Source organism: Pholis gunnellus, assembly GCF_910591455.1.
Source record: "Pholis gunnellus genome assembly, chromosome: 19".
NCBI classification, from domain to species: Eukaryota; Metazoa; Chordata; class Actinopteri; order Perciformes; family Pholidae; genus Pholis; species Pholis gunnellus.
In genome coordinates, this window is record NC_136546.1 from 34842 (window position 1) to 106930 (window position 72089).

Consider the following 72089-nt stretch of genomic DNA (forward strand, 5'->3'; position numbering starts at 1 on the left):
CTCCTGGAGCGACCCGGGTGAGCCAGTAGTGTCTGGATGCGCGGGTCAGCTGGAAGCAGGGCCAGGGCCTGGAGGAAATGGTCCCTAGCTAGCTCGCTCTGGATGGGAGGGGGCATATGGGTGTAGATGCGGTGAACAAGCCCCTCGATGTCATTAGCGAGCTCCCACAGTGGCTCCTCTGGCCGTCGCTGTCTGCTGCGCAGTTCAGAGTGGAGCAGACTAGTGGCAGAGCATTGTCCAAATCATCGCTTTAGAGCCCCAATTAGTGCATCATAATCACTCCTATCATCAGGACTTAGCAGCAGCAGGCTTGATAAAGCATCACCCGTGAGGCACATCGCTAGCTGGAGAGCTTTTACTGTAGTGGACCATTTACTGGCCTGAGCTAACAGTTCAAATTGGGCATGAAAAACTTCCCAGTTAGATTCACCGTCATATCTGGGGGTCTTTATTGTGGCTGGAACAGCTTCTCTGTGTGGCTCAGGGTGTTTGGCCATGTCCATTTCTACGGCTGCAGTCATTCCTTTACGGCCGCTACATCACCACCGGCGCGGCCCAAGCCAGCCCCGGCAGCCATCCTCGCGGTCATTTCCTTGACCCGCTCTCTGTGCTCCGTCGTCTGCCAGGCCTCATAGTATTAGACCGACTTGAAAACTGGGTGGGACTATCTGGCACAGCACTAAACTGGTTTAAATCATTGGACAGGGACTACTTTGTGTCTATATGTAACTAAAGTTTCCCAAGCCTCCATTCTAGGGCCTCTTCTGCTTAACATCTACATGCTTCCACTGGCTCAGATTATGGAAAACAACAAAAAAAGTTACCATAATTATGACTCACAGATTTATGTAACAATATCACCACGGGACTATGGTGTCATACCATCACTGAGTAAATGCATTGAACAAATAAATAATTGGATGTGACAGAATTTTATGAAATTAAACAAAAATAAAACTGAGGTATTTGTTTTTGGAGCCAAGGATGAACATTTAAAAATCGGCTAGCTGGCCTACAACTACATCAGCATTATGTGCAGCTCAGTTTGCTTGAGCAGCGCTGCAGTGGGGTGCAGTGTGTGCTGTGATTGGTCAGTGGGCGAGCATGTGACTATTGTGAAACGAAACTTAACTTGCCAGCAGAGCTTAGTTGGAGGAGTAAGAGTTCAAATTGAAAGATATGGAAGAAATTATAACATTTGTAAGGTTTTGCTTGGTGTAGTTTATTTATTTTTTTACCTAGCTTTGTTTTTTCAACACTCAATGGCTGAATAAGGAGGAGAAACGGATTTAGTGGTGGAGTTACTGACAACGCCTTTCTCAAGAAAGACATTTCAGGAAAAGCTGGACATCGTAAGAAATGGTCAGTCAACGCCACAGCTGGCAGCCCTCAGCAGTAAAAGGATTTGTATGAACGTATTTCTTGCTGACCGCGTCGGAGAAGCGTTGCACATTTTATGGCTGGGTTTGGAGCTATGCTACGCTAACCTGAGGACACCATAGCATTTGAAAACTTTTGGAGAGACTCGAGTGGATCTACAACTCAACGAACACTTTCGCAGGGAAACCGCTCCACAACCTCGGCACAACCGGCCCCAGCGGAGGTGGGATCCCGGCCCCGCTGCGAACCTGCCGCAGCAGACCGGCGAAATACAACTGGGGAGGCTCGACTGTCATCACTGGCGTCCATGAATCGAGAAGGACTTCTTACTGGAACTGAAATGATGTACTGGGATTAAACTCTTTAAGTTTCGGTAAGTCACAAACTGCGGGTTATATTTTTTACATAGTAACATTACTACTGTTCATGTGTCGTTTTTATGAATAGTATTTGAATGTCTCGTGCTCTTATGTGGTGGAATGCGTGGATCCGCTGCAGGTTTGCTGGATTGAAGTGTCATAATGAGGTTATTAGGAGGTAATTCAACTGTAGTAGGACAGCACAGAAGGCCCAGGTATAAAATGCACGGCCCGCCACTGATTGCCAATACATTTTGTACACACATTCATGGTCGTCAGACATTAACGTTAATGACTTTAGTGATCCCCTGACTTGTCTAGCAACACCAGCAGGTCAGAGTTTTTAATTATTTAACAAAAATCTCAACATCTACAAAATTCGTACTGACTTTCATGATTCCTAAATGACGAATACTCATGACTTTTGCTTAGAGTCTGCATAGTTTGCAGTTATTAGATGGATTATCATAAGATTTGTTACATACTTTCATTTCAAATTATTAAAACTTGTGATCATCTGACATTTCATCTTGCTTAATCATGAAATCAAATTGTTCCTTTAGTCCAATACTTTGGATTAGGACCGAATACCTGTAAACCTAATGACATTCCTCTCAGCCTTATATGTACTTTGTGTTTACTGTTAACTAGCAAATGTTATGTTAAACGGAGACAGTAAAAATTGTTAACTTTAACAGCTAGACACCAGCGTGTTAGTCACTGACAAAAGAAAAAAAATCTTAACACAAGGTTCAACATACTTGTTGTTTTCCAAAGCTTTCAAACACATATTGTTGCTGCTAAGAATGCGCATTAGAATACCATTGGAAACAGGTATGTTGGATCTTGTGTTGAAAATCTAAAATCTGCATGATCATTGTAAACATTTTAGTATGCTGACATTAGCATTTTGTTCAAATTGGCAAAGTATTAAAGTACAGTCTCACAGATCTGTGAGCATTGATGTTTGTATCTTGAGAATGCTATTGACCCTCTAATTTGAATCTGGGTAATCATATTTCTGTCTGAAACTTCCTTTAACAATATGTTAAAAGCTGTGTCAAACAACATATTCCATATTCTTTATATCCAAAGGAATATGTAGCAACACTCATGCAAACATTTTTAGCACTAGTGGGGATTAGAAAAAGAAAGAAAAATCTCTGCTCCACTACTTCTACTTACAGAACTGCATGCACCTCACAATTCAATTGTCTATATTGTCTCTGTGCTTTATTTTCTAAATGTGAACCTTGTGCTTGCTTTATTACCCCCGAGTCCAATCTAATGAGCATCATCTCTGTCTAGGGATGCTGGCTGTGGCTCTCAAGTCTCCTTTGTGTGGCTGGACAGGTGTCTAACTGAATGATGAATGACCCTGTTTCTCCCCACGTAATTGGCTCCTTGCTGTTTGGCCTGAGACTGGTTACAAGTCTGGTGGGAAGCCACCTCCATCTGTCAATCACCAACCTGCTGCTGTCTGGCTGGACCTCTGATAGCTATGCTAATGCTCACGCCTCACACCCCATTGGCTCAGACTGTGCTGGTCCAAGCTAATCCATTAAAGCTGTGACAGTCATAATCTCCCCCCAAACACAGGGTTTCCAGTGTGCTAAACGTTATTTGACCGTTCCTGTCACGTTGGTGCTGCCAGGCACACTGTTGAGGTGATGGATGAGCCTGGCCCCGACCCACTCATTCATGCTGACTTGTGTTTGTGTGCTGTATCAATAATTTAATGATTTTTGATTAGTTTTATTTAAGACTTGTCCACCCACCTTTATATTACTGTTTGACCTGTGAAGTTGTTTTGGGGGGGGGGGGTGAAAGTCACTTCTCTCCTTATTTATACAAACATAAGACTTATACATTGTATGAATGTTATTTTTTATTGTAGTAGAGGTTTCCATCATGAAATATCAGTGGCCTGGATCAAATATTCTGACAGGCAATAATGCCAAGTGTTTATGATTAGAAGTTATTGCGCTGGCTCACTGTGATAGCTGTAATCAGTGTCAAATGGCCTCACCTGAACAAAACAAATGTACAGCCTGTGCACTCTGGAGCACAACCATTAACTCCACTGGCTTATTTTGCTTTCTCGTTCAGCTGATGTGGAGGGACGGTAAGGCTGCTACCTTCCTTTATTCACAGGCAGTCTTCCCACCTGTGAAGGAATCTTTTAATTAACCTATTTGAGATAGACACCTTATGAACTCTACAGGGAGTTTGGTGTACTTGTTACCAGACACTGTTTTCACCTAGTGAGTCTGTGTGTGTGTGTGTGTGTGTGTGTGTGTGTGTGTGTGTGTGTGAGCCAGTCAGGTATATGTTTGTCTGTGGACCAATTTTATCACCGTAATAGCATTGCAACCGTGCACAATGCAGTCACAAAACTTAAAAGGTGTATAGTTTTGATCAAAATTTGGGTCAAGTTCTTAGATGGTTGTGGTCCGAGCCAGGCCACCGGAAATAGAGCGGTAGGAAGTGGGGAACTTCCCCACTGGTATATATTCTGTATACTAAATGCTAGAGGATATTTATTTATTTATTTTATTTTATTTCCCAGTCTCGGATATGTCAATGCTTAGCAACAAAACTGATTTTGAAATGTCAGATTAAAAACAAAAACTCCCACTTAGTACATTAACTGCTATAAAAATACTATATATAGATATTATTTTCCATTTTCGCAGACTTAATTTTTTTGACCAACTTCAGTCCTGACATAACTACCAAATATTGAATAATCTTTCTGGGAAACACATCAATACATCCACTGAATGCAATTCCAAATGGCTTAAGCTTGTTGTAACCATCAATGAGCCAGACATAGTTTACACCGCAGCTGTGGTAAACACGCCTTCGCAGTCTGTTTCTTTCAGTTCAACACCTTCACCATCCAATAACTGTACCAATATTCAAATTGTTTCTCCGTCAGTCACAATCCTACATGATACTGACCAGTTGTTTCCATTTTCTGTTCAATGAAGGTTGCCGCCTCAGCCACATCAGTTTTATTCTTTCTACGCCAGAGTGGCTTCTTGCTTAAAAGCAAGCAATTTAAGTATTTCATCTGTTGTAAAGCCACGTTCAAGATAGTACAATGTACTCACAATCCAATCCAGTCAAATATAGGAGAACTCGTGCCAAAGGGCATCTACTTTGACTGCTGTGTGTAAGTATCTCAGGGTAATTTCTCTTCTTTATTTCCCAGACTTTAGCCTTGTTTCTCCATAACTCTCCAAATGTTTATTGTTGTTCTTTCTGTATGTAAATATCCTGCTGATTTTCCAGCCTCCAATGGAGCAAACCTGGATTAATATAAACCAACTAAAGAAAGAATAAAGGCCTCTGAATGGAACTTAATGGACCTTTTTGCAGACTGACCCTGTAAACAATACAACTAGTAGTGAATATCTTTATGTAAGGAGGAGAGGGAAGGTTGTGTTGGTGGGTGAGTTGCAGAGATGTGCTAACAATAGTGTGAAGGATTTTACACACAGGCTGGACAACAGTGGCAACAGAAATGTCAGGTGAAGAACCTAGGATGACATGTGTCGCTTTGATTCCAGAGCAGAGGCCAGTGCTGCAAGTTCAGTGTCCAGCATGCCTGTCCGAATCCTCCTCTGTCTCTTCCTAATCTGAAGGAAAACACTTATCCAGAGCGAGATGGACAGAGCTGCAGGGGAAGAAGGGCCTGGCTGACAGAAAATATTGATTTCTTTGTGAAGCTAAAAGAATGGGACATTATGTGGTTTTCCATCCACCATTTGTTATGTGCATTTTCAATTTGAGGATAAAAACGCTGAATATTTTAAAACATCTGTTAATATCGCAATGAATTCCAGCTTTGCTGCGGCAGAGAACTTGGTGTATTGATAAAAGTATTTGCTAGACTTAGGCCGACTTAGTTGTAGAAGTATTAGTAGCATTAGAAGAAGAAGTAGTAGAAGTAGTAGTATCAGTTGTCATAGTAATAGCTGTAGTAGTGGTCGTAGTAGTTAAAATAACAGTAGTAGTAGTAGAAAAAGTAATAGCAGTACTTGAAGTAGTAGTAATACCAGTAGTAGTAATAGTAGTTGTAGTCTTACTGCTACTTGATCTTGTTCTCTGTACTGGGAAAGCAGTGCTCACTGTAGCTGTAGTAGTAGTAGTAGTATTGGTAGTAGCAGTAATAGCAGTAGTAGTAATAGTAATAGTAGCAACAGCAGAAGTTGTAGTAGAAGTAGTAGTAGTAGAATCAGTAGTAGGGTTGTCACAATACCAAAATTATGACTTCGATACTATACCTGCCATAAATATCATGATACCCGATACTTACGATACGATACCAGAATTCGATACAATACCACAAATACGATATGATACCACAAATACGATACGATACTGGTATATTTATCTATAATAGTAATAAATAAAACATCTGTATGGTTCCATTTTTTACCAGCTTGTTCCTGCCCAGCTTTTTGAACACTTAACAAATGGCATTAATATTAGTATTAGCCTACAGCAAGATATTAATGAAAACTACCTGTCGTTCTTTGAACTCTGTGAACAGTCGGGGTGTCTGTCTGAAAGGTGCTTTGCCATGTTTGACGTGTTGCCTCTCTTGGTCTGTGTGGCTTTGAAACAAGTTTTGCAGACGGGTCTCTGTATGTGTTGTGAATTGTTTTGATTGCATAACATAATTAATATAGTTCATGTTGCTTGTGTAACACTGTTTATGTTGTTAAGCTGCAGATGTGTAGAGAAGCTTAATTGACCTGATTTACTTTTATTGTGAATAACATGAAACAGGAAGTGCTTTTACTTTGAAGAGCTAGGAAGTAGCATGATACGTGCTTACGATGAGAATGATAGTATGAAGAAATCCACATGTTGAGTGCGAGAGCGCGTTCTGTTCACTTTAACAGTTTGTTATATGCAGTTCAAAAGTAAAGTGATTCTGTTCAAAACCAGACGTGTCTTGGTCCTCATTAGAAGCTCCACTTCACAACAGTATGTCAGTGGGCTTTCCTTCACTGTCTGCAATGGAGCCAAAGTACTTCCAGATTTCACTTCTGGCATCTTTTTTTCCAACAAGCCGAGGATGGTCGGCAAAAGCTCCTGCACTTGATGCCATGTCTCCCCTGCGATCACTCGCTGTGAGTGAGCGCTGCCTGTTGCGTGTGTGAGCGCTGGGCAGCCCCGCCCCCTTGCTGTCACTGCGTGCCGGCAGCATGACAGGAAGTGGAACAGTGAGTGCGCTCTGATCGCGCGCTATTTTAATGAAGTATCGATACTAAAAATATGCAAAATCGTATCGTTTTTAACGTACGGGTACCACGGTACCTTTTTAGTATCAATACACATTAATCAGTAATAGCAGTAATACTAAAAGTATTAGCAGCAGTAGGGGTAGTTGTCACGGTATTAGAGCATTAAGTATTTCAACAAAGAAGCCTCATTCTGAGCTGCATGTTAAGATACAGTTAATCCATGGGGCTTTTATTTTGAAAGGGTGGGGCTGGGTGGGGGAGAGAGGAGAGGAGACAGAGGGCACATGCCAAGTCTCATAGGCCAAATCCCAATGTCCCCCCTAAACCCTCAAACCCTGAACCCTCAAGGACTTACTGACTTCACCTGGTAAGTGGTTGAGTGTGAGAGGCTGTGAGGGCTTGAGATGGTGTAAATAGGAATGGGACAGCACTTTGCTGCAACATCACATTACCATAAAAACGACAACAAATATGATGTATAATTGTGTGTATTTATTGTGTACTTTGTACTCCCTGATTTGAACATCTTTACTCACAAGATGAGAAGTAATTTCATATAATCTATTTACTCGTTTTTGTCAAAACAGCTTTAATGACAAAATCTAATATTTGATGAATCAATAAATAAATATTCTCTGATTTCATGTTTATTTTTTGTTCCATCTTTAACCCTTAATGTTTCTGTATGAATGTAATATTCCAGGCTGAACGCACGTGAGCCGACCTCTTTGTTTACCTTTTTTTTTCCACTGGTTACCCCGTGTTTAACGTACCATTGCAATGATTTGTGGGTAATTCCCTTAGGCTGAGTCAGCATACCATGCTGACTTGCGGAAAGGGTTCATTAAGGGCTCAAAATGTCTGCGAGAGAGCCCTCAAACACTCGATGATTTGACAACAGGACAGCCCTAAACCCTCAAGGACTTCGCGGGAGCGCGCCTCAAAGTCCGTGAGTCCGTAAGGGGGGACATTGGGATTTGGCCTTAATTGTCATTTCCTCGATCCTCGCTCGAACCGGAAGTTGTTCTGCGACGCCATATTGACGGCCGTCCCAAAGCTCTTATTTAGCTCTGAGGAGCGAGGATCGAGGATGGAGGAGGGATCTCCGAGGAGCCATGAGCGAGGAACCACGAGAACAGACTTCCAGGAAGTTTTTAACGGCCGACACGCCCCCTCATTGTTCATCAGTTATGTGATTGGACGCTGCAGCCGATCGGACTGACTGACTGAGTTTAACACCAGAGTGAAGACAGATCAGATTAAACTCTAGTTTATATTTGATTAGTTTTCTGATCTGGTTTAAATAAATGTTCATTGTAGTCCAAACAACAAAAGGACCACAAACAAACGTTCTTCATTTATTAGAAAGATTTGTCTTTTCATGATCTGATATTTCCCCTCAATAACTCTTATGATGGAAACAATTAAAGTCAGAGAGAGCTGGAGAGACGAAACACTTTTTACATCATTTATCATCATTTCCTTCAGTCACGTGAGGCGGATCATTCCTGAGTGTTTGATGAGTTAGCTATATAATTTAAGAGAAACAATAATCATATTCTGGGTTATTTAATAATGACGTCCCAGTCACAATTTCAAAACGTACAGACGCAAATAATGCATAAATAAGACGATCGCATTCCGCCGGTAGAAATGATCCTGCGCTTATAAACAGAACACAGAACACAGTTTGATAACACTACAGAGAGAAACACCTCTACAGTCATCATTACTGTGTGTCTTTATTAGTTTTTAGTATTATGAGTTACTATTATTAAGTACAGTGATCATGTGAACAGACACAAACTTCTCAAAAGTCTCTCCAGCTGTTAAAGCCGACTGACAGCTGATCCAGCTGTGATCAGCTGTGATCAGTGGCCGCTGTCATCAGAAACAGACGTCGCTTCACGTGACGCAACTGAGGAAAGGACGTCTCATGTCTCTTAAAATATATTTCCTAGTTTCGTCTCTCCTCGCATGGTTTCCTTGCATCTCTCCATACATCCCTGGTGGGAGGGACTAAGACGCAAGGAAAGGAGCCAAGTGAGGGAAACGGGGATGCAATTAAGAGACTTGGGATGTACCCAGAGGGTGAAAGGGAAAAGTCTTCTCAAAATCTCTAAGACCTGAATGACTGTATGAGAGAGACACACACACAGAGAGAGACACACAGACACAGAGAGAGAGAGAGAGAGAGAGAGAGAGAGACTGAGTGAATGAGTGTGAGACAGACAGGCAGACAGACAGTTAGATGGGCTGAGTGAGTGAGTGAGACAGGCAGACAGACATATGGACTGAGTGAGTAAGACAGGCAGACAGACATTTATATGGACTGAGTGAGACAGGCAGACACACAGTTATATGTACTGAGTGAGTGAGTGAGATGACAGACACACAGACAGTTATATGTGTCACGGTTGGGCCTTGCTGTGTGTGTGTGTGTGTGTGTGTGTGTGTGTGTGTGTGTGCGTGTGTTTGTGTCTCGCTCCTGATCAGGCTCATCATCTCCACCTGTGCCAAATCACCTGGCCCCTGGCTTTTCCCTCTGCCAAACCCACTCATCTCCACGCATCTGCCGGCAATCCGCTCATCACCCCTCACATACTTATACTCCCCTGCTTGCCCTGTTCCAATTGCCGGATTATCAATTGTTAATTTTCCCTCCCCGTGGACGCTTCGCTCTCCTGTGGTTATTCCCTCACGTTGACCCTCTGCGTCCCACGGTTTGTGTCTGTGCTTTTGGTGACCCAGCCCTTTTGTGACTGCCTTTTATTTTCAGTTTGGATTTTTCTCTCTCGGGATTGGAGTTGTTTTTTGTTTCTGGTTTTGTCTGCTTGATGCCCAGTAAAGAGCCTTAATCACACCTCACCTTGTGTCTAAGTCTGAGTCTCTGCTCCACTCCTAAACCCACACGGAACCCCGTGAACGTCACAGTATAATCCGGCCATGATAGACTCAGCAGACCACCCTTTTGAGCACTATACCGATTGGACCCACTGAGGGAGATATGCTGGGCCAGAGGAAGGCCTCCAGGGGCTGAGCTTCCAGCTGGCTAGCCTCAAGCTCGAGCTAAGCCGCCTGTTTGCCCCTGAGAAGGAGAGAGAGAGAGAGAGAGAGTTTTCCCCAGCTCCCCGTGTCCAGTGTTGGGCCAGGGGAGAGCCCCTGAGCATCCAGAGGGCTAACCTGGAACTAAGCCGCCCTGTCACCCCTAAGAATAGGCAGAGGAAGGGTCAGAGTTCCAGCCGTTGCCACCTCCGAGTTACAAAGGGTTCCAGTTCCGGCCGCTGCCTCCGCGGGGCCTCTGATGGCTCCCCGTATCCGGTCAGTGGTCCGACCTACTCCAGCTCCCCGTGTTCGGTCGGCAATCCAGCAGACTCCAGCCGTCGCCTCCGAGCCGCAGCCACTCCCGGACCCAGCCGCCGTCGCCTCCGAGCCGCAGCCGCTCCCGGACTCAGCCGCAGTCGCACCCGGTCCCAAGATGGCCTCACTCCTTTTTGGCCCTTGTCAAATGTGTAAACACTGGGATAAGAGTGTGGACTGCACCAGTTCTGTTGTGAGGACTGCTGTGTTGCACCTGAGGTGAGTTGGAAATTAAGGCCAATAGACCTTGTTTACATAAAAGTATACCCTGTTTTTGAGTGAAAAAACAATGAATTAATTTAACTTTATATTATTTTTGACTTATCACAGAGAGGTATATATCAAAGTTTAGTGAGGATGCTATTTTTTAATCATTTGAATTTTTCTAATGACAGCACATAATCACACCTGTTGAAAATGACCCCGTCTGGTTTGACTGTTTTTAAAGCATACAGTATAAATTATCACCCACCTCTGTGTTTACACTTTTTAGTCAACTTTATTCCAACTCATTACCTGACATATAAAACATGTCAACATTCATTTCTGCAACATTTAACCCTCCTGTTACCTTCAAATGTACACCTGTTATCCTGGGGGCAATTTTGACCCCAGCAATTTGAACCTCCAGAAAATTACTATAGTTAAAATTGCTACCGAAGTTTATGTGTCAGGTACTTTGTTTTTTGTTGACTACCTAAATAGCCCTTTAAATAAAATAACCCCCTCGACACCCAAACCCGTATACATCCAGAATCCCTGTTACGCGACTATGGAGTAATATGCAGATCACCATAAAATCTCACTGATTGACCTACAATTGGAAAGAGATATTCTTTGGGTGTTTTAATGGCTTTACATATAACTTTACATATCAACATGTTGAGTTTATGTTTACCCAGTTGTCCCCATTAAAGTTGGAAAAGTAATTCAATATTAAGCAAAAAACATGTCTCATTTATTTAGAGAAGTCAAACGTCTAATGGGGTCAAAAATGACCCCAGGACAACAAAAGGGTTTTAATACCGAGCCCTATTTTTAGGCCTCTGCTCTAAAATTGCTTACCCATGCCAAAAAAGACTAATTCTGTAACTACACGGTTTATTTTAATAATTTTGATGTTATAATAATGGTAACACTTGTGAGATTTGTTCAGATGTGTAAATATCAGTGTATATATACTGGTTAAGAGTAAATGAAGATGAAACACAGCTCAAATTGAAAAGTTGAAAACCCTTCACCTGAACAAAAAGCACTTTTATTGTTATTTTGTTCTTGAAATGAGGCCCTGGCTAGCCTACAAAGTCTCCAAAATCATAGCACATGTCAGTAGTCTCTAAAAAAAAAAGTGGCTTTGATAAAGTGAAGCAGGACAAAGTTAGAGAGGTTTTAGTACAGAGAGGTCAGGCGAGGTCGAACAAAATTGTTATTTTGGAACCAGTTGTTTCAACTGTTCCATTGTACTTTTATATACTATATAACTATATATTTCACTTGTTTTATCACTAATAGTGTTCAATCTATCCAAATACAGCAGTTTTGCCCCATTTTGAGAGCCAGAATCCTCTCTAAGGCTGTAAACCATGGATCCATTCTCATCTGACTGCAGTTTGACTGTGTCTATGTGAGGCCTTGTCAGCCTATGATTGGTCAAATCCAGACTATGACACCTCTTTCGACGTGTCAGAGTCTCAGGAATGCGGTAGGAGTAGCCTGGTGTTGATTGACAGTCTTTAGCCAGTAAAAATCGAATAAGCGCCGCGCACCCCCGAGCGTAAAATTCCACAAGCTAGGTTGACCCCCCCTTCTTCAGGAAACAGATGAGAAACACACAGGATATACGTAGCAACAGTGTTGAGCCGACAAACGGGGAATTATGCCGGTCTTTTCATGATTCAGCGTAAAGGTGAGGTGCTACTAAGATTTTTTTTCGGTGAAGCGGTTTCTTCTGATGTTTGTTTGCTCACAGCTTTGTACTGGTTTCACTGAGAGAAATTCTGAAGATATCTCTGGATTCTGTGTCAAATTTTCATGCTCTGCGATGTATTGTAACCGATGTAACCTCTCTAACTTTGTGTTAGCCGTAGTTTTTTTGGAATATCGAAGCGGAGTGCATAGCTCGCCGACTCGTGGCGACAAATACATGATATTGTGGTACATCTTCTACAAATGACTTACATGGTAGTGTTGCCCAGATGTTGCTGTTTAATCTGGTATATAACATGTGTGTAGCATTCATTATATTCGTTTCTGAAAAGTGCATTTTATGACACTCTTCACTAAACTGTCTCGCTAGAACCCCAAATGGTCTTCGCTTGGTAGCCAATAGTCTTAACTGGCTACATCAGAACCCTGCCAAATGGACTCAGAACAAGTTGATATGTTTTATATACACCCAAATGTCCAGACTACTGACTTTCATGTGCCAAAGTAAAAATTTGGTGACGGTAACTTGTAGGCACGACAATCTGGTGGACCACACCCCAGTCTGAGCCGTCAGCTATTGCTGGTGACTATTTACACATCTGAATGTCTTGATCCATAAAGTAACCTACAGTCTTGTTATTAATTTGGTTTCCCCATAGATCTGAAAAACACTTCCGTAAACTTTGGTAGCAAGTCACTTTTGGCTTACTGGAAGCAGCAGCTCATCAGGCTTGCTGGGCTCAGCTTTTTCAGGGTCACCACAGTACACTGCCGCCATCCCGGACTCCGGCTCAGTTTCTCTTAAAGACTGATAAATAGACTGTCACACAAATCAATGAATGCAGGATGTATCCCATTTCAATACCACTGAGTACAGTACTGTTACCACAGCCCATTATTTTGGAGAACGGCAGAACTCCGGCGAGGATAACCAATTGTGAACCTCAGGTATCACATAAAATGGGCACAAGTTGCTGACCTTTTGGAACGGCTGTAAATACAGGATAACTATTGCTCCACCTGGCTTGGTCTTAACTAAGGTGCTGGAAGTTTCAAAGAGTTCAAATTGATAGAAGAGATATCTGCACACTTAGATATATACTTTATTTGAGCTTTCAGTCCAAAGGTCCTTTATCAGAGCATACATGATTCAACTGGAACAGCAGGTGAAAAAACAAACAAATGGTTCCAATCACTCTATGTAAAACACCTGCACACCGTGGTGGTAGAGGCTCCACCTCCTGGGAACTACAGCCTTAAAGTGCTGAATTGAGAAGTGAGAGGCTTACAAGTGGATGCCAGACTTATCTAAAGATCATCTGTTAGTTTCTGATGGATTTGTGTCATTATCGATTTTAAATGCTAACAATTTTGCAATAACATGTCCAGTTTTGTGGCAGTAGAAACTTTCTCTCTTCTCCTTGTTGAGAGAAGGCACCTTAGGTGAGATACTCACCTAAGGTGTTCTTGTATTTCGCCGGTCTGCTGCGGCAGGTTCGCAGCGGGACCGGGAGCCCACCGGCCGGCACTGACCGAACGTTGGGCCGCGGTTGTGGAGATGTTTCCCAGTGAAAGTGTTCGTTGAGTTGTAGATCCACTCGAGTCTCTCCAAAAGTTTTCAAATGCTATGGTGTCCTCAGGTTAGCGTAGCATAGCTCCAAACCCAGCCATAAAATGTGCAATGCTTCTCCGACGCTGTCAGCAAGAAACACCGTTCATACAAATCCTTTTCCTGGCTGAGTCAGGGCTGCCAGCTGTGGCGTTGACTGACCATTTCTTACGATGTCCAGCTTTTCCTGAAATGTCTTTCTTGAGAAATGCATTGTCAGTAACTCCGACACTAAATCCGTTTCTCCTCCTTATTCAGCCATTGAGTGTTGAAAAAACAAAGCTAGGTAAAAAAATAAATAAACTCCTCCAACTAAGCTCTGCTGGCAAGTTAAGTTTTGTTTTCCAATAGTCACGTGCTCGCCCACTGACCAATCACAGCACACACTGCACCTCACTCCTGCAAAGTGAGCTGGAGAAATGCTGATGTAGTTGTAGGTCTGCAGGCCGCTCTGGCGCGTCTAAGAATCTCAAACTAAAGATCTGATTGGTTGAACACTATGAAAATCAACAATATCGTCCCCATTCACTTAAACTGCACATGGAGGCACTGGTGAGTTTGCAGGCCTGGGGCCTCTCTTTTTACCTAGAGACACAGAGGTGAAATCTGATTGGATAAAAGCTCTACTTAAAATAAGCTGCACTGGAAGCAGAGCAACTGAGGAACACAGTAGTTGTGCAATGAGAAAATAAGATAATGGGAAAATTATTTTTATAAATTATAATACATGTAGTGTATTTAAGAAAAATTATTAAATTATATAATAGCTATAACTTTGTGATTCTGTTTAGGCCAGCAGAGAAGGCTTTGCAGGCCCTGATGGCCCGTCACTGGATTTGTGTTATGTGAAAGATGCTAAATCTTCCGCTTTACAAGCAGCATACCATTTATCAAATAGTGTGGTCTCGTAATTTCTGCCTGTAGGCCTCTGGGACCAATTCATAAGCACACAGGATTGTAGTTTTGACAGTTCCATACTGAAGACTATCCTCTCTAGAGGGAGTGCGGAAACTGCCCTTTTGAGATTTGCATCGAATTTTAGCCTGCAAAAGCAATGCCCACGTATCAGAAGGCCAATGGAGAGCAGTAGTGATGCGCTCAAAAGCACCACTAGTCCAGTTCTGTGCCCGGAAATATTGGCACCAACGAAATGTGTTTACTTATGTTAAATGAATGGATATGTAAACCAGTGTAAATAGAAGGAGAGCTTGCCGACCTAGAAGATACATCTTCTGTGTGAGCTTCTCTCTTCTGTGTGAGCTTCTCTCTGGAACTCAAACTTAAGCTGACGCAGCCTGACAGCCCTGTCCGCCTTAGCTGTGCTTGTCGGACATGAGCTTTTTCTCACACGTCTACCTTCAGACGGGCTTCTTTGAGAGATCCTGATAAGCCTGGAGAAAAGGTTTTCTTTAACTCCTCCCTCTGCCCTGAAATCAAAGTCCTGAGTCCACCGGTACAGCTGAAGGAAAATTATTTTTCTCTTGTTTTCCCACAGCATTGTACGGGTTGCTAGCGTCCTACATGGCAGCTTCACGAGGTACTGACAAATCAATAATCCCCATTTCCATCAGTTTGCTAATAAGTTGACCCTGAAGCTCTTTTTTGTTTATAGACTTCTGGAAACTCGGAAGTGGTCTGCAATTATTACCAGCTCATCCTTGCAGCAGGTATCAACAAGGTTAAACGGAGCCATCGCAAATTTGGCCCTGCACAAAACAATAACTCTGTGTCACAATAACTATTATCCCGGACAAGCTCCCGTTTGTTAAAGGCCTTAGAAAATACACAATAAAATAGCAACATATATACAATCACGGATAAATCAGCAGAACTGATATTATATTAAGAGAACGGCTGTGACTGGTGCCATATCATTACAAACAAAAACAATTGCACTTACTTAAATGTGCAGATATTTAACTGGCAAAACCCTAAAACTAAATGAAGATATAGGCAAAACAAATACTTGCCTGAATAACTAAACCTTGCCCGATCCCAAGACCACATATGTAGTGCCTCATTGCTAACTTAGCAATGAGGAAAGAGGAAATACAGAGGTTCTAACCCAACCCAATAAATATCACAGTGACTAGATGTTCAACAATCACAGCCGCGCCAGTCATTTTCAGGTGTCATTTCAAAATTTGTGCTTTATCAGTCCAGTCACGGGATTGGTTGGGCTGACCTGAGAGAATGTCAAGGCGGCTAGAAGGGCAAGTCTTAATTGGAGCCTGCATAGAAACGCCCGTCCTATCTGGACAGAGAAATCCACAGTGCCGACCAATCCCAGGGGTTGAGGCTGCAGCTTCTGTAAAAATGAGAGAACAGTTCACCCCTGGCTAACTGCAGAGGCCGCAGCAGCCTTGTTTCTCCATAACTCTCCAAATGTTTATTGTTGTTCTGTCTGTATGTACATATCCTCTCATGTCTGTTCCAGCCTCCAGGAGCAAACCTGGATCAATACAAGTCAAATAAAGGAAGAATAAATGCCTCTGAATGGAACGTAATGGTCTTTTTCCTTTTCTGCAGATGGCACCTTGAATGGCAGCCTCTGTCATCCGTGTATTAATGTGTGTATGAATGGGTGACTGTTGACATATAGTTAAAAGCGCATTGAGTTCCTTATGTTCAACAAAAAATTAAGCAGTAAAGCAATGGCTTACACTTGAAAAATAAAATCAAATCACTGGGCTGAAATGAATTAACCTTGTATGTGCATAATGTGTCACTAGAAGCCTGTAAATCCAACGAGGTGTGAGTGGAGTGCCCACATTGGGGAACCAGTCCTGGGTAAGCGGAGTGCAGCAGCACTTTGGAGCACCTCACTATGGTCAATACATTAACAGTTAGTCAATGTGTGTATAGGGTAGAAGTAATAATTGAATAGGACTAAATCAGCTAACCTGCAAGCGAATGATTCCCAACAGAGGGCTGTCATGAAAGGACCTAAACTATCAGATCTTTATAAACCAGGACATCAAGCCTGGACAGAGAGCTTTTAGAGCAGTGTGGCCCAAACACCGATTTTTTGTAGTTCATACGTTTTTAAATTATGGTTCAACTTTAAAATTATGTTTCAATAAATTAACTGATGGGATGCAAATACCACAAAACTTACACCAAACTTGACCAAAACCTAATGTGCAAACCTAATGTACAGAGTACATGGTGTACATGTACAAGCTGAGATGGTGTAAAATCAGCAGTTGAAGCTTTATGCTAAATAGTTTGAAGTATTTCTTTAGGCCAAGACTTCAGGACGCTTGGTTAAGGTTGACCTCTAAATCCACATTCTTCACCAAGGAAACAGCAGTTCAACAACACAATCTCAATTTAAGATCAGCTCACCAGTTTTTTTTCAATCTTAAGACAGTATATCACATGTTCTTAATCAGAAGGTGGAGTTTTCACAGTTGTCCCAGAACTGTAGATGTTTAACCATTCCAAACTTTCAAACTCAATGTCTAAGCCAAAGTGCTATTTAAAAAAAAATATCTGAAAGGATTGCCAAAACCAATGGCCCGATTGCCATGAAACTGATGTAAGCGATTATCCGTGGACTCCAGAGGATGATCTGGTAAGCAAATGCTGCTGCCACTATGAATGGTGTGATCATGTGCAAGAATCTTGTTGCAGGTCATTGATTCATTTTGGTCCCAATGGTATTGGTTAACGCTGACTAATCGATATTTTTCTATAGATCAAGTGTAGAGCAGGTCATCCTTCAATAACAGGATTGGGAGTTCGATCCCCAGTTCGATCCCCAGCTAGTTCATGTTGATGTGTCCTTGGGCAAGACACGTAACCCCACATTATATATATATATATATATATATATGATCAATTTATAAAATATGATTGAGTGCTATAGATTAAATGAATTGCAAAGTAGATAGATTGAGCCAAGTGAGTACTTTTGTACTTTTACTTTTAGTGAAAGCATGAAGGTAGGATTTTGACTATAAGTAATAATCTTTAAAGTGGTATTGCTACTTTTACTTAAGTAAAATATATCAGTACTGCCACCACTTTGGCTTGTTAACAGGATGAAGATATGATTGGGAACATGACTCAGTATCACCAAGTCTATGATCCTTTCTCCTCCACTAAACGTATGCATCTGTGTCTGAAGATGTCTGTAAGACTCCCTTGAAACACATTCAGGTATGCTTGTCTGGTTTTGGGGTGCTGCCCCTGAAGAAGTAGGATTATCACTTTGGCAGGAGTCAGGATACTATAAGGGTCTTATTTAAATGCTTTTGGACATTGTTCCTAATGTTGCTTTAACGTTTGACTCAACTGCAGTAGCTGAGAACTGGAAACATGGTGACATCAGTAAAATGAAGTATGTATATTTGTGGTAATTTTAAGAGTGTGCAGAAGACAATTTAACTTGTCATAATAGGTGTTGCTAATAACATGGACAAAGGCTGCGTTCTAGTCAGGTGCCTCATAAATCATGACAGTGTGACAGTGAGGAACACCAAGAACAATGCCAGGAACCTGAAATGGGAGCAGATGGAATCCAGCCGTCATTTATTTTATTTTGAAGGAATTAAAATACAACCAAACCGTACAGAGCCAATGAAAATGTTTAGTCTGGATCGGAGGATCCCGGGACAGAGGGTGTCGCATGTGTACGGATCGTAAAGCCCTCTGAGGCAAATTTGTTATTTGTGATTTTGGGCTATACAAAATTAATTTAATTTAATTTAATTTAATTATTTATACTTGTGCTTTGTACAATTTATGTTTTGTGTGCTAGTGGAAAATAGAGAGGAGACTGCCAGACGGAATTCACAAACATTTCAATTACATAGTCAAATTCAGTCAAGTCAATTTTATTTATGTATTGGCAAATCATGAGTTTTCTCAAGACACTTTTCATGTAGAGCAATTCTAGCCCTGGTGTACTCTATGCTCTGGTTGGGCACCATCTGCCTCCAAAGGTTGGGCTGAGAGACGAAGTGAGTGAGAGGAAAGCAGTGATACACAGCAGCAACAATGATAACACAACAGCTGTAATAGTTATAGAAATGGGATTATTAATAATAATGACAACAATAATAATAGTAGTGGGGGTTTTATATTATGATACTCAGTGCCATGTGGATGCCACCATGTTTTTTCCTTTTCTCCAAAGGGTAACATTTGGTTTGGGAGATTATTTATGTTGTACTTCAACTAAGTCATTTTAGATATATTGAGACTACCAAATCTGAGATTTACACAAAGCATACAGCCTGGTAAGACTTACGTTTTTTGGAAAAGAAAAGAAAGGTGAAACTAAACTGTATGTGCTGTCACCGTTTTCCAAGTTCTCAGCCATGAACTTGATGAGGGCAGTGTTATTATTACTGATAGAAATGAGCCATGAAAATGGAGTCGCTGAAATATCTTTTCGCCAGATGTTGAGTATCAATAAAGATTGATCTTTTGATCCAATAGTATTACAATACTACTTTACAATTCTGGTAATGTGTCTTTTTGGCCCTTATGAGCTTGTAGAATTTGAAGCGAATATGTTATTAAATATATGCATATTCTTCACCTTTCTCTATATTTCATGTTTTCGGAGTTTGTAGTAATCTTATTTTTGGCAAAGTTGGTTTTACAATATTCCTGTAATAACGCAAAGTATATGTGTCATAATAAGTCAAATGTAATCGAATGGATTCTACTCCTTTTGATATTTTTGTAACCTACCGGTTTTCTATGATTTAATACGATATTCTTGCTCTAGCCTTTTTGAATTTTTAAATGGTATCATACTCTTCGGTAGCTTGAATGCCCTGCTGTTGTAAGTAGGCATTCGGTTGAAAAAGCAGTTTGTGCATTATGTGATGCAGCTTTCTGCGGGAGCTCTGACCCAGATTTCAAACGGATAGGCGCTTGTTTCCGGCAGCCTTCAAAACGCATTTATCTTGAGCGCAGTCGGCAGGGCTGAATGAATTAGGCCTGTTAGAGCGCTGCCAGAGAAGATACAGAAAAGCATTACACTCTGTATTCGTCTTCATGCTGCTTCACGTGAGCGACGGTCCATTTTACATTTTGCCCCCATTTTGCATATAAGGTTATTTTCAGAAGAAATGTTCCTTAGCGCATTGACGGATTCAGTTTGGGGTATTTTCACCCATTAATATGATAATATAATAAGTTGTAAATTCTGAGGAAACACAATCTAAATATAAAATGTCCCGTCCTCTGAAGCATAGGCCTACTATGCAGGCAGTGAGCAGAAAATATAAACCAGCAGTGCGCAATGTAGTGAAACCCAATGCAATAACTCTGCAATATGTTCAGTGAAGAATTCGATTACATTATGCTCTGTTTCCTATTTTCCACTAAGGTAATATTATTATTTTTATTTGTTTTACCGTGTAAAGAGTCTAAGTGGAATCGGATTTGGAACAGACCACACACCCAGGCCCGCAGCTCAGAATCTGGACCTAAACATGATGTGTTGTGCTTTTCGGCTGTTGAAGACAACAAGCAATTGTTCTGGCTGAGAAGTTATTATATTTGATGACAGTGTGACAGCACTTACGGACAAATTGTCACCCTCCTTAAAAGTCACTTTACAGATTAAAATAAATAAAATAGCCCAGTACAATAATATAATAATAATAATTCACATTATTGTTATTATTATTGTTACTGTTATTGTTGTTACTCTTATTATCATTATTATTATTGTTGTTGTTGTAAAAATAATGATAGACAGTAATAATTTAGACACGGTACAAAGCGAAATCCTTCGGATTTAAACGAAGCGTGTGATCATTTCGGTCAGTTATTGTCAAAATAAATGAATATTTATCAATAATCATAAAGGCCCATTTAGGCCTTGTCCAGTCTGCTCTGACGGGTGCTCTCCCCGTCAATACAAACCGCAGAGAATCGTTACAGGCTGACAGTGATAAATGAACCAAAGCTCCACTGCCTTTATTTCTTTATTCTTCTATGTCCGGTGACGCACATGTGGAGAAGGTAGCATATAGCTACCCTAGAAAATACCCTGGAAAAGTACAAATTAAAATTGTCAGTGTTTCATTGAAAACGAAGGGATTTACACATTTGAAGGAAACAACCTTTCGTTTTGTTTTCATTTCTCTAGACTACATCTTTGTCTCTCCGTGTCACAGTCACACGAACCATTCCAGCAGTAGACCAAATAGAAACAACCAGATTTAGTAAAAGCTGCAGCCTCCGACTTCGCTCTGATTTTCTTGAATTTAGTATCCAGGCCATCCATCATTCCTGTCACCATCAATCGAATAACGCAAGACAACTGCAATCCCGTCTCATATCGAACCAGAGCTGCTACGTGACCTGCTCCACCAACTAATGTCGTTGCTTAAACCATTTTCTCCAACGCCCACACTGACCTTTCTCTTCGGGTTTTTAAAGTGAGCCCGCAGGAAAATAACAGAACGGGAACGATCAGAATCAGGCCGGTCATCTGCTCTTGACATTAAAAACACTTTGCCGAATCCTTGTTTTGTCTTCGTCAATTTACTCTTTATTTTGGTTTTAGTGCAGACTTCTTCTGTGTTTTGGTGCTAAAAAGTATTCAAAACATTGTCAAAAATGGAACTCAATCGCCATTAAGTCATGTCTTGTCAGTTCCAATTTAGAAGAACACAAGTAGACTAAAATAAGACAGAAGAAAGAGACGCAGTGCATGAAGAACATAAACAAACATTCAGATATTTAGCTTTCCTTTAAACGTCTTGGTTTGAGTTGGGATTTAAAAAACATGTCAGTGGTAAATGCTCTCTCTAACATCTAGTGATTACAAGCGCAAACATGGATAGAAACAGTCAAATGAAAAGCACCTATACAGCACAATTAGCTACAACTCTCACCAAGTCCTCCTCATTTTTTAAAAAGATATTCACAGTGTGTCTTGTTTGGTGTGTGTATGTGTTTTCTTTGTACAGTATTTTTCCAGAGGAGATGGGCATAGGGCATGGGGGGGGTGGGGCTTTACTTGGAAAAGAAGAAAGACAGTCGTCTCCCCCTTGGTCCGTCGTTTTAGAAAAATAAATAAATAATTTAAAAAGAGATGGAGAGGAGTCGAACTGCTTTGTTTCACCACGAAGTGTCGAAGCTGTACGGGTCCTTGCGGCCTACAGCTCCGGGTCTCTGCTCCGTTTCAAGTCAAAGTTTGTGGGCGGGCTCTGGCGCAGAGCTCAGGCGTTTCCATGGTGATACTCTACACCGCGCACCGTGCAAGCTCAGGCAAGGTGAGGTGGGGGTGTTCAAGTGTGTGAACGATCAGGTGGGTTTGACGTGGTGGCTGCAGAGGCAGCTCCAGTGGCTACTGAGCTCCACAGCAAGATGAAGAAGATCCCTGAGCCAACCATGGAGGCCTGAACACAGGACAGAGGACAGGGCACAGAGGTTAGGATACGAAAGTCCAGGTCTGGTTCAAGACTGGCAGACCCCAAACCCCAAAATGATAGAGACATCAGTTATTTTTTTGCATCCATTTTTGATTGTGTGTATAACACATATTCCAAGGTTTTGCCGAGGCATTTATTGAAAACTGACACTCTTCAGTTGTCTTATTTTGTATAACACCAAAAAAATGGGACTCACTTTAGCTGACACCATCTACAGTATGAATCGTTTTGAATCTTCCAACATCAATAAACAAAGCATGTATAGCAGTTCTAGGAAAACTATGCATCTTTGGCCTGAGATGTGACACATGATTCAGGGTCATATTTTTAATACGCATGTCATTTTTAATTGTCACATAAATAGAGCTATGAACAGGCATGAATTGTGAACTGCATGTAACCTATCCCGAACATTAGAAACAATAACCTCTGTAAAGCAGGGGATCAAAACGCCAACCCTGTGGTTGAAGGAAGACTCAACCCCCTCAGCCACAGCTGGACCCTTTGGACATCCCTCATGCTGCAGGATCATACCATATCATTCTGACTTTATACTCGCAGGAGTCCAACTTTACTCACAGAATTCTGACTTTTCTTAAAATGTTTGTTTGAGTGGAATGAACCATTTCCTTCAATTTATGATCACTGGGTAGAAATTGTTCTGCATAATCTATACAATTCTGAAATTCTATGTTATGTGAAAACACTTTTTAACTTTATTGGAAAATATGGAAGCGGATAAACTGAACCCATAATGTAACTGTTTTCACTCCTGTGTGACTTATTTATTCATGACTTCAAATGGAATCATTTGTCTGGTTAAAGTGTTGTTATGGGCGAGGTGGGGGATATTAAAAAGAGAATCCTCACTCAAGGTCCACTTACAAGCTTTTACTGAAGCTTTAAACCTCTTCTTACAATCTTTGTGGATGGACTTTGCTCAGCTGTCAGGGAGATACTTTAGGTTCAATTGTCATCATCTGACTTACTGAAAGTATGGAGCTTAGAGGATGTTGCTATGCAATACTTCCTCCATCCGCTGATGAAGACCATGGGATGCATTTGAAAGCTGAGAGGAGAGTAAAGTAGTGCAGATTTAGTCATGTATTCCATGATGGTTAAATGTTATGGCTCGGGCTTTATCGTGCATAGAAAACCCTCATATTACTCCAAACATGGCTCTCTTCCTCCCTGCAGTGCTGGGGAGATTTACTGCTGCAGTCAGCATATGCTCTCGCCACAGATCAAATTAGGGGAAGCAAAAACATCCGGCTCTACTGAACTATTACTGTAACTAGTCAATGATCCATCAATGAGAAATAATTAGATTAAATACTCTAAAAATATATAGGCATCATTTACTATGCAGATAGATGTATTTATTCATTTATTTTTTACATGAAGCGTCACAATCTGCTCTTTGAACTGTATTAGCAAAGCTGGGGGAATTATCAGACAGGGAAGAGGGGGCTTGGTGAAAATTGGCCCCAGTGAAAAGAAATGAAGCAAGTACAGCTCCTATTTACATATAAAGAGCTCTATTAATCAAGGTAAGTGTCATTACAGCGTGGCTCATTGAGCAGTGGAGAGTGGGTGTTAAATAAAATTTTCTGTGCTTGGGTGCCTCCGGCATGCCATACGTCTTGATTTGAGAACTGTCAGCGGTGGTGGGGAGCTGATAGAGGCTGGAGGAGGGGGAATAGTACCCCGATTCTTAATCAGATTGCCAGGGGAGAGGAGATGGAGGAAAAGGAAAATGGAGGAAGAGGAGCAGAGCGATGGAGAGGAAAAGAGGACGTTTTCTGGAGATAGAGTGATGGAGATAAATGTGTTTCCCACACATATTATTAATAATAATATATATATATTTTTATTTTCTGTCCAAAGTCAAGATGCACACAGGTGACTGTATATAGACCATGATCTAAATATTATATTCCAACTTGCTAAAACATCAATATCAGGACCAAATTCTGGTGAGAAGATAATTAATTAAATAAAACCCTACAACCCTAACTGGTTGCTTTGGCCCCGTGTTGTACTCATCAGGTTACCTGATGAGATCCGGGAACAGGGTGACATTGGTACGAACAATATTCATAAAATTGCCAGAATCGGCTCCCCTTGTTCACGGTTAGACAATCATACAAGCAAATCATTCTAAGATTACTAATGCTGACAGAAACGAAGGTCATAACTATGACAACAAACCCCAAGTTGCAATTAACTGGAATTATCCTGAAAGAATGAAATCCCCAAAAGCAGTATGCACACAGGCTGTCTTGCCTTAAAATCAAACCGTGAAAGAAAAACAAATATTGATATTGTGAAAAGACAACTGTGAATATATTTCTTGAGCAGCATGGTGTTAATCCTATCCTGGGCACAGTGGGCAGTACCTGCTCTTCATTTCTGATCTCCATCAACTTATCTCTTTTTCTCTCCTCCTCTTGTCCCGTATCTCCTCCTTTCCCAAAGCTGAACATTGAACATTGACAGTCTTTCCTCTTTTGTCTGTCTCAGTAAAAGTAAACACATGTAGGGCTGAAAGTGAACTAACTGGGGCATAACTGTTTAATGTAGCGTGACCACACAGGGAGCTATTGGTCAGATGATGTCTGTCTGGGGATAAATGGCATTGAAATACTAATAATATCTAATAATAATATCTAGCTATCTGAATCACGCATAATCAAAGAATGGTAAATAGACTGTACTTGTATAGCGCTTTGTCTTCCGACCACTCAAAGCGCTTTAACACTACATGTCATCATTCACCCATTCACACCCATTCATACTCTGATGGCAGGGGCTACCATGCAAGGTGCCACCTTTCCATCTAACTAATATCCAGACACATTCGCACACCGCAGGCATAGCGGGTTAAGGGTCTTACCCAAGGACACATCGACATGGACTAGTGTAGCCGAGGATCGGACCGCCGATCCTCTGATTGAAGGATGATCACTCCTTCAATCAGAACTCTACTGAGCCACAGTCGCCCCAAAGAACCACCGTGTTGAGTGAAGATGCTATAGTAACAACAAGATCATCCACTTCTGTGAATATATTTCTTGCATCATGAATGGGCTTGTAAATGGACTTGTTCAGCGCTTTTCTAGTCTCTTGATCACTCAAAGCACATTTACACTGATTCATACACTGAGCCACAGTCGCACATGAAAGTCACTCCAGCAAAGATCCAGGTGGCAAAGTAATTTTTCCAGTCAGGATTAGATTGTTAAGGGAGGTGATGAATAGAGTAGAAATATGAGTGAAAGCAGTGGAGGAGAAGTGAGTGAATAAAGACAAAGACTTACTTCACCCTGTTTTTCAGGCTTGCCTCAGTGGAGTGAATTTACATGTAGTGCCACTGCCCATCCATGCCCATGTTCATACCCATTCCACCCATCGGCCCTGCAGTGAGAAGTAAACGCAAGATTAAAGATTACAGACCATGCAGAACATGGTGAACAACTTCTGTCCAGTAAACGTGTATGTACTAGCTTCAGCTTTGATGGTAACACAACGTTTAAGAATGCCTTAGTCACAAAGAGAATCATCTTCTTCAAATTGTATGTATCAAAGCTTTTGTGTTATTTTATCTTACTTCTGTTTCCAGTAACAGAGACAGGGATACCACAAACCTGGAAGCAGGAGCAAACTGCCACCGTAGCTCCATCAATTTATAATTTATATTATTTCATACTAATACTATTCTAACACTGTTATATCTAAATGTTACCCAAAAGCCAACATCAACTATCCTATTAAATAGGCCCTATTTTCTAGGTTCGCCTGCAGCATCAACCCACGCATCATCCTAATAGCTAATAACTAGCTAGAGATATAATTTTCCCAGTGGTGGGCCGTCAGGGCCTGCAAGGCCTTCTCTGCTGGCCTAAACAGAATCACAAAGTTATAGCTATTATATAATTTAATAATTTTTCTTAAATACACTACATGTATTATAATTTATAAAAATAATTTTCCCATTATCTTATTATCTCATTGCACAGCTACTGTCTTCCTCAGTTGCTCTGCTTCCAGTGCAGCTTGTTTTAAGTAGAGCTTTTATCCAATCAGATTTCACCTCTGTGTCTCTAGGTAAGAAGAGAGGCCCCAGGCCTGCAGACTCACAAGTGAATCCCTTTGCAGTTAAGTGAATGGGGACGATATTGTTGATTGTCATAGTGTTCAACCAATCAGATCTTTAGTTTGACATGTTGGGTGTATTCTTTGGCCTACAAGTACATCAGCATTAACGTGAAGCTCAGTTTCCAGGTGCAGCTCTGCAGTGAGTTGCAGCGTGTGCTGTGATTGGTCAGTGGGCGAGCATGTGACTATTGTGAAACGAAACTTAAAAAAGCCATCACAGGCTTAGTCGGAGTAGTAAGAGTTCAAATTGAAAGAAGAAATTATGACATATTTTGCATTTTGCTTGGTGTAGATTATTTATTTTTTTACCTAACTCAATGGCTGAAGGAGGAGAAACGGATTTGTGAGTTGGGATTTAACCGTGGGATTAAACTCTTTGTCAACAAAGAAAAGAGGATGGAGTTTGTCTTTAAGTGATCAGCATTTGGTAAGTGAACTGCGTTTTTTTTTTTACATCTAATATCTTAATGGCCCTCGAGTGTGTAGCAGAATGCGTGTTCCGCTGCAGTGTTGCTGGATTGATTTGTTGCTTTGTTGTCATATGAATATATGTGACTGGTTCTTGTGAGTTTGTTGTTGTCATTGTATTAATTATATAGATTTGGACTGTATGCATTGTCTGTTAATTACGAAGCATACCGTCATGTGCGGAGTTATTGTTTGTTAAGCTAGAAGCCTCCCAGAAGTGCGGTTTAGGTTTTTTTGTTCCGGGTTCAGAGGTCACAAAGTCCGTTGTCTCCTAAGTATTGTTTGGTTCGTAAGCCTCGTACCGAACGGTTTGATACGAATACGTGTATTGTTACACCCCTAGAAACAAATAACCGTAGCTTGCGCGTCATAATGAGATTATTAGGTGGTGTTTCAGCTGCAGGACAGCGCTGAAGGACCAGGTATAAAATGCATGGCCCGCCACTGAATTTTCCATCCATAAGATGTTGTCTGTCTCCCGTCTGCCTGATTCCAAGGAATGCAGCATAACATCAGCTACTTTCATCTTAAATTCATCAGCGAAAGTTGGAAAGACTATACCGTTTTTTGAAGAATAACCTCATTTTCAAAAATGAATGTTGACAATGTTTAACTTGAACCCTAGGCCTATTTGTAGGCCTCTGCTCGAAAATTGCATACCCATAATCAAGAGAGTGTAAATCTCTAACTACAAGGTTATTTGAAATTTTCTTTTTTTTTTATAACAGAAACACTTGTGAGATCTGTTCAGATGGGTAAATATTGTGTATATGTTGCTGGTTAATAGTAAATGAAGATGGCACACAGGTCAAATTGAAAATTGTCAGGTTCGCCTGAAAAAAAAGCACTTTCATTGTTAATATTTTTTTATGAGGCCCTGGCTAGCCTAACAACTCTCTCAAATCATAGCAAAACAGGTCAGGAGTTTTTTTTTTTTAAATTTGGCTTTGATAGAGTAAAGAATAAAATATTCAGAGAGGTTTCAGTACAGAGAATTTAGGCGAGGTCATCATTTTGGAACCAGGTGTTCCAGCTGTTCCATTGTACTTTTATATACTATATAATAATATTTTTTTATGAAAAGTCCATTCTACGACCAAATGGGGCTCGCTCAGGTACAAGAGGTTTTAATGAAAGTGTTTAAATAAAAGCAAATTCACACTCCTGTTCTCTGTATAAAATAAAGAACACACATCTTTACTTTATGCCTTGGTACATAAAGTAAACAATATGTCCTGCATTGACACCAAGCAATGCCACTGGACATAAATCCTGAGATGTGTAATTGTTGTCGTCTCTGAAATGTTGCTATCAGAAAAACAGACACCTGCATGACATGTTACTGTATGTACTGTACATATGGGGAGTCCTTAAAAGAGAGAGAGAGAGTGTTTTGTTTGAAACTTAGCTGACAACAAACAGAAAATAATTATAGAGATGTTGCCCTTGATGGTTTGATAAATGTATGGAATATTGCTCACCTCCAGGTCGGAGACCCATGTGCTGCTGCCCATCAAGAACGAAGCCTCCCATTGGCTGGCCATCTGGACTGTAAGTTGTACCCTGACTCACTGTGAGCGTAGAGGAGAAGCAAGATTGTCAGAGTGAGCAACCCAGAGTTCTACAATCACTCTGCTTCACACCCAAACATGCTGCACACAAAGCCACCTCTTCATTCTGGAGCTCCTTTATGCAATCAATTCTCCAAAAGCCTTAAGGCTGACTTCTCTGATACATAATCTGTCTCACTTTACATACTGTCTGTAAATCCTGTCGTCCACTCTGTAGCCAGTGGAGTGATATCAGTAAGACACCATAGTTTGAATTTAGTTTCAACTGATCAGTCAAGAATGGAAGGTAGTGTTTAATACATTGAACACTGAATGAACTGCAGCTTTACCTGTTCTGTTGGACTGGTCAATCATAGGTTGGACTATTCTCCTCCTTGCATTGATGAACCTGGAAAAAAGAGCAATATTATGTGAACTATTTGATAAACAGGGGAAAGAGTCACTACATTTTGAATGGAGCTAAAGCATTAAAAAATGAATTGTTAAAAGCTTCCACATTACCAAAATCAACTTGTTTTAATGTTTATTATTCCAGACCTTGGAACACTTACATGTGATAAAATATAAACTCAAGGGGTCACTTTGCACTCAGTATTCCACTGCCTTTTTTCGTGAATGGACTTTGCTCAGGTGTCATCCTGTGAACCTTAGTATGGAACTTTGGTGACATGAGTAAGTTAAAGTCACTAAATAATCCATGAAGCTAGTAAGTAAACTTTGAGTTCATAGTGCAAACAGTTCTTATGTCTTAAATCTATTTTGTGCAGATTATGTTAACGGTATCAGCTGGATCATTAGTAAAATTAGTAAAAACAGAGATCCCAAATGTTTTGAAATGAATAAAGAAAAAAGACCCAGCATTAACAAAAAATGGCAATTGCTCTGGACTTCTTTTTCAAAACTGGAACACCGCTGTGTGTCTCCAAGGATTTGACTAGTCATATAGTTTATTCCTATTGACATAATATGTGGTATTAGAGAAAGTCTTATCTTTAAAAATGTATTGATTTGGGTTTAGCCTTGCAGCCTTAGGCTGTGATAAAGCTAACTGCTTTGCCAATGTTATGCCATTGATACCTTCAATAAACAGACATGGTGAGTGCATGCCTTGATATCTGTTTTGGATAAAGCCCGTGGTCGCCTTTACTCCTGGATTAGAGGTTGGCGAAAGCAAACTCTTTGGTGGATTTTAGAAGAGAGTGGCGAAGCAATGTCATCTCAATTAATCCAAATTTGAATCCTGCACTGGCTGCCAGTAAAATGATGACATGCAGAAATGTATCGTTTGGATACATCATCTTTAACCCCTTGAACCCTCAGCTGCTTTTCCATAGTTTTTATTCCCTTTATTCAGAGGTCTGTAGTCACTTCATGTCTTAGTGAAAGCATGCCATAAATTGTTATTTTCAGGATAAGGTAGGTGTGTTTTAAGTGAATTTAGCATGTCAGTTGTACTTTACATGTTCTAGGACAGTTTAGTTTAGTAATGTATAATTTGATTTAAATTATAGGGAAATAGATACACTGTTTAATTGGTACACTTCCAATAAATTCAGTAAAAGAAATTTGCCGTGTAAAATAGAGAGTTGTTTTTCTCAGTGCACAGCAACTAAGCATAGAAACATTTGAAATGTACAGACAGGCACACGATACAAGACACAATAAGGATACAGTGTAACAATGAATGAATATTTACTTGGATTTGATATGTATAAACATATATATATCAAACTGAAACTCATAAACTCAACACAATTTGAAAACTAAATATATAACCCAGATAAGAATTACAGACCTGTAATATTAAGTGTTACTAAAATTTCCAAACAAGGTTTTATATTTTTAAAATATCACCATAGTTACTTAGGACTCAGCATATCTTTTGATGATTTTTAAGCAGCTGTTTGAACTTTTATTTGTGATGGCCATCAGAGATACCCCTACTGCTGGAAGAAGAGTAAATCACACTAAATCCGACAATATGTGTATGACATCTGTATGTTTTGGTTTGACTAAATTACAACTTTATTACTCACAGTCAAGACTGAGGTGAAGATATAATATGTATTCTAAAGTCAAATGTATTTATAAAATGCATTTCGCAAACCAAAGATTCAAATTGTGTGTGTATTTGTGAGTAGATTCCAATCTGGCGTTAAAGTGACTTACCAGTTGTTCACTTGAAGGATAGTGAGGCCTGTGTCTTGTGCTAGCTGCTTTTTCTGCTCCTCTGAGGGGTATGGATGCTGTGAGTGATACAAAGATCAGAAAGCATTCAATAAATACAAATAGGTAAAATTAACAGCTTGCAATTATCCATAGTCATATCGTGCAGGCTCTTGTACTACAAGAAAAAAGTTCCACTAAGGAAATACAATCATATTCTGTGGCAGTCTCTCCTGTGTATTCCTGGAAGCAAGTGCACAAGTTGGCTCTGGAAAAACAGTGGCTTGGCCCGAGTTTGGCCCCCCGAACACTTCATGTTAAAAGCGCGTGCCATTGTGTGACAGTATTTGACATTATTTTACATTGCTTGACAAATGATCGGGTGGGATATAAAGAGGCATAATGGTGGCTTTTGTTTGAGGCCCGGATAAGGTTAGGCCCCCTGTCACCCCCGAACCCCTCCCTGCCTTGCTCCTTCGGCCCTGATCCCTTCGCTGGTTTTGTGTGTGTGTGTTTGTGAGACAGTGGGAGGAGGACGGCAGATGGTAGACAGAGGTGATCCTTGTACTGAGAGCAGGGTCGCGGGCCAGTCCCCATTCTGCTGCTGTCAGGCCAGCAGCCATCTCCTGTGGTTATCGGTGAAGGATGAGCTTCCAAGCACCTCATTTTTTAACTGCCTTTCAGGCCTAGTACACACACACACACACACACACACACACACACACACACACACACACACACACACACACACACACACACACACACACACACACACACACACACACACACACACATGCATATATCATTACACTTGCATATGCAGACACGCGGAAATGTGCATTAATACAAACACAAGCTCAAACAAAAGCTTACAAATGCAATTACACATGCACTGTAGTACACAGCAGGGATTCCTAACCAGGGCCATCAGCTTCATTTTACTAAGGATTCATAAGTCACAAAGGATGTGGACCACTACCACTACTACTACTATACAGTACCAACACATGCACATACACACATGTAAACACACACAAACACAAAAATACACATATAACAATTAGTATAAACAGGTACAAAAATGGACACATAAGACACACACGAACATCTGTACTGAGGTTGTATTTTGGAGCACTTGAAGCACATTTAGACAAATTACTCTTAACTCCGCCCTCAAAGCTCTCTCTCTCTCTCTCTCTCTCTCTCTCTCTCTCTCTCTCTCTCTCTCTCTCTCTCTCTCTCTCTCTCTCTCTCTCTATATATATCTATCTTGTAAATGTGGCCTTAAGATGGAGCAACGGTTCAAAGGAGTTAATGATAAACTATAACAGAACATGAAAAGTACAACTTGATTAGTATAGACCAGTGGTCACCAACCTTTTTAAGCCCAAGATCCCTGACCTCTGCCTTGGTGACCGGCAAGATCTACTTATTGAGGCGTTGAGAGAAAAAGACTTTCCACACTGTACTTACAACTTGAGGCTTTTTATTTGGCCTAATTGTAATTGAATGAAATCAAACACTTTGGTCCAGCTTTCAAATTGATGTGACCAAGAACACACTAAATGACTTCATTTCAGTGCAACATAAAAAGGAAATTATTTGTTAATCGCACACAATATGAACAAGAAAAAACACATTTGCAATGAGCAGGCTGGATGAACGACCAATATTAACTGTTGTATTTATCAACTGACGTTACAACACAACACTGACACAATTCTCAGTCAGTGCAACTAATGTAAGTGCAGTTCAGCTCTGTGTCCCATCACAATGCCATCAGAAGTCATGTGACTCAAGTCAGTGTGATGGCTGTGACTGAACACCGTCTGTGAGTGCCTTGTAGTTCGGCTCATAAGCACAGACAGCCAGTCTGAGGTGTCTGTCTCCTTACCTCCTTATCCCTCACTCCCTACCCTGGTGTTCTCATGTTTCCTTACCTCCTTATCCCTCACTCCCTACATTGCTGTTCTCATGTTTCCTTACCTCCTCATCCCTCACTCCCTAACTGTCCGTGCTGGATCTGTCCCCGTTGTTTTAAAAAGCTAAATAAGTTGTTAGCATGACATTCACAAACATATTGCTGGAGATCTAAAAGCCACATCTCATATATATTGTGGGGATTACGATTGTATAAGTGAGCACTACATCACAGCCACGTATAAAGAAATACATTGAAGAAAATATATTTATGGAAAGATCGCATCAACCTGGATTCGAACCTGTCGAGCAAAATAGTAATAGATTCAAAAACGGCAGGGCTACGCGATCCGCCACTTGCATCTTACAAGGCACTGGTCATTTGCAGACCTCCACCCTCGGTAAACTATTGATGGATAAATCCAAAAAAAGAAAAGTCACGGAGGAAAATAGAGTTTAATTCTGCGTGGACGTATTAATTTGCTTTCACTGCCAACGATGCTGGCTTACCTGAATGCTTGATATGTGGCGAGAAATTTGACATCAAATAGCTTTTGCGGCTCCAGACACATTTTATTTGGTGGAAAATAGGGAAAAATGGCTCTTTGGATAGTAAAGGTTGCCGACCCCTGAGCTAGCCAAACCTGTCTGGTGCAGCTAGTAGAGAAGCTTCATGTTCTGCTTCCCTTTCCCGCTAGTCTGCTGTCTGATTGTGAGGTCAGGCTGATCTGGGATCAGCTCTTTAACTGCAGAATCTCCGCGAAACTTCTCCTCTCAAACGGGTCTTGGAGGAGCAGTGCTCGCGCTCGCCTGTAGAGACTTCTCCTGACGAGAACGCGCAGCTTGGGGCCAAAACACTCTGAATCTATTTGAGGACGCTGATTGGCTAAATTGTATGTCACTCATTTATATCTTTAATCAGCAATTGGCTAAACTGCTCCATAGACCCGCCTCGGTAGGGCCCACTAGCTGCGCGTTTTGAGACGTGCAAACAAGCGGAGATGATGAGCGGACAGGCTGCAGACAAATCCCCTTCAAAATAAAAGCACATCATTTTCTTTTTCTTCTTTTTTATTTTTTATTTTGAAGATCGACAGGGAAAGTCTCCGAGATCGACCTGTCGATCGCGATCGACGGGTTGGCGACCACTGGTATAGACTGAGGATATGAAGTTAAGTTTAATTTTATTGATATATGTATATATATATATATATATATATATATATATATATATATATATATACATAAATATAAATAAATTGCTCGAATTTATGTACTAAAATACTAATCTATAATTGTACTTTTCATATTCTGTTATCGTTTATCATTAACGAAACTGCCCTGGTAATCTTTGTGGGTTTGGTCAAAATGCACATACACGTGGTTGTTTTAAATCACTTCTCATCTTCGCATTCTTTATGTCTCTTCCCTTCAATTGTGAGAGCTCCACCTTCAATACAATTGCCACCTCCAATGTCTGACTAAAGATTTTACTTCTAGCAGTTCCCGTTTGCACTGAACCATGGAGGTACAGACAACCACTGGATTACTTTTATACTGATGAGGCAAGATCTAAAATGTTTTTCTTTTGTACATAATGTCGAAACAGATTTATGGATATTTGTCTGGAATGGAGATCAATGCCTGCTTATTCCGGAATATGTCTGGTCATGAAAAGAAGGGGTGAGACTTCTGAGGCAAAAATGCGACAGTTGGGTTATAAACCTGCTGTAGGGTCAAAACATTGGAACAAAAACCATTGTTAGGAGCAAGGAGAAGAAGTTTTTGTCTAATTAGATTGTGGGGGATAATTAAGTTGTCATAGATGCTTGTCCATTACATATAGACAGGCAATTCATTCTTCTATCTCAACTGAGAACACAATCAGACTTTAGCTGACTTTGACACAACACTTGTGACCTTCAGTGGATTCCAGGTTTGCGCCCCAAAATCTTTGGCAGTAATCATTGAATGTGGACAAATGCAAGGTTGCATGGAAACCAACAGTTACGACCAGGCGATAATGAATAATATAATGAATCGAAACCTTTCACAGCTGCTTTCTCTATAGCTTCCTCAGAGGGGATCTTTTAAGGGTCTTCAGAATGGACAACAAAAGCAGGAGACTACGGCTAGTGGTGAACAGAAACAGCCCCCCTAACGGCCTTCCAACCGCGGGCCTCACACTGCAACGTCTGACAAAACATAATCCCGCTCTTTTCACACCCTCAAGACTGATGAATGCTTGATCGCTTGGGTGTTGCAATAGGCCTTTCAGAGGCCAAAGTCCCTTTGCACACTTTTTATAGGCACATCCTGCCATGGCAAACACTTGTGCTTAACAAATTAGGCCTGAAAAGGAATGGGAACAGAGAGGGGATAATTCAATTATCCTCCTTTTTCATCTGGAAAATCTAAAGGTGGGCTTTGGAAAAGAGGGGATTACTCCGAGTACAGGACTTGTATGGGCCTTTTACAAATTGAACAACTAAGAGGTAGAACAACTGTGGTAGCGGCAGCGGCGGTGGTATCTTTTGGACCTTGGACAAAAGGTAAAGCTCTCCTCTTAAAAAACTCTTAAATACTGCTGATAATTCTAAACGAAAGGCTCCTGATATACATTTCTGTACAAACTGTGGACTACTATTTCAAGAAGGAAATTTAGATGTGAGTATGTCTTTGCTTTGTTCTCTTACAATGGAACAGAACAGAACTTTCAGGATGTCTTCGGGAAATCTAGCCACGGCTCATTCCTGGATGTTGGCTGATTGAGGAGCTGGGGTTAGACAACATTTATAAGTTAAATGTATGTAGGGCTGCTGTTAAGACTAAGTTTTGTGTTTGAAATCTATACAATGCCACAGCTAGATTCCCTTACCGTAAGGTGCTGGAAGAGCCACGCTCTCATTATATTTGTGGCTACTTTGGGGAAGATGCCTCGTTTCTTCTGCCTCTTCTTGTCCTGGTCATCCTCGTCTCCTGTGCCCGGTGATGCCAAGCTGTTGTCGAGGGCGTCTCCTGCGAGACAAGAGGAGTCCCGTTACGAGAAAGCTTTAATTTGGTCCTATCACCTTCAGAAAATCATGTTGCGAAAGGGCTGACAGAGGAAGATTTCACTTCTCTGTGGAACAGCAGCACAAAATTCTTCTTCTCACCTCTGCTTGACACCTCAGCCATTGGATAATGAAAAGGAGCTTGTAGTGTGGGAGCTCAATAAAACCAAGAGCTATTAATTCAATCTAAGCCACACATTTGACATGAGGTAATGACTGTGGGAGTCGTCCGCCTTCCATAAAATAATGACCGTTCAAACCGCAGTCGGAGTCAGTCCAATGTACTGATATTTATATGTGACCTTTTCTTAACTAATAATTTCCCTATATATATAAAAGAAGGAAATAACAAAAGTCTATCCTGTGTAGAAGTATGAACCCAATAACATCAAACCTTGTGCTGTTTGAAGTCCGAAACAAGGGGTTAATTTGGGGTATTAGGGTGGGTTCCCATATGTCCACTGATGGACCAGGTCCCTCCACCCCACACACCACCCCCGACTGACAACTTCAGTGTCAGATTTCATGCCGGCTATGGATCCTGCCATTAGCAGCATCCTTGTTTGATTTCAGCAGGAAGCTGACGTGGATCAAGGCAGGGGACTTCTTTTAAGCTGAGATTTCCGCTCCTGCTAGCTAACTCACTCCATCTTGTATCACAAGGGGCACCCCGCTCCCTCTCCCTCTCAGCCATTAATTGTGCATCAGCCGAGATGATTTACTTTTAACAGTGGTGGTTATTTTTCTTGCCCTCGAGGCAGAGAAGCCTTGAAAGCTTGCCTGGAGGGCATGTGAATAATGCATCTGAGAGACTCCTCCCCCGAGGCAGGACAGGAACCCTTCTTTTCTTAAGATTTGCCCTAGCATGTCTTTTTGTTTTTAGAGACGCATCAATCAAATATATATATATGAGCCATATTCATGAATAAATATTTCAGCTAATGAATATTGACATTAAATAGGATGTGTTCTAGGGTCGTGGGCTATGGGGGTTGTGAGAGTTTTGACGGATGGTGTCCAGCTCTGAGTCATGGGCAGGGTACAGGGTTCAAACTGCCTATGTCCACTACTCTTTAAGTTGTTTTGTCCCCCACCTCTCCTACAGCCTGTCATTTAAGTAACTTTTTTTCCGGGCAAATATTCCCATAAGTGGTGGAAAGTTCGAGATTGATGTCATCTTCCTACCTACCTCTCAAGCTACCTAGCTACAGACCAGCAACTTTTAAATCATCACATTTGTTTGATCATCTTGAAAAACATTAACAGCTTCTAGCAACCTCATGGGTAAGGGCAAAACAAAAGAACATTTTCAACTGACAACAAGAAATAAGCTAAGATGAACACAATATAGAGTTGACCAAATGAAGACAAAACTAAATGGCAATTCAGTCCAATTATCAGGCTTTTTAGTATTCTAGAAAAATTCATATCAACATATTAAAAGATATTTGACGACCAAATCATTTTTCAATAACAACTTTATATTTCTGATGAGACTGGTGCATCTCTATCTCTTCAAGAAAAAGGGCAAGTCCATTCAATATATAATAACATAAATCAAAAAGCGGCCTCAATAATAAACAAGGTCTTGAGTTTCATATTTGGGTGGTACTGTAGTATTTTTCATCTTCAGATCATAAAGCTACAATTCATATTTGATAACAAAAAGCATCATACAAAGTTAAAATGAAAAGAAAGAAAGACCTTATTATATCTGAGGAAGGCATACTGTTCACCCCTCCAACCCCCACCCTCGACACCCCACCCTGGTCCACCTCCTCTCCTCTCCTCTCCTCATCCTTCTTTCTTCTGCTCCGGAGAGGGTAGAGCCGCAGGGCAGATCCTCTGCTACACTAATCGCTACTGACTGTTCCCCGGCAACTCAGCCAATCTAACCAGTGTGTGACGGTGCAGTCTCAAAGTCATACACCCGTGCAAGTCTCCCATGCCTACCCTTCACCCCCACCCAACCCCTCCGCCCCCAATCCACTGTTCCTGCCAGTGTCTGCAGTGTCGGTGAGGGGGGTAGATGGAGGGGTGGGCATTGCTGCAGGGATGGCTGGAGTATTGCCCCAGGGCTAAGAAGAAAACACCCAGAAAAAAAGCACCTTAAGATATGAAGAGTCTTCTTGTCCTTTCTAGCGCCTTCTACATCTGCTTCTCACATACGCTCAACTCTGTTCTGCCTTTGTTGTTGTAGACTACCTCTTTATACTATTTAGGTCAATGCAACTCAGCCTTAATTGCGTTTTTTCTTATATATTATGTTACTTACTACATTCAAAGCATTTTGGAGCCATTGAGATTAGGAATATAGCAGATATTTCTATCTTACTTTGCAAAATTTGCCTAAATTTGATAATGAAAGCTTTTTTAGGAGATGAAACTGAAGCACATATTCAATTGAAATATCTTACTTCATATTATTGTGGCTGACAAAAAGTTACAGATTAAAGCTTTGCCACAGGGTTGATCATTTTGTATATATATGTAAACCAGACCTTTCAGTCTCTCCACTACTGCATTTCTGTGCATTATTTACATTATGATTTAATACTTACTTTCATTCTAATTTACCATCAATATATTAATGTATATGTAATACATGCTTGTCCATGTGGTGATTACTGTGGGTTGGATATTCTTGATATTTGAAAATGTATTTTATTTTTATTTTAGTTTCATTTTCTCTCATGCTACCTCCCCAGTCCCTGCTCTTTGTAGCTCAGGGGCTCTTAGCGCTGGGTGAAGTAGTCTTTGGATGACGTGTCCATAAGACAAAGTGCAGAGCGGCTAGCAGAACTGATTATAGCTCTCCCAGCTGCATCAGTGATGCAAAGCCAGCGCAGCCTGTCTAATGAGCTCAGCGGGGACTGATCCATCATCGGTGACACCTTGGGGCTCCTCCCCTTATTAGACATGATACACAGCTCTAAATAGAGAAGTCTGGAAGGTTTCCAAGACATGACGAATCCTCCGTGTGAAGAAGTTGAACATGGTAATTATAAGCTCTTGATGGGGAGATGCAACTTTTGAAAGCTGTTGAAAGTTGAGCAGTTTGCAAATTTGAACAATTTGAGCAGTGGCCAGTATTTCACTGAAAAGTTGCACAAGCAAGTGTTGAATGAAGAAGATTTCTGGGGATGCTGAAGTGCTTTCTAAACCACTGAATGAGACCATTTGCTTTTCACTATTAGGTAATTCATCACATTGAAGGTTAAGTGTTTAACATAGATCATAGATGACTAGAGTACATAAATTAGGTATTTACCATTCAGGCAAACAGGGCTCGATATTGTGCTAAAAGCTGACAAGCCTGCTGTCTACAAACCATCCTTTATTTGGTTTTAAAGGATTTAATTACGATAAAAATATATTAATTCTCACTCAAATCTGGAGGTGAATAGAATTTTGTTTGTGATGCTCACAGCTTTGAAAAATAGCGTTAATCAAAATTCAACAGCAACATATCTTTCCAGAAGAAAATGTAAATGTTTCAAATGTAATTATGTGCCATGAGCAGCACAAAATGAAATTCCATTCACCTCCATTTTATTAGGCTGGAAACAGATCTCAAACCCTAAACTATTTGCATGCATAGATGCCTCTAAGAATAAGTGAGGAAATAATTATTTTGTAATCCAGTTGAACTGACCCTTTAAGAGTAAAATATGCAAAATTGTCAGTACATACAATTTTGGTCATTTGTTTTCAAGTAAATAATTTATTATTTCCTGTAAGAGCTGACACAAAAATGTGTACTTTCCTTTCCTCCACATCCAGCATTTATCTCTTACTCTTCCCTCCCTTTAAAAAAAAAAAAAAAGGTCTGAAATCCACAACATGACAGAAGCTAAAGGGACATTAGCCCACAGCCTCAGTGAAGCTGTGATGTCATTGGCATGTCAGCACCTCCACCTCCGCACATTCCTGACTCTTGACTCCAGGCTCTGGATGTGACAAAAAGATGCAACACATCCTGTTCCTCACATTCCATTTCTCAACAAGAGTGTGCAGGATATTTTTGAGTCACTCCCACTGTCTTTTGTTTTATTTGGGTCTTTGTGATGGACATTTCAAGCCTCATTATTGTCCTCCCCTTTTAAAACATTCCTTGGAGAGCTCAGCCCCTTTCCCTGTGGTCAACAGCAGTCACCCTGGGGGTTGAGCTATCCAGGAGAGCCCTCTCTGCATATCACACAGCTTACAAGGCAACTAAAACCTCAGAGCTTCCAGAAGAGGAGGCAGCCATGACCCAAACCACCAGCCACACATTGTATGGATCATCTACCTGTGGTTAGATAGGGCTGGAAGCCACATCACCACCACTTTAGTGTTCCCAAATGACAGTGGATTTTAAAAGGTTTCATCAGACTATGGAATCATTATTAGTGACATCCCACTGCTCAGGGCTGGACTCATTTTCCTCTAGTGGACAGTGAGGAAAGGGGTAGGACTCAGCCTTTGTACCTCGGGCGCACCCCAGCCCAGGAGTTTCATGCCTCAGACCGGCCAACTTAAGTTCACAACCGTTGATACTGGAGATATATAATTATAGCTTTACTATGCAAATCGGGTATAGTGCACTATTTCTCCACAACCTTCTTATTAAAATTTTTTTTTATTCTGGCCTTTCCAGCTCACCCTTTTGTCTTTATGTTGTCCTTCATGTCTTTCTAGTCGACTTATATTTATTTGTCTTTGTCACATCTTCTTCCTGGAAGTGTAGCCTATGGTGTAATCTAAGTTCAAAGTGATGTCCTATATCATCATGCATCAGAGTTCAGGGCTCACCTGTGTCTGAGTGGAGCTAATCATTAAGTTAGCCTACTGCTACATGCTGTCGTGTGAAGTTGATGTTGAATAAAAGTCATAAACATATTTAAAATAGTCGCCAGTTTAAAAAAAAAGAACATGATGGCCTACGTGATCCAATTACATCTCACTTGTTTATAGTACTGTTAGCTGTTCGTTTGTGCACTTTATTTTATATTTCACTTTATTTGATATTTTACTGTACATTTTCTACTTTGCACCGTGTTGATTGTTGTTGATTGTTAAATGTTATGCACCAGCCGTCATACCAAATTCCTTGTATATTCAACATACCATGGCAATAAATGGTTCTGATTCTGATTCTAACATGATTGTGTTTACCGTCCTTGCAGCCCAACAATTGCTGTTGGACAGCACAATCACTTCCTGTGTTCTGTTGGATTGACTTATTTCAAACTTTCATTATTATTCTGGAGTAGTATTTTGATAACCTCATGATCATCTTTGACATTTGTAATTTTGAAAAACTGGGAATTTATTTATTAATAGTTTTATCTATGTTTGATTGTTGTTGCACACAGTTACAATTATAGTGTTCTCTCTGTTACCCAACGTGGGGGATTAAACAAAAACTAAATATATTCTCTCGTTTTGCTTAACAAGACAACAGATCGAACACGTTGACCTTTTTAAATATCATGTTATTTAAGTGTTTTAGGTACATAAGCCTGTGGGACACAGCACGTAAACCCTGGTCTCCAAATTAAGCTTTGTATGGTAAACCATCCTCCTCGACCACCACACCAAGAGCCATTTCCTGAGTTGGAAAAAACTTCGCCAGCGAGCATAATCCGGGCATCAGTTATGGTTCCACCAAAATGTTCTGGCAAGGGAAATTAGAGTATAATTGTATGTTGTGGCAGACAGGGTGCACCTCAAAATGTACTCGCTGCTCAACTGTGATACTTCCTTAAGTTCAACCGTGTTAATGTTAAAACAGTAAGGAGGGAGTAAATGTTTTGGATTTACAGGTGATACTTGGGCAAAGGCACAAACTTTGGTAATCAGTGCATCCTTCAAAAATATGCAAAATGGACAGCTGGACTGAGAAGGGACACAAACTGGTGTTGGAGAACTCAATCATCAATCCTTTCATTAATCGATAACCAGCAATGCAGAATAATTGCAAATGAACATAATCTTAAGAGACTTTAAGATGAACTGAATAAAAGATGATGGCTTTGTCTGCATTCACACTCACATCAGTGTACCTCATGAACAAGGTGAGCATTCTTTCCAAGTACTGAACTAATTATAAACCTGTAGGCCATCTACCTGCTCCAGATGAGATTAACATGATATACCTCTAACTGTCCTTTCTATACTGTCAGGTTGTGTTTTTGACTCCTCCCTGGCATGAGAATAGACTAGAAACAAGGCAGAGAGGCCCGGGGAGAAGCAGCAGGTAGCATGCAGCGCATCCTGCAGCAGCAACCACAGCTCTGATCATTCTGCCTTCTTCTTTTCCTTTGTTCCTCATACATAAAGTACTCTGTCCTTACATCCCTTCAGGGGGCATTCTGCACTCCCATCCCCTATGCATTCTCTCCCAGGTCAAAAGGGCATGGACTTTGGGTTTCCCCCCCACTGTTTTATTTATTTTTTAAAGCCCAAAGGAAAGAAGCTATTTACAATTCAATATACAATTTCTGGATACTGAATGCTTGAATAAAGATTTCCCAAAACAATTATGTCACACTCTTGTGTATCTTATGTGAAGCTAATATCATTTTCAAGAGTCTTGATCTGTTCCTGATTTTCTCTTAATCCTTTGAGTTTCTCTTGTCTTGCAAAGCATCCTCCTATTGTCCTTGATGCCTGATGGGCAGAGGGTGGAAAGTTGCTTTAAAGTCCATTCTATTTTTACTGCGCCCAAAGGGGAGAAAAACAAAAACAAGCCATAAAACCCTTATAGTCTCCAATTAGCACATCAGAAATCCCATGAAATGCAGGAACACCATGGGTGACACAAGAAGGAACGAGGCTATATGGCATCAGAGGGAGACAGCAGCAGACGATAACAGCCGGCAACTAGAGTAAACTCAGAAGATCTCTCCATCAGCGTTAACTGACCTGTAACTGAGAACCTACACAACTGTGAAAGTGGGGGAGCCCCAGTTCCATGGGGAAATCAACATTAACAATCTACGAATGTTGTATCTTGTCATTTTTTGTCAACTAATACCATAATTGTTGTCTCTAATTTGTCTCTTAATCAAAGCTCTAGCCAGGATTTTAGAAAAGTGTAGGTCTCAAATCCTCAAATCCTGTCCAATTATTTTCAGTAGATACAGTTTAATATTGCAAAAGTCTAGATACAGTTTCTCCTTGACACAACCACCCTTTAGCGTCCATATGAGACGTAAACCCATTTACGGGTAAAAAAACCCCAGGACTTCCAAGAGACCGTTGGTCATGGCCCAGAGTGAAACCAAGTCAACTTTGACTTAGTTTACCGTAGTTTTTTTAACTTCCGAAATTAACTAACAACAATTACGTAATGAAACATAGTTATTTTACCTAACAAACCATGTATACCTAAAACTACATAAACCTACGTTGGAAGTGTTTTTGAAATCGTGAAAAGAGCAGACACTGAGAAATCGTCTCTGAAAACTCCAAAACCAATGCTAGAAGGAAATCACTGAACAAGTGGATCACTGAACAAGCCACAGTATTTGTAGGGAGTGAGAATAAATCCTCGTTTGGAAGTACTGAATCCTTAAGAACCTCTTGGACCCGAGCGAGCCCCATTTGGGGTTTGTTCGGTTCAGAGGTTTAGTTCCAAATGTCGTAGAATGGACTTTTCATAAAAAAATATTATTAATGCTCCATATGTGCTATATACCAAATTAATGAAGAAATTCTGAGCAACTTAATCATGTAAACCATTTTAGACACTGCAAACACAACGGGCCCTCGCATCCCCCGGCGCGTCGGGGGTGCCGGCGGGACTCCGGCCAGGGCGGGCGAGAACTTCCTCGACCGTCGGACAGCGTGTCCGCGAGTGAGACATTTTTGGTCCTGCTGGAAATGATGCTTTGCAAATAGTCCAATGCTTCCTGTATCCGCTGCCTGGAGCTACAGAACACGTGCAAACATGCATTATGTTGCTCTGTCAAATGTAAACCACATTGTGTAAAAGTCATGTAAATCGGATGGTGTTTGTCAGAAAACGCAGAGTATCTTTCGCCAGCAGGTGGCGCTGTGAGTTCTAGTGAAAATTAGCTTGTAGACATCCTCAGGCCATGAGTGTTATCAAGCATGTGAAGTTTGGGACTGTTTGGAACAAGTCCAGTTGAGTTACATTAGTTTTTTGCATGGGGAATCACGTAAAGTAGCCGCCCGCTACGGCTAAGCCATTCCGTGAAAAGTAAAGCTTTTGATAATTTTTAATGACAATAGTCTTTGAGATTGTTCTGACAAAATTTGAAGTGGATCTGACAAAGTCCCTAGGAGGAGTTCGTTAAAGTATAGCAACTAGAAATAGGCCAAAATCTATCAAAAAAATGACATAAAAATCTAAATGGCCGACTTCCGGTACAGTTAAGAGCATGGTTCCAAGAGCCTTATTTTTAAGTCTATGTGATACATGTTCTGACCAAGTTTCATACATGTATGTCAAGCGTCGCCCCGGGGCTGCTCTTTAGAACTGGCTAGGAGGAGTAAATAAAAGTCTAAAATATGACATTTGCTTTTGCCAGTAGGTGGAGCTATGAGTTATTTAATTTCTTTCAATTGATGTATGTTCAGGCTTGAAGTGGCATCATGCATACAAAGTTTTGTGCGGATTGGATAATGTACCTTGGAGTTATAACAACTTCCTTTTTCATAAAAATGATGCAAAATGGCCGCCACGCCACGTCAAGGTTCTTCGACGAAAACTCTAGCTTTTAATAATTTTTAATCACAAAGGTCTTAAGCGCATCCTGTCGATCGCATAAATTCTCTAGGAGGAGTTCGTTAAAGTACGAAGGCTGAAAAATGGAAAATGTGACAAAATACACAACTTTGCGGGTTTACTGTATTGGTTGAATGCAACAAAAATCTCAGAGTATATTACAAGATGCGATTTGCACATATGCTGAAAGTTTTGTGAATTTTCAACAAATGGTTGAGAAGTTATGTGTATTGATATTAAGCCACGCCCCTAAGAAGTTCATTGGTCCATATCTTGTCAACGCAAAGAGCTATCATAAAGCTTTTGATAAATCTAAGTGATCTACATCCAATAATGATCCACAGCTAATTTAATAGCAATTGGATCCAGCATCTAGGAGGAATTTGCAAAGATGTGTTTTACACTAAATTCAAGATGGCAGAAAATCTAAGTAGGCGGAGCTTAGGGGTCTGAGAGGCTTTTTTTTTTAAATCTAGCGGATTTGGACATGTGTGTTGAATTTCAAGTCAATCGGACCTACTGGCCGAGGGGCGTCGCCGGTCCGCCTTGTAGGGGGCGCTAGAGAGCCATTTTTTTACACACAAATATGCAACCTTGCGCAGCAGAGTTTCTACACCAGATCTGAGAGGTGTGCAAATTTTGTTCGTTTTCATGCATGGCAAGTGCCCCAAGAAAGTGCCCCAAAGAGCCCCTTCCTGGGCAGAATAATAAGAACGCCTAGAATATCAATAGGGCCTTCGCTGGCCCGACGTTGTTGGTGGCTCGGGCCCTAATTATACACCATTATACTAATTAAGAAGATTGTACACAATATCACGTATTTTTGGCCATGAGTCGGCGTACTTCGCACTCCAGAGAAGGCTACACACAAGGCGCTAACAACTAGCATGGCCGACCATTCATCATCATTTCTCTCCGTGAAAGCATTACAGAGATACAATCCAACAAGCACCACAACAACAAGCCACTCAGCAGCAGAACAACCGTGAAAGTTCCTTACTTTGAGATGAATCATGAAGAAAAACATTCGATATTCTGTTCAAAGCTAACTTGCTATGTTGCTATGCATGTCCTCTGTCCCTCTCCTCCGTTCCCTGGAGAAAGGGGGGTCAACCTACCGTGTGGGACCCGGGGGAAGGGGGGCAAGCTTTGGGCAAATGGAATTTTACGCACGGGGTTGGACCCATTTTTATGGGCTAAAGACTCTGTCAATCAAAACCAAGCTTCTATCCCCGCGCTACTGAGACTCTAACGCGTCTAAAATGATGTCATTCTTTAAAATGGACCAATCGTAGGCTGTCTGATCTCCCAACACACGCATGAAGACTGGAGCTCAGATGAGAATCATCCATGGTTTACAGCCTTAGAGAGGATTCTGGCTCTCAAAATGATGCCAAACTGCTGGATTTGGATTTGTTGAACAATATTATTGATAAAACAAGTGAAATATATAGTTATATAGTATATAAAAGTACAATGGAACAGCTGGAACACCTGGTTCCAAAATGATGACCTTGACTAAATTCTCCGTACTAAAACCTCTAACTATTTTATTCTTTACTCATTCAAAGCCACATTTTTTTAGAGACTCCTGACCTGTTTTGCTATGATTTGGGAGAGTTTTTAGGCTAGCCAGGACCTCATAAAAAAAATATTAACAGTAAAATTGCTTTTTTTTCAGGCAAACCTGACAATTTTCAATTTGAGCTGTGTACCATCTTCATTTACTTATTAACCAGTAACATAGACACAATATTTACCCATCTGAACAGATCTCACAAGTGTTTCTGTTATCAAAAAAAAGAAATTATTCAAATAGACCTTGTAGTTAGAGATTTACACTCTCTTGAGTATGGGTATGCAATTTTTGAGCAGAGGCCTAAAAATAGGCCTAGGGTTCAAGAGGTTGATTAATCTATTTATTCATTTTGTTGATGTAGAAATTCAAATTTTCATATACCGAATCTAAAATAACTGAAATTATGCAATTCAGTATGCACCATGTGCATTTTCTTACTATATAGAACACCCCCAGGTTGCTAAAACAACCAAATCCCAAGAAAAATATATAATAGACATGACCTCATCATCCTCACTAACAGCTACAGTCTGTCTCTCAATTCTGACTTTCTTACTATGTCTGTAGCACTTACCCCAAAGCCAAATTGTTCATACTGAAGATATAAAATGGCTCACAAATATATAGTTTCATTTAAAAAACTAAATTCTCAGCAAATTCCTGAAGCAGCTGAAATCTTTTTTGCAAACATAACTCAAACAGGAATACATTTGTTGGGAACTCTTTACAATGTCAGATTGATAAATATTAGGGTTACGGTTAGTCCTCACTAAACTTACATTATCTGTTTTAACCCCCAACCCCCCCGAGTCACCAGTGCAGCAGTCCCCATGCCTCAGAAAGAGGTCACAGAAAAGTCAAAGCTTTGATATGAAAGAGGGCTAAGGAGACCTGTAGGTGCTCTTACCGAGTTCACTGGTGTTGTCACCACAATGAGAGACGTGTCCCCCACTGGACGGTCCCGGGGTGCCCACAGAAGGCGTGGAGTGGGCGTCATCCATGTCTCTCCAGGACGCTGGGTTCTGAGAGGTCAGGGAGAGGGCCGCACACCAGGGGACAGGAGATAAGGAAACAGAGGAGAAGAAGAGAGAAGAGAGCAAAAAATAGATGAGGAAGGTCCGGTAGGTCCAGTATGAGGTCCATTATGTGGTTTCCCAAAGACACAAAGACAGCTGGGTGAAATGATTAGCATATGTAGTAAGGCAGTAACCAAGTTGTAAAAAATATGAGTCTAGAAAAACATTACCATCCTGACCAAGAGGGAGGTTTAAATATAGTTGCAGAATGAGGAGCAGCAAGAGTTTAGAGAACACTTCAGTAACCCTGCAGCATGCGGACCCTCCTGTGTCCTGGCTGTTTCTGTGACTTGAGTTAGGGAGAAGACCTGTATTTATTGGGCAGATTGGCCTCGCCACTCAGACAGCCATAAGGCCAAACCAAACAGCAGATCTCCCTCTTCAGTCTCTCTGCGTCAGCTGTTTGCCGGATGGTGATCAGATGAAGAGCTCAGCAGATGACAACAAGAAGAGCGGGGACAAAGGCGCAGTGTGAACGAGCCCTCTCAATGACGGCCCCTCTTTTCTTATCCAGCCACCCAATTATTACAACTCCTGAGTACACACGGCTACTCAAAGAGGCGCCATGTGTTTCTGCGTTTATCAACCTAATGAAGGTCTCATTTCCCAACCACCCCATCTGTTAAAACCCAATTAACCGGAATGGAGTGGAGTGCAGCCAAGACTGAGAATCATAAACAGATGAAAATAATTCTTTATGTTTACCTTAGTTGCTCTTTTCCTGTCACTGTTATCCAGAGGACTCACTGTAAAGACTGGTTAAATTCCTACACCAAATGACCACTAGCAGCAAATATAAGATCAAAATGTACACAAGCTTTATGTTTTTCTTAAACATGGCAAATATAGGGAATGAAGGATGTTTGTTGAGCAAAATTAGGTCAAACTGGGCATTATGAAAACATTAATAAACTGCCAGCTCGGCTATTGTAACAAAAAGGCCTATTTCCCACAGATGCATGACTCTGCAAGGTTTGACTTCAAGTTAACATACAGTATCTATCACTTGTCTTCAAGTATTCAAAATAACACGGGTTGAATGCAGATGATCATTTTGGGAATTAGCCTAAATCCTACATAAAGGAATACTGTCTGTGACTTACTGTTGATATGTATAACTATATGTCATGTAAAACTTGTCAGCTACATATTGGTCTAACTTTCACCCTGCCACATCTGTCACAAATTAAACAGATTCATATGGAGGTATAGTCTACAAAACTGACTTTAGGTTTTGGGATTGATTTTGGGTTAAACAGATCTATCAAAGTGCCTAAGTGTTCAAAGCGCTGACCATGTGTAGTAACATCATCATTTTGATTGAGACCACAGATCTTCATTGAATGCCGTCTTTCTCCCATCAACTCTCAAACTCACCAATAAAGGAAAATGCCTAGTTTGAGTATCGCCTGATAGTAAAAGTTTCACAATGATTTTACTGAACCAAACTGAAATGTAGATGCTAATGATGGTCTGAATGCTATTTCAGATGCGTTTTCATCCTTTGAGAATAAACAAGGAAAGAAAACCTGGTTTTAGAGTTGTTCTTTGTGATGAGAAAATGGTCTCAAATTGTAAGGTGTACTTTTTTTCCATTAACGATGCTAATAGAGATAAGTATAAATATGTTCACAGTGCAGTTTCTTTTAACTTTAGAATGTTGAAAAGGAAAATGTCCCTCAATAAAACTTGCAAAAAAGTTGTTCAAAATTGGAACCTCATGGAATAAAATCATACTGCTAGATTTCCGCTTGCTTTGAGGAGATAAAATGTTAGGACTCTATAAATCAGGTCAGCAATCAGGAAATTCAGTCCAACCCAACGCTGTGAGCGTGTCAGTGGAATGCAGAAACCCAACCAGTCCAACAAACCAAACATCGAATCAAATGGCACAAGCATGCCTTTAAACTCATAAACTGCTTTTAGCCCTTGTGAATGATAAACAGATTGTGGTACACTCAGTGGTTAAGATGCATGTACGTTACACAGCTGTGCATGTCTTCGTACCCACAGGACAGCAGCACATCCATTATGCAGCAGGCATTACAGCAGGAGAGTGTCCTGTCACATCAACTGGTGGCCTCACACACAGACACACACACAAACACGTCAACTGTGTTTTGTTGCTTAAGAAGGAAGCGTATTAAGAACTGTATTCTCAAGAGCAATTCATGAAATCAATTAAGTCAATACCAATATTTTTCACGGCTGACAATATTTTGTGCTATTCATATTTTGTATATATTACCAGTGAACATTTTAATGAATTCATTTTTTTGCAAGGAAAAAATAACACTTAAACAACATTTCTCATGACCCCATGAGTTGCACATTTGTAAATACAGAAAATAGGACTTATTTACAACCTGTATACAATATATTCATATCAATATATATATATATACTATATTGCTTCTTGAGGGTCCCATTTGTGGAAACAACAAGCTCCTAAATGTTGAGAAGTTAAATGTAGGTCATGCATTAGGACACCACTGAAACACTAACACAACGGCTGAGTTTACGGTGAACAATTCATGGAGGAACTTCCTTCATATCCAAAGGAAATGATAGTTGAGTGCTCTCTGACATGAAAAAGAATCAGTTAATCTCAGGAGTAAGTAAATGGCAAATGGACTGTACTTGTACAGCTCTTTTCTAGTCTTCCAACCACTCAAAACACTTTAAAACTACATGTCATCATCCACCCATTCATACCCATTCATACTCTGATGACAGGAGCTACCAAGCAAGGTGCCACCTGCCCATCAGAACTATCTAACATTCATACACCGCAGGAACAGCTACGGGAGCAATTTTGGGAGTGTCTTGCCCAAGGACACATCAACATGGACTAGAGGAGCCGGGGATCGAACCGCCAATACTCTGATTGAAGGACGACCCTGTTTAAACACTGAGCCACAGTAAGGAGTAAATCTGTTTTCTGCGCACAGTCCAAATTGATTTGTTGTAGTAATGTGTCAATAGACACATCATTACAACACTGCTGCTGCTACACTGTAACTCTAAATCACTTCAACATCTGAATTTGCTTCTTTGTAAATGAACACAGGTGCCAAAAATAGGCTGTGTAAAGCACACTACAGGGGGGCCACCTAACAAAGAGCCCCTGCACTCTAGCTATACAAATCCTATTGGCTGATAACACCAGGCTGATTGAGGCTAAAGCCCAACAGCAAACAAAACCCTTTCAGCTGCACTTTGTGCTATGAAGATCATCTTCATCACGTCTGACTATTTTTCTTCATAAATCAATAGATAAATAAAGTTAAAAAGACTACTTTACAGACAAAATATGATTTAAATAACAAATATCAACAGTCCATATTGTTATTAGCAGAAGAGAGGAGAAATGGCAGAGCGTACACATCCAGATGGAAAAAAGAAATAAAAAAATTGGTAGACAAGGACGGAGTGACGTTTAGGCAAAGATGTGAGTCTATGTAGTATGATTTATATTATGAAGTAGGCTACATTTCTCTTCATCATAATTGTAGGTTGATTTTATTTAAAAGAACCCTCTTTTAATATTTCAGAGGTGGGAGAAGTACTCAGGAAGTAAGTAAGAAAAGGTAGTAATGCTACACTTTATTCAAATATTCTGTTACATGTAAAAGTCCTGCATTCAAAATATTACTGAAGAAAAATGTATTAAGATCAAAATAAAGTTAAAGTATTAGAAGTAAAAGTACTCACTATGCAGGCTAATATATATTATGTTATTGTATTATAATAATGTTGCAGTAATGTGTACATCACTTTAATGTTGCAGCTGGTAAAGGTATTGTAAGCTATTATGTTGAGTATGTTAAGAAGCAGGGTTCCTGTATATGTGTGGGTGCTTTTATTGTGAAGGAGGAGACGGAAGGAGAGAGGGCGTGAAAGAAGTGTGGGAGTGTGATTAAAGTGGCTGCCGTCTTGGCGCTGAATACGGAGCTCGTGGTTCTTGTATTATTCTTATTATCCTCCCATATATGCGCAACGTAAACCCTCGGCTACAGTATGCTCATTTTGATGACTTTAATGGGTTGTTTAATCTATAATAATATAATAATGTATTACAGTGCGTGTATATATTCTGTATTATTAATCTGAATGTATGTAAAGTAAAGCTGTCAGATAAATGAAGTGCAGTAAAAAGATAATATTTCCCTCGAAGAAGGTAGAAGGGTAAACTAGCATAATTCCACTTTTAGTCAATGATAACAGTTTGAAAGTGAAGTATTCTGTTTCTACTCAATATAATTCTAATTGCTCCAAACTACTAATATTTGTAAAATCCATCCATCCATCCATCCATTTTCCTCCGCTTATCCGGGGTCGGGTCGTGGTGGCAGCTAGCCAAGCAGGCTGACCCAGACTTCCCTCTCGCCCGCAACATTGAAGCTCATACTGGGTGATCCCGAGGCGTTCCCAGGCCAGCTGGGAGATATAATCCCTCCAGCGTGTGTTCTGGGTCTTCCCCGGGGTCTCCTCCCAGTTGGACGTGCCCGGAAAACCTCCAGTGGGAGGCATCCAGGAGGCATCCTGATTAGATGCCCGAACCACCTCAGCTGACTCCTTTCGACGCGAAGGAGTAGCGGCTCGACTCCAAGCTCCCTCCTGATGTCCGAGCTCCTTACCCTATCTCTAAGGCTGAGCCCGGCCACCCTACGGAGGAAACTCATTTCGGCCGCTTGTACCCGCGACCTTGTCCTTTCGGTCACGACCCAGAGTTCGTGACCATAGGTGAGGGTAGGAACGTAGACCGACTGGTAAATTGAGAGCTTTGCCTTCCGACTCAGCTCTCTCTTCACCAAGACGGTCCGGTGCAGCGCCTGCTTTACTGCTGCAGCCGCACCGATCCGCCTGTCGATCTCCCGCTCCATCTTACCCTCACTCGTGAACAAGACCCCGAGATACTTGAACTCCTTCACTTGAGGTAGGCACTCCGTCCCCACCTGGAGGGAGCAACCCAACGGTTTCCGGCAGAGCACCATGGCCTCAGATTTGGAGGTGCTAACTCTCATCCCCGCCGCTTCACATTCGGCTGAAAACCGCCCCAGTGAATGCTGGAGGTCACGATCCGATATTTGTAAAATCAAAATTCATAATTCATCTGGAAAGTACAGTTTTTGAGGTACACACTTCATTTTTGCAATGATTAAGACATGCACTTTGAATGTAATAGAGGTGCCAGAGTGCATAAAAAAGCATACAAATATTGCTTATTCATAAAAAAAGAAATCCCCCCCCCATAGAGGTGAGGGCTAATACCTGAATGTCCTAAAATGCTGCAAACATGTCATGTCATTATACAGACAACACCACCAAACCCTGACCAAAACTGACAATTTGTCATCTGTTTTTTCAAATGCATATTCTTTAATCAGTTTAAAGGCCTTTTGTGAACAGGCTAAAGTAGTTTAACTCTATCCTGTCAGATTCACTCACGTGCATTGTCAGTAACGAAAATATATTTAAATGACAGGGAAAAGGAAGGCTCCTGTTGATGAATGCATTGGTCTAAAGCAGCAATTCGTTTTTGCCTGATGAACTCATAAATCCTCTTGGACCCGAGCGTGCCCAAAAGGTCTCCGTTCGGTTCCGAATGTCGCAGAATGGACTTTTCATAAAGAAATAAATAAAAGATTTATTTTTTTTTTTCGAAAAAAGTCTCCTTAATTTAATCATGTTAACCATTTTACACACTGCAAACACCATTATAAACTATTCTACTAACTAACTAAGAAGATCCGCCACAATATCGTGTATTTGATGCCACAGAAGGCAAGCCAACAACTCAGAGAATGCTTCGGACACTGGGGCCTTTGCTTCCCCCTTAGCATATCACACAGCTAACTGGACTAGCATTTCACCACAGAGTTCAACGGTATCATCCAAATTACTTTCTGCCAAAGCGTTCAGGAGTTACACAAGCCACAGAAAGCACAACTCCCACACTGCGAAATATTAGAACTGTATCATACCGTGAGTCAGTTTTCAGGACGAAAACGGTGAAATCCCAAATTATTCCTTATTTGTAATGTGTTCGTCTGCTAAGTGTGTACGTCTGGAACTTAAAATGGCATTTCTCCGTTCATCTGAGCCAAAATGGTGGTCAGAATGCCGCGGCGAATCATACAGGGGCTTGGGGCTTGGGGGCTGACCGCTGCACGGATTTTGAGTTTTATTGGCTGAAAATTCTGTCAATCACTTAATGGAACACCAGTGTGTTCCAAATAAGCACCCAGTTGTAACGAGTGGTCACATGACAAGATCCGCCCGGCAGAGCCTGAGCAAGGGCTCCAGACAAAGACAGAGACGAGGAAAATGCATCTAGGAAAGATATGAGAGGTCAAAATGGGTCAGAATGATGCCAAAATGACGCCAAACAGCTCTGTTAGGATAGATTGTACAATATGAGTGATAAACAAAGTCAAATATAGTGAAATATATAGTTAAATAGTATATAAAAGTACAATGGAACAGCTGCAAATTCTGGTTCGAAAATGAGAATTTGGCATGTTTTTTTTTAGATAAACACCTATAACTGGGGTTTGCTTCACTTTATTTACATTACATCTTTTTGTGAGGCACCTGCACCCTTTGTGCTATGAATTGGGAATGTTTTTAGTCTAGCCAGGGCCTCATTTAATAAATTACAGTGCTTTTTCTTCAGACGAACCTGGGAATTTCCCTTGTTTGCTGTGTTCAGTCTTCAGCTACTATTAACCAGTAACATATACACAATATTTACTCATCTCATCAAATCTCACAATCCCTAGTGTTATTCAAGCATCAAGATTTTTAAAATAGACCTTGTAGTTACAGAATTGTAGTCTCTTTTGTATGGGTTACAATTTTCGAGAAGAGGCCTAAAAAAGGGCTGAGGGTCCAAGAGGTTATTAAAATTAAGCATAGCCTTCCTCACATGTCCTCTTCTCAGATTGTTTTATTCAATCGTTTTAGAGGTCTGAAGAGGTAAAACTTTCCAGTATATTACTCTAAAATGAAAGGATAAGAGAAAAATCTGAAGAAAACCCAGAATATTATCAAAACAGGTTTGGTCAAAGTTATTGGACACTTCGCTGGGTCCCAAACTCCAGTTGGGTAAACAGTTGTCTACAGCATACAGCAGCTTTTACCCACTTGTGGGTAAACAACCGCGAGGCAAACTTTTTAACAATGGGAATAATAGGAGTTCACGGTGAGCAGGTATCTGCAAGCACCTCTCATCTCATCTCTCTTAAATCTGAAGAAAATAATGATTCTGGCGATGAAAGAAAACCTTCTTGTGCTGCACATTGAGGTTGTCCTGTCTATGAAGCAGGCGGGTTGACTCACATGATCTGCGAGGTTGGTGGAGGATCCGGAGAGGTCGTCGAAATCCGACTTGCAGACGTCTCGCTCCTCTATGACCAGGTCGATGGGCATTTTGCCTTTTAGGCAGCTGATGTACCGGTGGCAGAAGTTATCACAGAGCTCATGAACCTGCGAACGCAGCCTTTCATTTAGATTATCCGAGTTTGGGTCGAGCACCAGAATAATCAAAACATAGTTTATTAATATAAACAATTACAGTGTCGGTAAATGTGTCAATTGGATCTGCCACTCATCCATAATTCATATATACTGTGCAGCCTACCTTCTCTAATTCCAGCAGATGAAATCGAAGGACTTGGATCGCTTGAATCATCTATAAACAAATACATTTTAAATCACCCCTCCCGAAAATACATGATAAGAGAACAATATGATTTCAGAGACGCCCAGGGTTCCATAATGATAACGACTGTGTGCATTTGCTAATTACCAACGTAATACAAATATTGTTCTTGTATTACAAAAAGGAATGTGGTATTGAGGTATAAGGTTGCCCCGGGCAAGTGTGGGACCTCGCGTTGCGGGCGGACAGCATCACATCGCATAAAACAGCTGAGAATTAAATGAGAAAAAAAGGTGAGAAAGAAAGGGAAGGAAGTGCTCACCAAGTTATCCAGCTCTGGGTTGGAAGAAAATAGAGGTTTCTCTGCGCGGATCTGAGGAGGGGACGAAAATGAAATGCATCAGTTGGTGTTTTCAAGTTGATGTATTTGTCTTGCTTCTTGTCCAACATGGCTTCATTACTTATTTGATCCTACCTGTTTTGCAAATACGGCTATGTCTTCATTGAAGGAGTCCGAGGAGCAGACGTCTCCGCCCGCCACCCCGGGCTCTCTGGGCGTGCAGGTCGCCAGCTCACACTTCTCGAACACCAGAGCCAGCAGTGGGAATAAAGGGTGGCTGCAACACAGGCAGAGACAGGCCCATTTAGTTCTTGTTAGGCCTGTACATGAACTATCGCCTACAGCACATCAAAGCAGCGACAGATAACATTTCACATTTAGCTTGGTGAGTTTAACAACAGAATACCATTCTGTAATCTGCGACAAATATTGATTTATTCCTCCTTACTTCAAGAGAACAACTGCGCCGCTGCAGTGAGATTATTTCATCTGTTTCCAAAACCAACAACATGTTCAGAGATTTGAATCAGTTATCTGGGCAACTGAGGAATTTAGTGTCGTTTCAAGAAGCAAAAAAAAAAGAGAGAGATCGAAAATTACTGTAGGCTACTGGCCTATTAGTTCTGAGGTTTTAAAAAAAAGATAATTAGATTTTTTACTTAATTTCTGCTCTCTGTTTAATTTAAATAAAATGAGCGTTTGTCTTTTCATGTTTAGGCCTCCAATTTGTTTCTATCTTCTCATAACACAAATCTGCTCAAAATAATAATAATAGTAATAATAATAATAATAATAATAAAACGGTTATTCATAATATTGTTATTATAGGCCTATCCATACCCGTAGATTTGGTCCTTGTCTCTCTTTAGTGCATCGTTGACGGCGCTGCCCATGCTGCTCGGCATGATGTTGTGCGGCGCGTGTGCTCCATAGTGCTGCGTCGGGTGCGGGGGCGGCCCATGGTTCAGGTGGTGGACCTGGGGCAGGGGCCGTGGGGCATGCGGGTCTCCGTACATGGACGTGGGGATTCCGACTCCATCCATCGCTCCTCCGTAATGAGCCAGCTCGTCGTACTGGGTGAAAGTTGAGGATGACATTAGGATAATGTGTTTATTGTATTTAGTGGGACTCTAGGCATTAGACCTGGTTTCATGTAAAAACTGGCACATTCATATATTATATAAAACCACTCGCTCAATTAGGTTTTTGCTAGAAATTCACATCATATGGTTTATGTACGTTTATAATAATAACTTTGTGCAATTTCATTAATCACAATTTAAACAATAATTTGTCAAATTAGATTTACCCTTTGCGCCATCTCCGTGCGCAATTTCCAGAGGTGTAAGCTAAATACAAGTTTGGTGTTGATGAGTAGTTAAATCGATGATTTTTAAATCCAAGAGGGAATTATAATCCTGTACTGTTTTGTGGCATGGAGCAAATCGATAATTACGCAAAGTGATCAAAAACAGTCTCTGTCCTCTGTTGTCAAAAGACGCTCAACAGGCAAACTGGTTTTCTGTGGTTCTTCAACGGGAGGACAAATACTAATCTGTCTGATGTGAGAGTCTAATGTTAGTTCTGGGCATCAGTAGTCCATTTCACAGGAATGCTCTGACGGTCCGCGGCCAGTCCTCTGCACTCAGTGTGTCCTCGTGTCCATGTCTCTGCGCGACACGCTCACTGTCTGCAGGTCTGCGAGGGAGCCGCGTATAGGACTGCTGTGTGATCTGCACGACACACTAATGACGGAACGGAACGGGGAGCAGGGAGGGTGCATCCAGCCCCTGACTGCTGACAAGTTACTTTATTGTTAAACGTTGTTTTCCGGTCATTACTTTCAAAATAAACTCGTTGACTAAACGACCTTAGTGATCCCACAGCATAAAGGGTTGATTCAGTGGATTTCTTTTTGCTACATGCATCATTCATAAGGTAAAATATACATTGCATGGAACTCGTGTTCTTTGTATTTGTCTGCCTTTGTCTGATGCCAGACATATATAATGGCTCATTTACTATACCAAAAAAGCAATAATGTTAATTTGCGTTTTTTTCACGCATTTATTGAAAAATAACTTATGCTTTACACTAGCCACTGCTGACAGTTTTATAAAGCATATTTCGATTTAAATGTAGTGTTTTTGCCTGCCTGCCTTCCGACCATACATTTATTTCAATTTATTAGTACATAATCATGTAATTTACATGGTTATGTTATTGTTGCACGAACAATGTGCTGACTTCTCAAATCAATTCAAACTTTCAAAAAATGTTTTATGTATAATTATATACATAGACATTTGACCCACAATAGAGATTGGCCATGGTGTTTGGATTAGCTAACTGACTGAAGCTAGTTCTGTATACTCTAAACAGCCTGGAAGACCGAAAACTCATTTAAAACACGTAGACAATAGCATGCCTTGGGAAACAGATGATCATTGAGGAAAAGCTTTTGAACTGTTTTAGGAACATCTGAATTGATCCATTAAATAAGCCACAGACTCATCATGTCAGACATGGACTGCGAATACAAATATAAGCCCAACATGATCAAAATGTATTTGTCTACTGTCTGTTCAATTCTCTCAATAAAGTTCAGTATTGATGCTTTTATTTTGAAGACAACCTCCCCCATATGAATAAACGAGAACTGGAGTCAGACACCAACGGATTTTAGCTTAGTTGGAGGCCAGGTGAACTGTCCGAATATATTCAAGTTCCAACAGACAAAGTCCAAAAAGGCAAAGTCCGAAAAAGACAAAGTCCAAACCCTGGAACGTGGCGGAAACAAACCTGGTACACGGAGCGCACACACAGGGAAGCAACTAAACGATCCGACAAAACAACAGGGAAGCAGGGGAGTTTATATAAGAGGGGTTGACAGAGGGAAAACCCAGGGGCAGGTGATTGGGCACAGGTGTAGTGAATGAGGAAAATCAGGAAACAGACACAGAGACACAGGCGGGAGCCGGGAGGAGACCAGGGGCGGAGCTACAGAGACAGAGAAACAGAGACACAGAGACAGAGACACAAAGGGGGCAAAGCCTAAACCGTGACAGAAACAGCAGTATTGTTGAGCATTGCTGTTTTGTTTTTGCCCTGTAATTGTAATTTTGGTCACCTTTTGTATTCTTTTCCTTAAGGATAGGTGAGTGTAAGAGTGCCATGGAATCATCGACCTATGAAATACCTACATTGTTTATGTCAGCTGCCTCTTATTTATTCACCCTTCAGTGATTTAAGTCTGTTCATGAAGTCACAGACTCTCCATGCAGCTCTCTATGAAACCTGTCTGTCACATTTTGCTGGACCCAACAGCCTTATATCTTTTGTGCTCATTCATGACTGTATGCTCAAGGACCTCTCGTGTTTTCAGTGATTCACTCTTGATTTGAAAATGATGGTCCACTTATTTCATTGACTGTTTTATGCCGTCATTGACTATACTGACTCCTCATTACTTAACCTGCAGTAGGGGACACAAATGACTGATAACTGCGTCAGTTTGGATAATTGTTTCAGCTACCAATTTCTAATAGTTCCTCTCTTGATTTGTGCGCCAAAGTAAGACAATTGCATGGTCAACTTTTCATTGACTACTATTTTACAACACTGCGTTGCGCAAAGAAATGCAGTTGTAGTCCAATTTTGCTATAAGAAACACACACAAAAAGCTAAATAATATACTAATGAGAGAATAGATGATGAATTTAGGAGTTTAACAGCCAGAGAAAAGAAGCTGTTCTGAAGTCTGGTGGTACGGCAGCAGGGTGAGCAGGCTGTGGCTGGGTGGGTATTGTCTCTTTGCAGGCTCATCTTCTCACCAATAAAGTGCCAGAGTGCTAGGTTTACCAGTCAATTTCATGGGGGGACTTCGTTGAATGCAGAGCTGAAATCAACAAACAACATTCTGATGTAGGTATTGTTATTTTCCAGATGAGTGAGGGCTGAGTGGAGAGCAGTGGAGATGGCATCCTCTGTGGATCTGTTGGCTCTGTATGCAAACTGGTGAGGATCCAGGCTGGCTGGGAAGTTGTTTTTGAACCAGTTTCTCAAAGCACTTCATGCCACAGGGTGGTAGTCATTTAGACTGGACACTGCAGACTTTTTATGTACAGGAACAATGGTAGCTGTCTTGAAGCAGGTAGGAACACTCTCCTGTGAAAGTGATTTGTTGAACATGTCAGTGATGACATCAGTTAGCTGGTTGTTACATGTTCTTAGACAGGACCAGGGATGTTATCAGGCCCAGCAGCTTTTATTATGAATGTATTTCTCCAAAGTCATATTACACTGGTTGGCGAATGGTCTGCATAAAGGCGTAATTTCAACATATTTAATGTTTTAGCTAAAATGCCATGGAGAACTATAGACTGTGTGCTGCCAACTAGAAGCTTCCATTGTAATGGGAGCACTTTTGTCCATTAAAGTAAAATAAGAAAGTGTGCTTCCTGCTGTAACACAGCTCAGACTGCTTCTACTACTTTGATGGTAGCACCGGTCTAGACACTCACTCATCACAGGGACTTGCGGAGCAAAGTGAACGAGCTTTATACATATACATACTTTGTAAGTACTTGCACTTCTGTTTTCAAAATTGCAAACCGAAATTAGCACCATAAGTATAATGTTATGATACTCACGATGCAGGCTAGTCTGTTAGCTTGTAGTGTTAGCATGTTAGCTTGTAGCAAACTGCAGCATGGACCAACACTAAACATAAGCATTTTTGTAATGTTAGCAACTGGCTTTTCGGGCTGTTGCTCTATCTCAACGTTATAAACTTGAGTTTTCAGGCCATTTCACATCTAAAATACACTTCAGAAAGCAAGTGGGGCTACATACAGTTTGAATGGGGAGGAAGTAAATACAACATCATTGCTTGTTGACCTCAGGGAAGTGAAGAAAAGTGTGGTCGTAATGATATTCCAACCGGATCTCAATGGAAGGCATATAAATAGCACAACATTTGAGACATTTCAGCATTTCATTATTACCATTTTATACTTTTCACGTGTCATTTAATGCCACATTGTTACTCTGAAATTGTTGCTTTGAGTGGTCAGAAGACTAGGAAGGCGCTATTCAAATGAAAGTCCATTTACCATTTACCATCCTTTAAAGTTAACTTTAGAAGTGATACAGATCTGACATAATGACAATATCGGAACATTAATGCATACATTCCAGTGCCCTCTATAATAACTCCACTATTTCAGAATGAAATCCAAGTCCAAGTTATTTGGAATAATTTTGAATTGTATTTTGTAATTTTTTTGTAATTTTGTAATTGTATTGAAATGTATTAAAGAATATATATAAATCTGTAATACAATCACAATCAAATTTAAATATTAAATCATGTAATCATCCACATGGACTTTTATTTTCCTTCATCAGTTTCTTCTTTATTTAAACTATTGAAGCATTTGCTTAAAAAGCAGAATATTTCAAGCATGTTCTCTTTTCCAGAAGAAATATCTTACACACTTTCTTTTGATATGCCCTGTCTGTGAATTATTAAAGGCATATATTTGAATTATAAATACACTAACTATAAGGAAACAGGCAAAACATGCACAATGCCCCAGGCTACAGCTCTCCTCATCGCATATCATTTCCATGTAGTCACTCTCGGTTTCCTCCTCTCTCTGCTTTCTCCTTCTTTATGTTTACCTCCCCCTCTCTCCCCTCCTCAGCACACATCCTCCCACCACCCGGCCCAGCCAATGTGATCTGAATGGAGGCTGATTCAGGTTGTCAGGCCCTGTCCTAAATGTAATAAATTACCATTGAGCCCGGGAATAGTGCATCTCTCCCGACACATCACCAGAGAAGGGGCCTGTGCACCACCATCCTTGACCTCGTCTTCTATCCCCCACGCCTAACACACACACACACACACACACACACACACACACACACACACACACACACACACACACACACACACACACACACACACACACACACACACACACACACACACTCCTTGCCTGTCCAATTTCACATCTACACCCCCTTCCCCTCCATCGTCAGCCAGCCCTGGTCCGGCTGACTCTGTCACCCTTCATCCTGTGCCCCAGTGAGAATCATTAGCATTGTCAGAACTGGCTGGGAAAGGAGGCTAGCAGAGACCTGAGTGGAGGTGTGTGTGTGTGTGTGTGTGTGTGTGTGTGTGTGTGTGTGTGGGTGTGTGTGGGGAGGGTATGCAAGTATGCATAGATGAGTATTTGCATTAAGGTACTGCTTTATGCACAAATGTGTGTGTTTTCTAGAGTGGCTTTGAGTGTCAGGGAGGATTGTTGTGTGTGTGTGTGTGTGTGTGTGTGTGTGTGTGTTTGTTTGGTTAACATAGAGCAATAACAGTTAGCTGGTGATGCATGCAGATAGAGGTAGCCTTGGTGAGGGGTTCTGATCAATGAAGTGGCAGTTCTTGGCAATTGCTGAGTGGAGTTGCTGTGTGAGTTGGGCTGTGATGGTGAAATGTGCAGAAATGGTGCAATAATGTGTAAAATCCACATACACTATGCTATTCTTGCAATTATAGTTCACAAACTCAACAGATCCCATTTTTGTATTCACTTACTTACACTGTGGTTGTATGCTGTGTGTGTTTGATGCATACATTTGCACATATTTCTTGTATTTCTCATTCCTTGTTTCTTGTTTTTGTTATTTACTTGTATTATCTTATATGCTATATTCTGCAGTAAGAGTAAGAGCAAGTAAGAGCAACTGTAATGCACAAATTTCCCCCTGGGGATCAGTTTTTCTGATTCTTTTGTGAGGAGGTTTTCCATTGGTCTGTTTTGGATCCGTTTTGGATGATTGCAGGGAAAAGTTAAAGTGAGCACACTTAAAATCACCAATAACAATGTTGAAGCAGGATGTGGGTCCGTAAACCGGGATGGATATTTGAAAAGGACATTTTACTGTTCACCTCCGTTTTCTCTCTCTCATATGTTTGTCTAACCTCTTGGTCTGTTTCCAAACTGTTTGAACAGGTTGTGTTTCTTGACTCGTGTTTCTTGACTTCATTTTAGTGATGTTGCCATGTTCCGAGATCTCAGCAAAGGAGATATTCCTTTGACCCCAGTCTCTGTTCAAAGATGGTTTCTGGTATCAGATATGAATGTCGTCCTTGAACTTTCCTGGTCCTCGTCAGTCCTCCTCTAGTCCTCCTCCTGACCCCTCAACTCTTCACAGTGAGATGATGCCTAAGAGCATACTTGACAGGGGTTTGGATACCTAAACTTGCCATCTGCACGTAAGCTTCTAAAGATGTGCCACTGTAGCTTCGATCATAATTCATCAAATTTAGCACCAGTCCTCCCAATGTGCAGCATTAACCTAGCCATGACACAATCTGATGATCATTAGCCTGCTATGATCAAGCGGCAACCTCCTGTGCTGAGAAATTAAGCCTACATGGAAGTGCCAAAAACTGTAGTTCTTCAAACTACCAGTTGAGGCTGGCTCCAAAAGTGAATCAATCCCCATAGACCTCCATGTGAAAATGGCCGAGTTTACAGCAGAAATAAACAAGTTTACAGCCTGGTACAAAAATAATGTTGGCCTCTAGAGGTGATATCTAGTTCATGACAACTGTATGGGGGTGAATTTTCATACAAAAAGGTTCAGGGTTTGGCATAATTGAAGGCGTGGCAGTTTCACTAGCTGCCTGTTGTGCTATACGTAAGCTCCACCAACAATCCACCTCATTGCCTATCTTTAGATTCTGGCTGTGTTGTCAGTGCTAAGATGATGATAACCGGAGCCGCCCACTATGAGCTTCACAGCGGCTCCTCACAAACCTAGGTGAGGTCACAGACACCACAGTCTATGGTTATGATGTGCCTTCACCTGCAGTACATGTGCATACCTCTTGGAGTTAAACACAGTAATTGTTGAGCTTTGAAGAAAGGTTGTCATTTCTACAAACCATAAATCAAAGCTTACATATTATAAATCTCTCTATGCAGCTCATACACACCATTAATCTTTCTGATATTAATTTCTCTGCATGCTAATATTCATTAGACTACATACTCCGTCTACACCCCTGAAAATCTAAAGTAACATGTAAATGTATAGTCTGTCTATTACGTTATGTTTTTTTTTTCTTTAATTCAACAAGGCTTTGATTACAAATAGGATTTCCATAAATATTCCTTCAACAGTACAGCTAGATACATTTTTCTCTGCTCTTTTGTATTCATTCATTAATTCAATTTTCGGATCATGTTTTTCATAAATGAACTTTTACTTTTATCGAAATAATATTTATCCAATGTCTGAACTTTTGTTTATTAATTATTGTGAATCCAAATCTCACTGATTTCCATCTTGAGCTTATTTTACCTATCTATTACGTTTATTCTTCAACACTGTATAGACCTAAGCATGTAGGTTTTGCATTTCCTATGATTCAAACCAGATAGTGAATAGAAAAAATGAACTCCTATTGAGACATTATAAGGAAAAGAAACATCAGTAAGAATCCATGACAAAGCCTTTGAAGGGAGTCAGGGGAGATGAGAAGTCAAACAATGTGCAGAGGTTATTATTTACTGCTCAAGTCAGAGCCTGTGATTGCTTTGTCTTGCACCCATGGGTCACTGATCACTGTGTGGAAGCTGAGACATGAGAGAAGACCCACAATGAGCCTGTTTGTGTGTTCCCCTCTAATGATTAGCCTGTCATTGTTGAGTGGTGCGCCAAGGTGGCAGACTAGACCGGAGCCCCCTCAAGTCCTCATTCTGTGTGCATCTGTATGTGTGTGTATTCATGCGAGTGTGTGGCTGAATGAGAATGAGATGCCCAGACTCGTGTGCATGTGTGTGTGTACTCTTCCCCCAGTCTGGGCCTCAGTATTAATGAGCCCAGATTTCATTTCCGATGAGCGATTATTTGACTCTTCATTTGGCTAAGATTTATGACGAGGCCCTATATCTGTAGCCTCCAGCACTGCTCTAGTCTTTAATAATGGGAAATGAACACATTAATCACCCTGTAGCAGTCAGCCACAGAAAGCACAGGAGCACCAACCAATCTACATCACTGGACGAAAGAGAATATCACCTCATATTCATTTAAAAGCCTTATCTAGTACATGGTGGTAGGAAAAATTACCTGTCTAATTGATTATGATTGAACATGCTAAAAATTGGACAAGAGTCACCCACACAATGACACACACGCATATACTTGTGGTCATCCTGTGATCAAAGCCCTGGACAAAGCTCAGCCTGATTGCCTGGTTAGTTTACCAGCCAAGGACGGATACACATGGTTACCACAACAAACCCACAGGTTTACCCAGGGAGGAGCAGGGCCTCTGACTACAAAACCCCATGAGTCACATGAGTACTTATCACTAACCACACCTGATGCTGGTGGAGCCACCTGAACAAAAGATTACAGGTAGAGCTGCCTTTTCATTGCTTTCATCTATCAGGAGCTACAGAAACCCTGCTTGTGGAATCATAATGATTTCACAAGCACACAGATTACATGAAGTGCCAGCATAATGGCCCGATCTGAATCCTGCAAACATGTTTAGATAAGCCTTCCTTTAAAGCATTAATGCATGACATTCTTTGATGATTCTCACTATCATAGGTCTTGTAAAAGAGAAACCCTAATATGTTAAAATGTTTTGTTAAAATAACAAAGCACATATCAGTGCTTCCTGTAGCACTGGAATCTTAAAATGTCCATCCTGGTTGATCTGGTGACGCCTGTGGTTATTGTGTGTGAGTGTGTGTGTATTTACACATATAGTGACACATTTATATATTTAAAATATCTTCACTTCATGCTGTTATGGCACTGAAATTTCATAAAGTCAAGACTTAATGTATAATTCACAATAATTTGTTCACTGTATGTTTTTGCTTTTTGTTGAAGGCATGAAAGGAACCCAATGAAGAAAAATAGGTCTCATTGCTGCATGCCTGGGAGAAGTGCAGTTCATTTCTCCCAGGCATGCATAATGATTCATCATCTCTGTGTCATTCCTTTATATTACTCATATTTTGCCTCCAGTTCAGTTCTCATGATATAAATTACAAGCAAATAAAAAACACAAAAGTTCTAAGTCCTCTTCCTTCATTATTGTTGGGCCCTGCTCTGTACTGTCACTAAAGATCTGGTTGTCCTTAACCATTTAAAGCACTGGAGTGTGTGTGCATATGTGCTTGTGTGTGTGTATGTGTTTTTACATTCCCTTGGGCATTGTGGACAGAAGCCAGCTTGCTCATTATGTCTCCTTTGGAGGATTTCAATTGTTTAAACAGGACAAAGACACACAGACCATGGTATGTGGCAGAGAGCATATATATATATATATATATATATATATATATATATATATATATATATATATATATATATATATACATACACACACAATGTAGATATGTTCATTCTGCAGGACACTGTTATTGCCTTGCTTTTTCTATAATTCTCAGATATTGTCATTTATCCTCGGTAGAGAAAATATTTCTGTATCTAAAACAAAAGTGTTTCATTATTCACAGGATGTGTTTAAATCTAAGATCAACTAGATTCAAAATGAAGCTGTCATTTTTTGTGCAACATCAAGCTTGTCCATGTGACTTTATTAGACATAGTTACTTCATGTTGTAAAATTGTTCTTTTACAGACACAGCCATTCACTTTGGACAATTTGCTAATTTAGGGTGATACCAAACTATAAATGCCATAGATAACTCCTGGGAACAATAATAGATTTTTGACTGGTTAATCATATTTCTAAAGAAAAGAGCAGTAAATGTCATTGGCTCAAAGAAACATACTTAAAAGCTCATAATCGTTTTGCAGCCTCTGGCACAGAGCCGGGCATACATTTTGTGCTATCACAATCTGACTTCTGCCTTGCATCTTAATGGGACGGATGTACTGTATGACTGCAGCCCGGCTACACTGTAGGCTGGATAAGCTCCCTGCTAGTTAAGCTGGTAACACCCATTCTCTGGCTATACAGCCAAACATCCCCATCTACTGGACGTATGACAATACCAATAGTAGTCAGATATTAAGTTCTGCTGCTGCAGTTGACTAACATTCTTAGTCAAAAATCAAACTTGTGAACAGCTTCAACTGTAGGAATGGAAGCGTAATAAGTGGTACATAAAACTAAAATAATAATAGAATAACAAATATGTAACTATACAAGATCATATGGAGACAAAAATGAGTGTTAAAAATAGTGAGCAGAATCAGCAACATATATATATATATAGAAGTGGTGGGCCGTCAGGTCTTCTCTGCTGGCCTAGACAGAATCACAAAGTTATAGCTATTTTATAATTTAATAATTGTTCATAAATACACTACATGTATTGTAATTTTTTTCACATTATCTTATTTTCTCATTGCACAGCTACCGTCTTCCTCAGTTGCTCTGCTTCCAGTGCAGCTTGTTTTTAGTAGAGCTTTTATCCAATCAGATTTCACCTCTGTGTCTCTAGGTAAGAAGAGAGGCTCCAGGCCTGCAGACTCACAAGTGAATCCATGTGCAGTTTAAGTGAATGGGGACGATATTGTTGATTGTCATATTCTTCAACCAATCAGATCTTTAGTTTGACATGTTGGGCGTATTCTTTGACGTGTCAGAGCCTGCTAGCTGGCCTAGTCATACGTGATTGGTCAGTGGGATAGCGTGACATGTTGGGCAGTGACAATGCCAATATCTGCTGCCTCTGTGGAGCGGACATTTTAAGCCTCAAACGCATTAAAACGTATTCAAGAAATACAACTGGGGAGGCTCGACTGTCATCATTGGCATCCATGAATCGAGAAGGACTTCTTACTGGAACTTAAACGCACGGATGTACTGAACAACTGTGAGATTAAACTCTTTATTAACAAAGAAAGGAGGATGGACTTTGTTTTTAAATAGTGAACAGCAGCTTTGGTAAGTGAACTGCTTTTGTTTGTACATCCGCAGTAGCTTTAATATGCTTGTTTATATATTATTATTTGTACAACTTGTTTCTATGAAGATGGATTTTTGTTTCGTTTAATATGTGATAGGAACCATTGTTATGTCCAATGTTTTGTGATTTGTGATATTAGGTTTTAGAAATACAATTGAATTGAACTGCAGTGAATATAGAAACTTCGAAAGTGAAAATTTAAATAAAATTAAAATACTTATATAGGCAGTCAACTTCGACAAGTTCTGCTGCAGCGGCTATTTAAGTTACGGTATTTATTAATGCAGAACATTAAAGGATTTTAATGCGTTAATACAACACTCTTAGATGTTGGACATACCTTTATGGAAATGTCAATAAGAAGAGTTACGAGTGGGCTGCTGTACTTTTTAAATGCAAACATTTTGAAAAGACGACATAATGCACTGGTAAAGCTACCTAGCTAGGCTCTGTGCTAAAATAACCCGCTGTTCTTTTGTAGTGAGCTGTAGAGGGCCAATTGTATGACTGACCATTATATATTCTGCTCGTATCCAGATAATAAATGGATGAACAAGCCTCCTGCTCATCCTTTTCCACCTAACGCAGAGTCCAGGGGTTGCAACAACTTACATCCGTGTCTGATGGAGCTGCCCTGTGAGCATCAGTGCCTATCGATACCAAAAGGAGCAATGCAGCAGGCCTCATGCTGCTGCCTCACTGCTTATGGTAGTGACAGATGGCCTAATTTGATAAATAGGAAGCAGTATCACTGTCCAGTCATGTGTCACTGTTTGCACAAGCATAAATGATAAATGATAAACATGTTAACATGCATAGATGGAGTTGGAGGAGATGCCCTCAGCTTAGGACAGATACAGGAGATCACTGCAATAGGACTTTATAATAAATCACCTCTGGCCAAATCATTCACACAACTATAACACTGTTACACTGTTGTTTGTTTGGTTCAATCTTGCACTGTTGTTTAGTTAGTTTATTTTATTGTATATATTGTGCATTTTTATATTTAATATGTTTACTCTGTTATTTGTATTGCTTTGCTTTAAAATTTCCCTGCACCTATAACTGCTGCTGTATCAAAAAGTATCTATCTATCTATCTATCTAGTGTGTATGTGTGTGTTTTCTCAAGGCTTTTTATCTTCGTTGATATTTTTATTGACACCTATTTATTATACGTAATCTATTGTTTTTCATAAAAGTGTACTTGGGACAGAAATATCCAACAGGTAACACATAACTGTGCCTGCTGGTGGAAACCTTTACTGTGCATCTCCTGTACTATCTGTGCATGTTTTCAGCACAGACAAAGATGGAGCTGCACTTTAGTAACTGACTATATTGAGTCCTTGAGTCTAATTGTTGTGGGGAAAGTGATTGGGGTTCCACGTTTATTTAAAGTGTTACATTGGGGTTGGCAATAGTTAAGAGACATAGCACTACAGCACAAGGTTTAAGTTTAGGCTCAGCTCACTATATTATTGTAATATTATTGTAACTGTATTGTATTGCATTAGTGCAATTTGAATGGCTTTATATTGTTAGTTTTAATACAATTATTGCTGCAATGTCAAGGAAAGCAGACCAACAAATTTCTCTTGTACTGGAAATTGAGATGTAACAATAAAGACATTTTGAATCTCAAATCTTCACACAACTGCAAATGAAATCCAAATTTAGTAAAACTATTTAATCATTTAACTCGGGGATAAATATCAATGTAACCATTCTAGAATTCATCAATGGTGATGGAAAGGCATCACTCTCCAGAAGTCCAGTCAATGTTCAAGAAATCAGAGTTCAGAAAATGTAGTTCTATTATTTGTCCACCAAGTGGTGGTAAAACATGAAGCTCAACACAGAAAGATCAATTTGGAAAAATTGAATGTCTACCATTGATGCTTTCATTATAATGATCATTATATTCTATCCACTGCTGCTGCTGTTATTAGTAGTTGTGATTTTTCCATCTGCCTACTTTCATTAATGAATAATGTCTGACATATGCATTGAATGTGTTGTAAGTCTGTTATGTTGTTCATTCTGTACACATGACATCTATCACACTTCTATCCATCCTGAGAGAGGATCCTCCACTGTTGCTCTCTCTCAGGTCTCTTCCTTTGTTCTTCCTGTTCTGATGTGAGGGTCCTGGAACAGAGGATGTTGTATGTTGTACAGATTGTAAAACCCTCTGAGGCAAATTCGAAATTTTGGGCTGTACAAATAAATCTAAATAAATTCAATCAGTAATTATACTTTATATTGCATTTTCTAATTGACTATTTATTAATGTGTTTTATATCATTTTTGAAATCACTGCTGGGTAAAGGCCCTATGGAAAGCTTATTATCCACAAATACTGATGAAACTACTTAACAATGAAGAAAATGGATGAAAAGAAAAAAAGTATGTACACGAGTGGAAAGAAAAAAACTAAATAAATGTGCAAATCAACAGAAAAAGTGGGCATAACACTGCAGAATGAAGAGCTGGAGAATGTTGAGCAAAGGAATAGAATAGAGCAGTTATTATTATTTTATAATTACAGTTTCTGCTATTGGGGGAGATTAAAGGGCATGCAGGTCTCACTTTTGCTTTTAGTCATATTCAATGTCCACAATTAAACTTAAAAAAACAGTCAATTGTTTTTCAGCTAACATGAGCTTTCATGACTCAGACTGGGTGCTGGAACAGTACGATTAAGCTATAAAGGTTGTATTATGGGTTGTATATTGAATTGAATCCAACCAACAACAACATCAAAATATTGTTTGTTGATTTCAGCTCAGCCTTCAACACAATCTCCCCCATGAAACTGGCTTGAGTACCTTACTCTGCAATTAAACTTTCAGCCAAACTTCCTCTGGGGCTGTGTGATCAGCCAGCCCCCTCCAGTTCGCACTGTACTCCACCCCAAACATGAAGGGCACTCTGCTGTGAAATTTGCACGACATGGGGCCGATTATAAAACAAGGAGACTTCCTATAGGCCTCGCAAATGGATGCTGTACTTGGTTGTTCACCTCTACATTTTTGTAACTGTATGCACGTGGCACACGTGATCAGAGCTTTTCAAACGTGACCGTCCCAAATATTCACTGATAAAAGCACTATTAACATGTCTGTGGAGTCAACAAAGATGGCCAATTTGCTTTAGAAACATGATTCATAAAAAAATAAACTAAAAAAAATCTACATTTCAGTATATTTTGCAAGCCAAATCAAATTGTTTACAGGATATTCATCCTTCGTTTCTTTATAATGCATTTAATACTTGAAATCTTTCTTTACCTTGTATAAAGGTGATAAAGTAGTCAATGAATATGAGATATGATTTTACAGTTAATTACAATTCCTCCTTGGCTTTATGGAGGTTGGTTTATTGCATTTACACTCGTTTTCTTCCTGCTTCTTCACAGTACATTTTGTTAGTACTCCCTCTGGAATTTCTGAGAATAATGCAATGAACAATTGTGGTGAAGCCTGACTGGAGTGGCTTCTGAAGTGGTAGGAGGCAGACACGAGAGACTTTGTTCCAATAACAAAAGGTGTTTTATTTACAAAGGTGCCCTGCTACACAAACATATATCAAACAAACCAACCGTTAACTTAGCGTACTGAATAAACTCAACTCATCATAAAGTAACATAATCACCTGCACACAGCTACACACTGATCTTCTCTCCCCTGTTCAGTCAAAGTCATCTCCTTATATAGAGCCTCCTATCAGCAGGATCTAATTCCTACCATAAGTGCAGGTGACACTGATTACCTACACATACTCTCCCCCCCCCCCCCCCATACTCGGTCTGATCCAATGACATCACGGATGACATCATCCAGTGTATAAATAGAGGCAATGGTTGGGTGCCTTCCCCTTTAGCCTCTGGAACACATGGTGGGTATGATAAACAAACAATAGACAAGCATGGTTAGATTTATAGATGAATGTAATATGGGGACAAATGGTGTGTTCTCACCCATTTTGTCCCAACAATGCATTGAGTATAAACGCCTTTTTACATGCTCAGAGCTCAGGTGCCATCTGCAGAGGTTCGCGATGCGGTGCCACGTGAGAGTATAAAAAAGCTTTAAGTGCTGCTTAAGGAAGTTATCCGTCTCCATCCGGCTGATTTTTCTCAACAAGAGTGATTCAACTACCACACATCAAATATGAATTGTGAATTGAGTTTTATTTCCCAGAGCTGTGGATATTGTCATTTCTTTCACTGTTTGAGAGTAGCTGATGAACTGAACGCTTATAGTTTTTGTAGGTATTAAGGATTTTTGCAGTTTATTCCCAATTGTCATACTTGTTATGACTTTTGAATCACATATATTTCTCCCACCTTGTCTGATGATGAAAGTGAATCTGTGCATGAACTGCTTTCTGCTCCTACACACCAGAGGTCAGTGAATATTACAAGGGCTGGTGCTGCTCTTTTAGCCACACATACTGTCTCCAGTGCTGTGAAGATTGACATTGCACCTGTTTTTAAAGGGGATGGGACTGAATCTTTCACAAATTGGTTTTTGAAGTAGCAGTGCAGGCTGTGACTTCAGCTGATGCAGATTTGTCTAATGTGATGGCCTCTGTCCTCCCTACTCACCGTCGCTGATGCTCCATTTCTGTATTTGAACAGTCTGACTCCTAACCCATAGAATGATTACGTTTTTTTAGGCCCAAAATACTCCCTGCCATTCTTCCCTACTATTGCAAATGCCCAAAGCCTTTCCCGACCGCAATGCTCTAGAAGGTGAACAATTCAGCTGGTTTGGACTGCTGAAAAAAGCACTTTGGCATGAGTACCACAGACTCTGATTTCCTCTGTCGAAAACATTTTCAAGCCATCCACTAAGTCAGTGCTTCATTAAATTGTCCTGTGATTTTAGTAAATGTGTATGCCCCTAACTGTGATGACAGTAACTTTTTTGAGAAGCTATTTTTTGCATACCTAAGCTTGACAATTAATTCCTAATAATAGGAGGTAATTTCAATCTTGCACTGGATGACACCTTAAACAGGTCATCACAGAACCCTCAGAATCTCTTTAGGTGGACTGGAGTTATAAA

At 40.5% G+C, this 72089-nt stretch overlaps 1 protein-coding gene across 1 annotated transcript; it reads right to left on the reverse strand.

Moving 5' to 3' along the window:
• Positions 1 to 22053: 22053 nt before the first annotated feature.
• Positions 22054 to 56451, reverse strand: meis2b (Meis homeobox 2b). The gene is made up of 13 exons (XM_079180875.1): positions 56347 to 56451; positions 55878 to 56110; positions 55173 to 55314; positions 55020 to 55070; positions 54677 to 54727; positions 54376 to 54522; positions 46863 to 46977; positions 35465 to 35604; positions 30670 to 30746; positions 28830 to 28888; positions 28411 to 28500; positions 25624 to 25720; positions 22054 to 22270 (listed from the first exon to the last, which is right to left on the reverse strand). The coding sequence occupies exons 1-12, from the start codon at positions 56356 to 56358 to the stop codon at positions 25662 to 25664; spliced, it is 1176 nt and encodes a 391-aa protein (XP_079037001.1). The 5' UTR covers positions 56359 to 56451; the 3' UTR covers positions 22054 to 22270; positions 25624 to 25661.
• Between the last annotated feature and the right edge of the window lie 15638 nt (positions 56452 to 72089).

What these genes read in the sequence shown, in the direction of transcription:
- meis2b (XM_079180875.1), bottom strand. An exon ending in ACCCAGAGCTGGATAACTTG is followed by an intron (nt 54,728 to 55,019) that starts GTGAGCACTTCC and finishes ATTTGTTTATAG; the next exon opens with ATGATTCAAGCGATCCAAGT. An exon ending in CCACCAACCTCGCAGATCAT is followed by an intron (nt 46,978 to 54,375) that starts GTGAGTCAACCC and finishes CTGACCTCTCAG; the next exon opens with AACCCAGCGTCCTGGAGAGA.